At 51.4% G+C, this 68,872-nt stretch overlaps 3 protein-coding genes across 4 annotated transcripts; all 3 read left to right on the forward strand.

Moving 5' to 3' along the window:
- Window positions 1-7,119: 7,119 nt before the first annotated feature.
- DISP2 (dispatched RND transporter family member 2) lies at window positions 7,120-24,967 on the forward strand. The gene is made up of 8 exons (XM_027568693.2): window positions 7,120-7,232; window positions 13,845-14,168; window positions 14,451-14,480; window positions 14,625-14,748; window positions 15,032-15,147; window positions 15,327-15,454; window positions 15,803-15,900; window positions 17,648-24,967. The coding sequence occupies exons 1-8, from the start codon at window positions 7,120-7,122 to the stop codon at window positions 20,906-20,908; spliced, it is 4,194 nt and encodes a 1,397-aa protein (XP_027424494.1). The 3' UTR covers window positions 20,909-24,967.
- Window positions 24,968-29,905: 4,938 nt separating this feature from the next.
- KNSTRN (kinetochore localized astrin (SPAG5) binding protein) lies at window positions 29,906-42,717 on the forward strand. 2 transcript variants are annotated; one of them, XM_027570973.2, is made up of 9 exons: window positions 29,906-30,222; window positions 30,411-30,505; window positions 33,105-33,234; window positions 34,521-34,568; window positions 35,917-36,022; window positions 36,252-36,345; window positions 37,826-37,887; window positions 38,626-38,700; window positions 39,408-42,717. In XM_027570973.2, the coding sequence occupies exons 1-9, from the start codon at window positions 30,014-30,016 to the stop codon at window positions 39,537-39,539; spliced, it is 951 nt and encodes a 316-aa protein (XP_027426774.1). In that variant the 5' UTR covers window positions 29,906-30,013; the 3' UTR covers window positions 39,540-42,717. The 2 variants fall into 2 exon arrangements, with proteins under 2 accessions (XP_027426774.1, XP_027426775.1); XM_027570974.2 differs by having other exon boundaries at window positions 37,832-37,887.
- A 3,749-nt stretch (window positions 42,718-46,466) lies between these two features.
- IVD (isovaleryl-CoA dehydrogenase) lies at window positions 46,467-57,225 on the forward strand. Its single transcript, XM_027570971.2, has 12 exons — window positions 46,467-46,619; window positions 47,810-47,899; window positions 48,132-48,183; window positions 50,094-50,263; window positions 51,134-51,227; window positions 51,438-51,574; window positions 52,814-52,910; window positions 54,421-54,514; window positions 54,995-55,076; window positions 55,629-55,733; window positions 55,810-55,882; window positions 56,522-57,225. Exons 1-12 carry the CDS (start codon window positions 46,467-46,469, stop codon window positions 56,653-56,655), a joined length of 1,281 nt encoding a protein of 426 aa, XP_027426772.1. The 3' UTR covers window positions 56,656-57,225.
- The last annotated feature ends 11,647 nt before the right edge of the window (window positions 57,226-68,872 follow it).

Here is a 68,872-nt window from a genome sequence, read left to right on the forward strand (position 1 = left end):
ACAGAGAGAGTGAGACAGAGTGAGAGGGAACACAAGCAGGGGGAGATGGGAGAGGGAGAAGCAGGTTTCCCACGGAGCAGGGAGCCCGATGTGGGGCTCGATCCCAGGACCGTGGGATCATGACCTGAGCCGAAGGCAGACGCCTAATGACTGAGCCACCCAGGCGCCCCCCAGTTTGTACCTTGTGACACCCATTTTGCACCCCCACCCACTGGCCGCCAACCACCAGTCAGTTTTTGGTGTCTATGAGGTTGGGGGCCTTTGGGGGGGTTTTTTGGATTTTTTTTGATTCCACATATAAGTGAGATCATATGGTATTTGTCTCTCTCTGACTTATTTCACTTAGCATAATGCCCTCAAGGTCCATCCAAGTTGTTGCAAATGGTAAAATTTCCTTCTTATTGATGGCTGAGTAATAGAACACTGTATGGGGGGTGGGGGAGGCTCAGATGGTTAAGCATCTGCTTTCGGCTCAGGTCATGATCCCAGGGTCCTGGGATCGAGTCCTACATCGGGCTCCCTACTCAGAGGGGAGCCTGCTTCTCCCTCTGCCTCTGCCTCTCTCCCTCTGTCTCTCATGAATAAATACATAAATAATATCTAAAAAAATAGAACACTGTATACACGTACCATGTTTTCTTTGTCTATTCATCTATTGATGGACACTTAAGTTGCTTCCACTTAAGTGGAAGTAATGCTGCAATGAACCTGGGGGTGCACATATCTTTTCCAATTAGTGTCTTCATTTTCTTTGCATAAACACCCAGAACTGGAATTTCCAGATCCTGTGGTAGTTCTTTTAATTTTTTGAGGAACCTCCATACTGTTTTCCATAGTGGCTGCACCAATTCACATTGCTACCAATAGTACATGACGGTTTCCTTCTCTCCACATCCTCACCAACTCTCATTATTTCTCATTTTTTTGATACTAGCCATTCTGACAGGTGTGAGGTGATCTCTCATTGTGGTTTTGGTTTGCATTTCCCTGATAATGGGTGATGTTGAGCATGTTTTCACATACCTGTTGGCCATCTGTACATCTTCTTTGGAAAAATGTCTATTCAGATCTGCTGCCCATTTTTTAACAGGCTTGGGTTTTTTCTCCTCCTTCCAACCTAACTAGCCTTAAGCTTTTCTTTATCACCCCCTTCCCTAACCCCAGCCTCATGGATCTCTTCCAGACTCAATACTCACTAGGGGAAGGCTCAGGGGTTGGGAAGGACCATGGGCATAGCTCAGAGGATGACCTTAGCTAAACATTTGTGCTAGAAGTAGAAGCCAACAAAAATGGGTGACTCAAGAGGTACAAGGGGTTGGGGCTGTTGTAATAGGGGTGTGTGTGTGTGTGTGTGTGTGTGTGTATGAACATTTGTGCTTGCATGTTCAGCAACCATATGAGTACCAGAGCACCCTGATGTCAGGTATTTGGTCCTTTTCTCATATACTATAGTCTGACTTGGGGGTCAGAAGAAAAAATGAATGTATTGTGTGTGCACAAGGTCCATTCTGGGGTTGTGCATTGTGACCTATGGGTCAGCCCCAAGCAAGCCAGCCTTGGCACCAGAGCACATCAGCAGCTCCATCCAATGAGAGTACACCCGTTGGAGAATGGCAAACTGGCTCAGACTCCAAGCCTGCCACAACTTCCAACCCTGGTGGGAGGAGGTAGGAACAAGCAGCTAGGGTCCTGGAAGGCTTTCCATTCACTTGTGCTGAGTCCCCCAGAGGCCCTTACAACCCCAGCCTGCTCTTCTCTCCTCTGGGTACACTGCTGTCTTCAAGCCTCCCTCTCCCACGTTTATGCCAGGTGTCTACGCAGGGACAAGAATCTATAGGGACTGGGTACCATGGCCAGGCACATGGTAGGCACATGTGAATAATTAACAAGACTGACCTTGACCAAGTGGAATTGAGTTAATACGGACTGGGAGTCTGGGGGTGGTTCTGGGGGTCAAGTGTGAGGGTGTGGGGTTCGGGAGCCAGTGCCTGATACTTTAAGTCCCTGTCTACCCCACCATGTGGGTGAACCCACTGTGTGCCTTCAGCACCCATGCGTGGCACCTACTTCGTGCCCAGCTCCATACTGGGTACCAAGCTAAGCCAGAGGGAGCACTTTTATCCCTTGAAGGGGCTGTATGTATACATCCCCGGGAAGGAAGAAGGAGAGACTGAGATTTAGATCACGGCCAACTAAACTTGGCCTACTGAACCACAGGTGTTCCTTTGATCCCTCCCTGTGCTTTGCTGATACAGATGGATCCAGGTAAGTGCTGCGGCTGGGAGGCTGTGGGGTGAAGAAGGAAGGAGAGAGGTGAGGGCGGAGGTCATCAGTCAGCCATATCTACTGCATGCCAAGAACGTGTGTTTGTGTGAAGGTGACAGAGGGTTCTAAAAGGAAAACAATCTCTTAGATTTTGTAGAACACTTGACAGTTTAGGAAACATGCTCATACATCTCACTAGGTCTTCACCCTCAAGAGTAAAACAGATAGGTGCTTCTCCCATTGTACACAGGAGGCCCAGGGAAATTGGAGGCCACGCTCAGGATGAGGCTGTGGAGATATGGAGGGCCTGGAGCCCAGAAATCAGCTCTTGGTAGCTGTGCCCTTGGCGCCCCTCAAAAGGAGCAAAAGACTCTCCTGGCCCTCAAGAAATAGCAATCTCATCGAGCAGATGATTCCCACCAATGGAGCACTTCAGAATGCCCAGGACCCCTCTGACTGGTTGTTGCAGAATAAGCCCACTGGACCCACCGTTGGCAAGCAGAGCAGCAGGATGGCCCAGTATAAGCACACTTTCTGTAGGAAGGCACACATAACAGAGCAAGAAAGATGTCCAAGTGGCAGGAGACATGAGCAAAGTCTAAGAGTTAGGACCAGAAGGTCATAAGCAGGAACGCCCAAACAGCTAAGAGTCTGAGCAGGGATTGGGTCGGAAAAAGTAGGATTTGGGGGAGGGGGTGGGTGGGGAGGCAGGGTAAGGACTGTCCGGAGGTGGAAGCAGAAGAAATCAGGATTTGCCACCGTGGAATGCCTCCCTGAGTGTCGTGGAATTTGGCCAAGTTTGAGAGGGCCGACAGCCCACAGGCTGGGGATGAGAACCCACACTCCTTGACTTCGCCCCACCCTGGAGGACTCCGTCAGCTCTTGAGCAAACAGGGATGCACAACTTCACAACTTAGCTTTGTACTGACTTTCAATATATCTATATCCATTGTTGAGAGAAGCAATGATGGTCAGGCAAGAACCAAGCCTGAAGAGCCTTTGAGGGGCTTGGCGGTGGGGGTGGGGCAGGGTTTGGTGGCCACAAAATGGGGCCACAGAGACAGGACAGGTATGTCACTGCAGAACCAAATGACCGAAGCTACTTCTTTTTCTCCTCTCCTCTCCCACAGGTCCAAGGGTAGGAAAGCTCTCCGGCTGTCTCCGTATCTCCTCCCCGCTGCCATGTCCTCCAGACTTCCAGGCCCCTTCCTTAACCTTCAGGGAGCAGCCATGACCTTCCGGAAATGAAAAGTGGGGAGCAGGCTTGGCCATCAGCCCCACAGGCAGGCAGGCAGGGACACCACAGCGCTCCTCCACCCCCTGCCGGCTGCAGCCATCTCCTCGGCTCCTCTCCTGTTTTCCCATCTGTCTCTCCAGCTTCCTCACACCCCCTCCCTGTCTCAGCCTCTCTCCTGCTGCTTCCCCGCCTGTTCCATGCTTCTCTGCTTTCCTGGCTACCCCCACAGCCTCCCTGGATGGCTGCCTTGCTCCCAAACCCCAACCACACTGCAGGACCCCAGTGACCTGTCTCTGCCAGAGAAGGGAGGCTGCCCACCCCCCTCCCCTCCTTGGCTCCCACCAGCAGACCCAGCTCCTAGGCCTGGAACTGGCCCCATCCCAAAGACAGTCGTAGAAGGAAATGCGGGCAGGGTGGGAAGCGGCTGTTTGCAGGCATCACTGAGCCTGGACGAGGAAGGGGCTGCTCTGAAATGGTCACAGGAAGGCCCCGAGCCCTGGAGCCTGCCTCTTCCTTTCTTATGCCAAGCCCTCATTGGGGCTTGGGAGGCAGAAGCCACTGGGAATAGGGGCATAGCCCCACCCCCACTCCCTCAGGGCTCCAGGCCCCCAGTGCCCCAGCACCAGAAGCAAGGTGGTTGGTGTCTCTCTTCTCTTCCTTGGGCTTGTGGCAAGAGACAAAGAAACTCCTCTGGCCTTGGGGCCTCAGGAGTTGTTCCAGCCAAGAGAGAAGGTTAAGCCGCACTCTTTCCGGCCTCTTCTGGCTGAGGCAATAAAGCCTTGATTTTACTATTTTTATTCTTCATGGTTTCTTGAGTCTAGCACCTGCTCAGGGACAGGCATGGGCTCACACACGCTCCCACTGTCACATATACACAAGCGTGCACACGCACCTACATGTGTATATCTGTGTGCACAGCAGGCAGATGTGCGTATATCTGTGTGCCTGTGCATGGGGTGGCGCCCACCTGTGCACAGATATGTGGACATGACTATTCGCATGTAAATGGAGCACATACCCTTATACCTACACACATACACACACACACTCATATAGAGAACATGCACATCCTCACCTTGCCACCTACTTTGGGTCTCCTCCCACCCTCTAGCTACCCTTCTCCTCCTCCTCCTTGGCTCCTGCATCTCCCCTAACCCTGCCTCCTGTCTCCTCCTTGCTCCTGGCCCTCAGTGAGCTCCTTGATAGCCGCCCCCAGCCCCACCCTCACTTGTGAGTAGTCAGCCTGCAGTTCCTAGACTGGTAAAGTCTCGAATGACTCTGTAAGGGTTCCTGGGTGAGAAAAGGGAGAAGATGAGATAATTCTGCTCCCTAGTTACAGAAATAAACCAAGGTCCAGGGAGTAGGAGTCATTTCTTGGCTCAAGGAATGGAAACCAATGAATCTAGGTTCTTCCCCTTTTGTCTACTCAGTGCTCTGGCTTCATCACTTGCTGTCCCTGCCTCCCAGCCCTCCACCACCATCCCCTGCTAGTGCCTGGGAATCCAGAATCCTCTACAACAGAAGGTGGAGGGAAGGTGGAAGGAAGATGAAAGTTGATCTCAGGCAAGACTGGCACTGACCTCTGACTCTGACATTGTTCACTGGGCTTTCCACAGGGGCATGGCCATGGTGGTCGCCATCCCCCAGGACCCAGTGGGCACCCCCCTGGCCATGATCCAGGGCATGGTCCTGGAGGGAAACCACCCCCAAGGCCCTGTGGGCACCCCCCAGCCATGACCCAGGGCATGGTCCTGGAGGGAAAAATCCCCCAGGGCCCTGTGGGCACCACCCTGGTCCACCTCACTAAGGAAGCAGAAGAAAGAGGACACAAGAATGGAGAGCCTGAGTTGGGTTGCCCTGCTGACCTAGCATGGAGCCTGAAGCAGAATCTTCTCTTCCTAATAAACAGCCTCCCAGAGGCCCTATTTTACTCTTAAAGAGCCTATCTTCCTCCATATCCAACTTGGTACCCAGGGGCCCTGGTGGTCCCTGAATTCCCTAATTATAAAAATGAGCACCTAACCAGGCATTCTCAGAAGCTTGACTCAGTGGTGCCCATAGCACAAGGTTGCATGAGACCACCACTCCTTTCCTTTTCACCTCTGCCCTCTCCCATCAAACAGCCTCAACCGTGTCCTCATCACTTTAACCCTATCATATACACCAAGACCTGATGGGCCTCCCAAGGTTCCATCTAGATGCCTCGCTCTACAGATCAAAAGCCTTCAATGGATCCCTACTGTCCAGATGTATTTCTCACCGTTCCCTAAAAAGACACTGAACTTTCCAGCCTCCTTAACTTTGCTGATTTCACCACCACCACCACCATCCCTTCCCCATCTCCAGCCAGCTTCCCTCCCATATTGAAGCTCCACCATCAATATGAAGCCTTCCCTAAAGCCCATTAGGAAGAGAGAGGTCCTCTTTGTATGCTGCGCCCTTCTCTGTAGCTTATATCAACCATCGCATGGGCCTGACCACACCCTACCCAATTGGCACTAATTTATGGGCTGGCCTTTTATATCTCCAGCCAAACTGTAAGCTACTCAGGCCCACCACTTCTACACCTACCTCTAGATTCTCCCACCTAGTGACCAATGCCTTGCGTAGAGTGACATTTGCACACAGTGTAGCGATACCTATATCCTCAATGCTTCTGGGTTCTGACTCTCTCCCCAGCCCCATTCCTCAGCCATGGCACCTCCCTGCACATTCAGACAGCATGCTTGCTGTGAAACACTTTCCATCCAAATCCCACATCTGGAACCCTCTCCACTCCCCAACTCCCAGGCCTCTCACACCACCCACATCTATTCTAGCCCTCTACCCAGGCCTGTACCACGCCCATCATCCCATCCCCTCCCTCATAGCCATTCCCTGATGGTGGAGCAGCAAGTGTCTTAAAATGAGTGACTCTTGGGTACCTCCGAGGCTGAAGTGGGGTGATTATAAGAAAAAGAGCTGCGAATTCTCTCTTCTTCCTCTCCCCATGCCCCATACTCCACACTTAAATAACAGAAGCCAGGCTCCAGGTTTGAGGGGTGCAAACCCAGGTCCAGGTCCAGACAAATGTGAGGACAAACGCAACCTGAACAGTGCCTGGTCCCATTGGGGAGGAGGGGGTTGCTGAGCAAAGCCGGGAGAAATGTGGGACTTAGTTGTCCGACCTCTCAACCCTTCGGCTTCCCGCCCAGTGAAGTGCGTGCGGGTGTGGAAGTTTCTCCCTCTTTCCGGCTGGAAGAGTGCGTTTTAAGTAGTGATGCTCTCTGCACGGTGCCTGGAGTCGCGCTTCCTGGTCCCTTACGGGAAGATCGATGTCCCCCTGGGAAAGGCCAATGTGCAGACTACAGCCAGCCGGCCGGACTCCTAACAGTAGCTCTCAGACCTGGCCTGGGTAGAGGGTACCGGCCCCGGGGCCTTAAAGACAGCAAGTCTCCTGCGCTAGGCAGCCGCGCCGCAAGGAGCCTCTGTCCCCGCCCCCCCGTGCCGCGCCCATTGGCTGGGCTTCTTGTCGGCCCCGCCCAGCGATCTGTCCGACTGGCGCTGACGCATGCGCGGGAGCCCGCCGCCGCCACGGCTTCAGCACCAGCGCCCGGACAGCGGTGCCGCCCACGGGCATGGACGCTGGCAGCGGCAGCAGCAGCAGCGGTCCGGCTCCCGGCCCGGGTCCGGAAGGGGAGCAGCGGCCCAAGGGGGAGACTTTGGCCCCAGACGGCAGCTCCCCGGACAGGTAGGGCGGACCTCTCCGCAGACCCAGCTCGCAGACCTTCCCAGCACCCCCGCCCCAGGTATCCCGGTAGCCGCCATATGTCTCGCTCATTCATTCCCCAGCCCCTCCAAGAGCCCCTTCCAGCGCCTCGGAGCTACCGGCCCCCTGGCCACGCCCTCATTCTGCCGGGTCAATTTTCTCCTCCCTGATACCCCCTACTGTCAGTCCCCATCGCCCTCACTGCCCGAATACCTGCCCCATCCACTGTTCCTACCTTACCTCTAGGGCCGGGGATTCCGCCGACCCTTCTGCCTCCGGAACCCCTCCCTCTAGGCCCTGCCCCCGCATCTTCTCAGTAAGCCCCAAGCCCGCGGAGACCTTAGTCTGGGTTCCAGCATGTCAGTGTGCTTGAAGGTGCGCGTGTGGCATAGACAGGAGGATCGCCCAGGTGTGTGTCCTGGGGAGGGCAGACAGTCGCCGCCACGCCAGGAGCTGTCTTTGTCCATCACCATCAGTCTCCAGTCTGCCTCCATAGCTGGCTGCACACGTGTCGGCTTGAGTCCCCGCGTGTGGTGACTACCAGCACACTCGCTGGAGGCGCAAGGGTGGGCAGGCTCTGAGGCTCAGGCTGCGGTCAGTACCATCCCTGAAGGAGTCCCAGGCTGGCAGGACAAGAGGAGCACCTTCTCAGTGAGGGCCCAGATGTCAGTACCTCTCCTCCACCTTCCTCCACCATATGTGTGAGGGAACAGCCCAGCCAGGTAGCAATATGGCAAAAGTTCTGTGCCCTGCCTGGTCTGCCACCCTCAGAATCCCTCCCCTGACATGACACTGCCTCTCTCTCTCCTGCCTGGACTGAAATAAGAGGCATTCTCTGGGGGCAAAAAGCGGAGGTGGACATTCACTGCCCCAGTTAAAATGTACGTTCTGCACCTCAGAGCAAAGAGGAGGCCCCACAAGTAGAGAAAAATGTTTTCTTCCCTTTATTGTTAACACATCAGCCTGGATAGATTTAGCCACCTTTCACTGTGAAAGGCACAGAGCTTTCTTCAAGGGAGTGAGACACAGGATGGATGTGTTCCCTGACCAGGGGGCTGCCTGAGACTATTGCCTGACCAAAGAGCCAAGGATGGACAGGGCAGGGACAGGCCAGGCCAGGGTGGAGATCTGGGGCCAGGGGTATCCCTAGAAGGGGCTGGAGAGTCATTTCCTGCCTTGGATATTTCATCAAGGATAAGCCTTGTCCGGTCTGATCACTTCCCCTGCACATGGGGGTCATTCTTGAGCACAGAAACCACTTGTTCTCTTTCAGCAACTCCTTGGGACCTCTGGCATCTCTCTGCATTTCTCCAGAGACCCTGCACACTAATCAGGCAAAGGGACACAGTTCAATTCAAGAAATATGTTCCTGCTGAGCTAAGTAGTACTCTGGAGTTAGATACACAGCGAATAAAACAGTGTACGTGTGTAAGCACAGCCATGGTCCTTTACTGACTCCAGAGCAATTTGAAATAGTTCATTCACTGTGTTTTTTAAAAATTACCTTTTTATTTTCCTAGTGGCATGAACTTCTCCCTCATCTGCCTTGGCCACTCTGCAGGATCACATGGATGGCCATATGGCTATGTGTCTGTGGGCCTGGGGGTGCCGTTAATGCGCATGTACATTTACCTCTTATGAGTCTCCCAAGTGGGGGCTGTGTGTGGGGGTGGGGGCGCTGTCAGCCAGGCCCTGGCTGCTTTAGCTTTGGCCTCTTGAGGAAGCCTATGTCACCACTTTCCATCCCCCTGCCTGCCTGCCCCAGTCACTTGGGTTACAGGCCAGCCTAGGAGGTTGCTCACCCTTGTCAGAGCCATGGAACTGAGGGGGTGAGAATAAACGCTTCCTGGGGCGGCAAGGCCTGGGGTGTTTAACCTGTATTACTACTAGGTCTCTGGAAAACCAAGGGCAGGGGGCCCTGGCAGGAGAAAGCTTTTATTCTCAGAAGAGGTTGGCTCTTCTCCTCGGGAGGGTTGAGACCAAGGCCCAGTTCTACAGCAGCTAGAATGTGAAGGATTTCAAATTCTGCCACATTGACAATGATGGGCACTGTCAAGAAGGATGAGATTTGGGAGCAGCTGATCTTAGGTCTCTGGAGAGGGATGAGAGGGACTGAGAAGAAGGGGCTGGGGCCAGGGAGACCTCAGGAGGAGCAAACCAACAGTAGAGGCTGGAATCCCCCTGGAACAGAAGCCAGCTCAAGAACAGAGCAGGCTTATGAGCTTTGGCAGACTCGTTAAGGGGAAGTGCTCCCTTTCTCCTCCAGCACCCCCATAGTGCTAGCTACCCTTAATGGAAAAAAAAACATTCCAAGTGGGGCAGGGGGAGCCTGGCTCTAGGAAAAGCCCAGTACTCAGTGAGTGCTCTAAGGCCATGGGCAGCTGGACTAGACACCCTGGCTGCCCCACCCTCCTAAGCCCTGGAATGCAGGCTTTGCTCTAAGGAGGGAGACCAAGGGGCACCTGACTGGCTCAGTCAGTGGAGCATGTGACTCTTGATCTCGGAGTTGTGAGTTTGAGCCCCACGTTGAGTGTAGAGGTTACTTTAAAAAAATAAAATCTTGGGGCACCTGGGTGCCTGAGTCAGTTAAGCATGCAACTCTTGATCTCAGCTCAGGTCTTGTCTCAGGGTCGTGAGTTCAAGGCCCATGTTGGGCTCCACACTGGGCATGGGGAGCCTACTTAAAAAAAATAAAAAATTAAAATTAAAAAATTAAATCTTGGGGCACCTATGTGGCTCAGTTAAGCATCCAACTCTTGATTTCGGCTCAGGTCATGATCTCAAGGGTTTTTTGTTTGTTTGTTTGTTTGTTTAAGATTTTACTTATTTATTTGACAGAGAGAGACAAAGTGAGAGAGGGAACACAAGCAGGGGGAGTGAGAGAAGGAGAAGCAGGCTTCCCGCTGAGCAGGGAGCCCGACGTGGGGCTCAATCCCAGGACCCTGGGATCATGACCTGAGCCGAAGGCAGACGCTTAATGACTGAGCCACCCAGGTGCCCCAGTGATCTCAAGGCTATGAGATCAAGCCCTGCATGGGGCTCAGCACTAGGTGTGGAGCCTGCTTAAGATTCCCTCTCTCCCTCTGCTTCTGTCCCTCTCTCCCCATGATGTGCGCATGCTCTCTCTCTCTCAAAAAAATAAAATTAAAATTAAATCTTAAAAAAATAATAAATTAAGGGGAGACCAAGACTAATGGGTCATTTTCATGCCTTCAGGATAACCCAGACCAAGAGTGGTGCCCAGCATGTGATAGCTGCTCAAAAGAGACCTGCAAGGGGCACCTGGGTGGCTCAGTCGGTTAAGCATCTGCCTTTGGCTCAGGTCATGATTCCCAGGGTCCTGGGATCGAGGTCTGCATCGGGCTCCTTGCTCCGTGGGGAGCCTGCTTCTCCCTCTGCCTGCCTCTCTCTCTCTCTCTCTCTCTGTCAAATAAATAAATAAAATCTTAAAAAAAAAAAGACCTACAGAATAAAAACTTTAAAGAAGTAAATGTCAACACTTATGCACATAAACCCAGGCCATCTATCCAGCTTCCCTTTGGCCCACAGGGATGGGCCAATAAGGTTTATTATCTGCCAGGACATTGGTTGCTATATCCACTTCATGGGTCATCTGAGGTCTTGCTTTAGAACAACTTTGGTCAAATTCCTCTTTTTCTAAATGCTGAGTTAGTTAAAAAAATAAGTATCAGTGATTTCAATCATGAGATCAAATGCTGATGCAGCTTTTGAGTAACAAAAAGGAAAGTATTTATAATTATATATGTAGTGAGATTCTCAAGGTGTGAGTAGTTCTAAAATGGAGATATACTATCTGAGGTGCCTAAAGAGGTCAAATTGTAAATATAAATATACTTCTTAAACTGCATGCTCCCTGCAGCACTGAGTGCAATAGAGGGTGGGGAGGCAAATGTGTCTTCCACATGCCAGGCTCCATGGCAGGCAGCTCACGTACGTTACACCAGTTAATTCCTGTACCAAACCCGAGAGGAGGCGTTATCATCATACTCTCACTCAACAGACAAGGATGCCAGCACCCCAAGAATTGTGTGTCTTTCCCAAGGCCTTGGAGCTAAAGGATGATAGAGCCGGGACCCCATCTCCAGGGCTCCCCCATTCTGCCCTCAGCATGAAGGTCATGCTTTCCCAGACTGCTATGCCAGCCAGCCATCCTTCCTCAAGGAGGAGGAAGAGCTTGCCTCTTCTTCCCAGTTCCTCTACTTCATCTCTGGGCAGAACCCAGCCTCCCTAGGCAATTGTCTGCTTGCCACCAGGGCCAGAACTCTGGCCTCTCACCACTTTGGGAGTGCAGAAGGCAGGGCTGAAAGCCAGTGTTGGCTCGGCGTAAACCACACAGCTACACAAGTTCTGGCAGGCCAGGTGAGTCTGGTGAATGCGGGGAGGAGACAGGGCTCTGCCAGGGCTTCCCAGCCCAGAACCTCTCTGGGAACACCCCATAGCCATCTACTCCTGTCCCAGGTCTGGCAGTCCTGACTCCCCCTGCACCCAGGGAGTGAGGCTGGGTCCATGTACTGAGTACGGCCCTCATGAGTAATTTTTTTAAAAATATTTCATTTATTTATTTGAGAGAGAGACAGAGATAGCAAGCGAGAGCATGAGTGGGGAGGAGAAAGAGAAGCAGGCTCCCTGCTGAGCAGGGAGCCCAATGCGGGGCTCAATCCCAGGACCCCAGGATCATGACCTGTACCGAAGGCAGACGTTTAACCAACCAAGCCACCCAGGCGCCCCCCTCATGAGTAATTTTGAAAGAAGAATCTATTGCTGACTCCACCTTGGCAAGTTCTTTGGGGGTCCCAACTCCCTCTCCCAACTGTGCACACTCTTGCAAAGCAAACCTTTTGCCCCATGGCCCAAGGGCAGTGGAAGGGCAGCACTTGCCTCTGCCAAACCTTCCCTGACTACCCCCACCCCTGTCAAAGTTGGGCCTTCCTCCGGGAAGCCGTCGGAGGAAGCCCTGTGACTTCCTCTCTCACAGCACTCAACATGTTGGACTCTTGTCAACATCTCCCACCTACTATGAGTGCCTGGAAGACAAAGATGGGCGTTATTCATCCGAGCACCACCATTAGTAGCCTGTCTAGGGCTCAGTATTCACTCAACAAGCATTTCCCGAGCTCCTTCTGAGTTCAAGGCACTGTTCAAGGCCCTCGGGCTACAGAGATGAACAAAGGCACAAGACCCTGCTCTCCCAGAGCTCACATTCCATAGGAGAGGCAGGCAAGAAACATGACAACTGTACAATGTCCGTTTGCATCAAATGCTGTGAAGAAACATAAAGCAGGGTAGGGGGATAGGGAGCTGGCAGGTGGTTATTTAGAAAGGGTAGTCAGGGAAGGCTTCTCTAAGAAGGTAATAGTTGAACTGAGACTAAAGAGAAGCTGTGAGCCATGTAGTTATCTTGGGGAGGAGACCCCAAGCCGAGGGAGGAGAAAGTTCAAAGGCTCTAAGGTGGGAAGAAGATTGCAGTAGGTGCTCAATGAGTGTCTGCCAAGAGAATAAACAGGTGGCTGCAGCAGAAAGAGCACAGGACTGGGGCTCCTGGGTGGCTCAGTCGGTTAAGCATCTGCTTTCGGCTCAGCTCATGATCCCACGGTTCTGGGATCCAGCCCACATCGGGCTCCCTGCCGAGCAGGGAGCCTGCTTCTCCCTCTCCCATTCCCCCTGCTTGTGTTCCCTCTCTTCCTGTTTCTCCCTCTGTCAAATAAATAAATAAAATCTTTTTAATAAATAAATAAATAAATAAATAAATAAATAAAATCTTAAGGGGCACCTGGGTGGCTCAGTCAGTTAAGCATTTGCCTTCAGCTCAGGTCATGATCCCAGGGTCCTGGGATCCAGCCCCACATCGGGCTCCTTGCTCAGTGGGGAGCTTGCTTCTCCCTCTGCCTGCTGCTCCCCCTGCTCGTGCTCTCTCTCTCTCTCAAACAAATAAATAAAATCAGAAAGAAAGAAAGAAAGAAAGAAAGAAAGAAAGAAAGAAAGAAAGAAAGAAAGAAAGAAAGAAAGAAAGAAAGGAAGGAAGGAAGGAAGGAAGGAAGGAAGGAAGGAAGGAAGGAAGGAAGGAAGGAAGGAAGGAAGGAAGGAAGGAAGAAAGGAAGAAAAAAAGAGAAAGAAAGAAAGAAAGAAAGAAAGAAAGAAAGAAAGAAAGAAAGAAAGAAAGAAAGAAAGAAAGAAAGAAAGAGCGCAGGACTACAAGTCAGAATGGGATTAAGGCTCAGCTCTTCATATCTCCCTGAACCTATTTTCAAATATAGAACAAGGAAAGTATTTCCCCTGTAGGGTTTTGTGAGAAGTACACAAGATCATATATGTAAAAGCACAGTGTCTGGCATGTAGCAGGCTGCCAATAATGTTTTTTGAGTGCATGGACAGATTAGTGAATGAGACAATGTACCCAAGAGGTAGGATGGGGATGTACAGCTAGAGGCTGCACCCTCTTCACCTCTCCCCCAGGACTAATAAGAACAACTCCAGGCCCCCGTCTCCTTGTCTCAGACTACTGAACAATGCTGGGGCATGGGGTAGCCCAACACCATCCCCCCACCCCATCACCCTTGTCTCTTCTCTCCCCAGGGCCCAGAGCAAGGCCCCTGAGGCAAGCCCAGAGAAAAGCTGCTGCCTCCACAGCGGCCCCTTGGAAGACCCTTCCAGTTCTTCAGGACCCCCACCAGCAACTTCCACCCTCCAGCCTGTGGGCCCGTCCAGCCCCCTAGCCCCTGCACACTTCACCTATCCCCGGGCACCACAGGAATACCGGGGGGACAGTTCCCTGCCAGGGCTTGGGGACCGGGCAGCTCTATGCTCCCATGGCTCTAGCCTCAGCCCTTCTCCAGCCCCCTCACAGCGAGATGGGGCCTGGAAGCCGCCATCTGTGCAGCACCATGTGGTCAGCGTCAGGTAAGGAAGGGGCCAGCAGCCTGCAAGCTTCCGTTGGAAGATGGGGCAGGGCTTAAAAGTGGGGTGAGCCCCCCGGGCTCTGGATTCCTTAATTAAGAAGCAGCCCAGGATGTCCCCTGTCTCTGATGGAGGAGGCAGCCTGGATGGAGGAGGAAGTAAGGGTTGGAGCTTGGGAGTAGAACAGCCTGAAATGGTTAGTACCATATTGCCCTGTCGCCACACCCTACGTCCCACCCTACAAGACGGCTCTGACAAGCAAGTGTCTTTTCTTCTCTTCCACAGGCAGGAGCGGACCTTCCGGATGCCAAAGAGGTAGGCCTGGGCCTCTGGCCCCCTAGGGGTGACTAGGTTGGTGCCGAGTCTGGCCCTACCACCCCTTCCTGGTGACTCCTAAGCTCACTGCGCCCTGCTACCACGCCCAACACCGTTCCAGTACCTTCTCTTCCTCTTCCCCAGCTATTCCCAGCTGATCGCCGAGTGGCCAGTGGCTGTGCTCCTGCTGTGTCTGGCTGTCACCCTCCTCTGCACCCTGGCCGCCCTGCTGGGGGACCAGCTGCCTGACTTCTCCAAGCCCTTGCTGGTAAGAGGCTAAGAGGAGGGACAGGGACCCGCGGCCTGGCCAACTCAGCTCAGTCTGGGGCAGAAAGTTGAAGCGACCCAGCTGGCAGTGGGATGGCAGTGGTGGGCTCTTGACCCCTAGAGCGAGTTGGGGAGATGGCACAGAGGTGATACTCTCGTCCAACAATCCAGAAAGGCGGGCTGGCCTTCCCCGCTCCAGGGACCCAAAGGGGCAGAGCCAAGAAGGGCCAGAAGGAGCACTCCTCCTTCTGCTTACCTGATCTTCTCTGTCTCTCTCCCTTCAGGGCTTTGAGCCTCGAGACACAGACATTGGGCGCAAGCTAGTGGTCTGGAGAACACTGCAAGCCCTCACGGGCCCCAGGAAGCTGCTTTCTCTTTCCCCAGACCTTGAGCAGAACAGGTAGTGGGTTTCCCTCTTTCCACTGTTGAAGGGAATGGGGGAAAGTGAGAGGGCATCGGGTGACCTCCCCAAATGCAGGTCAGAGGGACTTGCTGGGGTCCCCTGGGAAGTGGTGTCTGGCCTCCTCTGAGCCCCCACCCCCTGATGGTGACTGGCATAGATTTTTCTCTCTACCTCAGCTCAAACGCCCACACCACTCTGAGCCCTACACCCTGGAGCAGTGCCCAGGAGGGCTTAGTCCGGCCTCGAAGGATGGTGGAGCCCCTGGAGGACAGAGGGCGGGAGAACTTCTTCTGTGGCCCGCCTGGTAAGCAGCATCCTGGCCAGTTCCTGCCTTTAATGATGGTCCCCATTGTACCTACTAGAACAGGAGGGCGCAGGAGAACAAATCAGGGCAGACAGAAAGGAAGGAGGCTGGCTGGCCACGTTCAAGCCAAGGAAGTTGGGTTATAGTTGGGAGGCTGAGGTAGGTCTCAGGTGCTCCAGCCACACAAAGTCAGGCTGGGTGGGGGCGGCGGGACACCGGATCAGGCAGCCAGGCACAGGTCTCAGACTCCTGAGACTCTGAACCTCATATGGCCCTGGGCAAGCGTCTTCCCTCCAGTGGGCCCAGGACCTGATGCCAAAGAGCTGAGCTCTGGGGCGTGTGTTGCAGAGAAGAGCTATGCACAGCTGGTGTTCATGTCCACCTCAGCGGGCAGCCTGTGGAACCTGCACGCCATCCATTCCATGTGTCGCATGGAACAGGACCAGGTGAGCCGACTGGGGAGGTGCCAGGGTTTGGGAGGTTGGGGATGGGGGGCGGGCCAGGAACATGAGGGACCCAATCCCCAGGAAATACAGCTAAGCCAGGACTGCCAGGGTGGACTGGGGAAGAGTACTCCTTGCTTAGAAAAGTATTCCAACCCCTGTTGAAAGGTTCCATATTGGGGTGGGGAAAGAAGAGTTAGCTGTTTTTAGAAAAGCCAAACACAGCCAAGACAACAGAGACTATGCAGAGTCTGAGGATTTTCAAAAGGTCCTGAAAAGGAGTCTCAAGAGCTGTTGAGCAGGCCCCAGCCCAAGGCCCCCACCTCCATCAACCCAAGCAGTGCCAATCCAGTCATGCTAATTGGAGAGCCTTATACCATAACATCTGAAGAAAGGTTTGCTGCTGGGACACCTGAGTGGCTCAGTTGGTTAAGTGTCTGCCTTCGGCTCAGGTCATGATCTCAGGGTCCTGGGATCGAGTCCCACATCGGGCTCCCTGCTCAGCGAGGCGTCTGCTCCTCCTTCTGCCTGCCACTCCCCCTGCTTGTGCTTCTTCTCTCTCTCTCCCTACTAAATAAATAAAATCTTAAAAAAAAAAGAAAGAAAGAAAGGTTTGCTGCTAAAAACAGTGTAAACACCACTGAGTAGCCCAAGGCACTCCACACAAGCGTATCTCGAGTACCAAAAGACACTGGTTAGGAACATGTGCCCTGGAGTCAGATTCCTGAATTCAAGGTCTATTCTTTCTTTCTTTTTTTTTTTTAAGATTTTATTTATTTTTTATCTGAGAGAGAGAGAGAGCAGGGGGAGGAGCAGAAGGAGAGGGACAAGGAGACTCCACGCTGAGCACAGAGCCCCACATGGGGCTGCATCCCATGACCCCGAGATAACAACCTGAGCCAAAATCAAGAGTTGGGCACTCAACCAAATGAGCCACTCAGGTGCCCCAAGGCCAATTCTAATACTCCCTAGCTGTGTGACTTGCAGGCACCTTTCTAAACCTCTTAGTGCCTCGGGCTTTGTATATAGAAAATGGGGCAAATAATGTTACTTTTCTCATAAGGATGTTGTGACAATTAAACAAGATAGAATTTGCCATAAAGACTGGCAATAGAAATCTCTCAATAAATGTTGCTGTTGTCACCATGATCTCAGGCCCAAGGCCATACCGCCAGTTGGTAGCAAAACAGGGCCTCAGATCCCCAGGCCAGTGCCCTCCAGAGCTACACCTGCTGTTGTGATGTGTCATGTCAACAGCAGGTGGGAGAAAAAAGGAGGCGTGAGGTCTGAAAAAGAAATAGCCCTGTCCCTAAGACGGTTTAAGCAGCCCAGTGGACAGAGGTAGGGGGCTGACCCTGACCCTGGAATGTTTTGGCCCCCACTTTTCCCACTGCTGGCTTCCAGTTCCCTGGACCCTTGACCCATCTGTGGCCGACACTGCCCCTTCCACTCCCGGATGAGGCAGGGCAGAACTGGGGTGTGTGACCTGCAGGGGACCTTAGGGCAGGACCTCTCAGGCTGAGGCCTCGGGCAGCATTCCTGAGCCCCACTCCCCCTCCCTTTGGTGGAGTCAAGACATGGCCAGGATCCAAATGCAGCTCTGAGATAAGCCTCGGCTGCTGGGCTGTCAGGATACCTCTCCGCCTCTGCCCTTGAGCCTAACGGGAGGTGAGAGGGCCCTGGACAGGGCCGGGGGAACCTGGGCCCCTGCCTTGCCCCTGAGCTCTCTCCTGCCCTGTGTGCCGTACAGATCCGCTCCCATAGCCACTTTGGGGCTCTGTGCCAGCGTACGGAAGCCAACAGGTGCTGCCCCAGCTGGTCCCTGGGCAACTACGTGGCCGTGCTCTCCAACCGCTCCTCCTGCCTGGACACTACTCAAGCCGATGCAGCCCGAACGCTGGCCCTTCTGCGGGCCTGCGCCATCTACTACCACCGTGGTGCCCTGGTGCCCTCCTGTCTGGGCCCCGGACAGGACAAGCCCGCACACTGCGCCCAGGTTCCCACCAAGTGCTCCGGGAGTAGCGCCATCTACCAACTGCTCCACTTCGTGCTGGACAGGGACTTTCTGAGTCCTCAGACTGCTGACTACCAGGTGCCCTCCCTCAAGTACAGCCTGCTCTTCCTGCCCACTCCAAAGGGGGCCTCCATGATGGGCATCTACCTGGACCGCCTAGCCACGCCCTGGGAGCTCTCTGACAACTACACATCCATCACTGGCATGGACCTGGGCCTCAAGCAGGAGCTGCTGAGGCACTACCTGGCCCAGGACACCGTGTACCCCTTGCTGGCCCTGGCTGCCATCTTCCTTGGCATCGCCCTCTACCTACGTTCCCTCTTCCTCACCCTCATGGTGCTGCTGGGGGTGCTGGGCTCCCTACTGGTCGCCTTCTTTCTTTACCGAGTGGCCTTCCGCATGGCCTACTTCCCGTTCGTCAATCTGGCAGCCTTCGTCCTGCTCAGCAGCGTCTGCGCCAACCACACCCTCATCTTCTTCGACCTGTGGCGCCTCAGCAAGAGCCAGCTGCCGTCCGCGGGGCTGGCACAGCGCGTGGGCCGCACCATGCACCACTTCGGCTACCTGCTGCTGGTCTCGGGCCTAACCACAGCCGCCACCTTCTATGCCAGCTACCTGAGCCGCCTGCCGGCCGTGCGCTGCTTCGCCCTCTACCTGGGCACGGCCGTGCTGGCGCACCTGGCGCTCACGCTGGCCTGGCTGCCCTCCTCCGCCGTGCTCCACGAGCGCTACCTGGCGCGCGGCTGTGCGGCCCGGGCGCAGGGCCCACGGGGCGGCAGTGCGCCCCGGCGACTGGCACTGGCGCTGCACCGGCGGCTCCGCGGCCTACGCAGGGCGGCGGCCGGCACCTCGCGCCTGCTCTTCCAGCGCCTCCTGCCCTGTGGGGTCATCAAGTTCCGCTACATCTGGATCTGCTGGTTTGCCGCGCTGGCGGCCGGGGGCGCCTACATCGCGGGCGTCAGTCCCCGCCTGCGGCTGCCCACCCTGCCGCCAGCCCGCGGCCAGGTCTTCCGGCCTAGCCACCCCTTCGAGCGCTTCGACGCCGAGTACCGCCAGCAGTTCCTGTTCGAGCGGCTGCCTCAGGGCGAGGGCGGCCACATGCCCGTGGTTTTGGTGTGGGGCATCCTGCCCGTGGACACCGGCGACCCGCTGGACCCCCGGAGCGCCAGCTCGCTGGTGAGCGACCCTGCCTTCTCGGCTGGCGGGCCCGAGGCCCAGCGCTGGCTGCTGGCCCTCTGCCACAGAGCTCGGAATCAGAGCTTCTTTGGAGCCCAGCCAGAGGGCTGGCCCACACTGTGCTTCGTGGAGGCCCTCCAGCACTGGGTGCAGAGCCCTGCTTGTGGCCGCCTGGGGCCGGGCCTCTGCTGTGGCCACTCAGGTTTCCCTTGGGCACCGCAGCTTTTCCTGCACTGCCTCAAGATGATGGCTCTGGAGCAAGGCCCCAACAGCACCCGCGACCTAGGACCCCGCTTCAATGCCCACGGCAGCCTGGCCGCCCTGGTTCTGCAGTTCCAGACCAACTTCCAGTATAGTCCGGACTACAGCGAGGCCCACCGCTTCTACACTGAGGTCAGCCACTGGCTGGCGGCCGAGCTGGGCCGGGCACCCACCGGCCTCCACCGGGGCTGGTTTACCAGCCATCTGGAGCTCTACAGCCTGCAGCACAGCCTGAGCACAGAACCTGCTGTGGTGCTGGGCCTGGCGCTGGCGCTGGCCTTCGCCACGCTGCTGCTGGGCACCTGGAACGTTCCGCTTAGCCTGTTCTCCGTGGCAGCTGTGGCGGGCACCGTCCTGCTCACCGTGGGGCTCCTGGTTCTCCTCGAATGGCAGCTCAATACTGCCGAAGCCCTCTTTCTCTCTGCCTCTGTGGGCCTCTCGGTGGACTTCACCGTCAACTACTGTATCTCCTATCACCTGTGCCCACACCCTGACCGCCTGAGCCGCGTGGCCTTCTCCCTGCGCCAGACCAGCTGTGCCACGGCAGTGGGGGCTGCGGCCCTGTTTGCGGCCGGTGTGCTCATGCTACCTGCGACAGTGCTGCTGTATCGCAAGCTGGGCATCGTCCTGATGATGGTCAAGTGTGTCAGCTGCGGCTTTGCCAGCTTCTTTTTCCAATCTCTATGCTGTTTCTTTGGGCCAGAGAAGAACTGTGGGCAGATCCTCTGGCCTTGTGCCCACCTGCCGTGGGACGCTGGAACCGGGGAGCCAACTGGGGAGAAGGCAGGCCGCCCACGAGCAGGGCCGGTAGGAGGGGCGCCCGGATCCTGCTCGGAACAGTACGAGCTCCAGCCCCTGGCACGGCGCCGGAGCCCCAGCTTTGACACCAGCACAGCCACGAGCAAACTGTCCCACCGGCCCTCAGTGCTCTCTGAGGATCTCCAGCTGCACGATGGCCCCTACTGCTCCCGGCCCCCACCGGCCCCTGCATCCCCGAGGGAGCTGTTCCTGGACCACCAGGCTGTCTTCAGCCAGTGCCCAGCCCTGCAGACCTCCTCCCCCTATAAGCAGGCTGGCCCCAGCCCCAAGACCCAAGGCAGGCAGGACTCCCCAGGGCAGAAGGCTGAGCCTGTGCAGGCCTCAGCAGAAGCCCCTGCCCACTCTCCCAAAGCCAGGGCTGTGGAGCCTCCCGATTGCCTCTCCTCCTCAGCCAGCACCCTGGAGGGGCTCAGCGTCTCTGATGAGACCTGCCTGAGCACGTCAGAGCCCAGTGCCCGAGTACCAGATTCTGCAGGTGCCTCCCCAGACGACCTGGATGAAACCGAGCCAACAGTACCTGAGCGGGGCCAGCTGAATGGGAAGCGGGACACCCTGTGGCTGGCACTGAGGGAGACGGCATACGATCCATCACTGCCTGCCTCCCACCAGAGCAGCTCGTCCTGGAAGGGCCGTGGGGCCCCAGGGGATGGCAGCCCTGTGGTGCTGCCCAACAGCCAGCCAGACCTGCCAGATGTTTGGCTCCGCAGGCCCAGCACCCACACTTCCGGCTACAGTAGCTGAGGGAGGCCCCGGGAGGCCGGACTATGGTGCAGAGCCTGTCGGAGGTGACGAGGCAGCCCCAGATGGAGCCTGATGGTGTCTCCCCACCTCAGCATGGACAGGTTTCACCGCCCAGCTGTGGATTTTAAACTCTGCCACATGTGTCAGCCTTGGTCCAGGCTGCTGCTTACTCCCCACATCTGGAGGATTCAGTGGGATGGATCTTTGGAGTGAAAAGTCGCAAGCTCATGTCCTGTGACTTGCTGAGCTCTCATCTGCCCTGTGTAGTGCCAACCAGGACCTCTGGAAGAGGGAAGGCCAGATGTGTAGCCCCAGGTATCAGGGAGAGGCTGACCTGGCCCCCACGCTAAGTGGGCATGAGGGTCAAGTCCTTGGGACCCTGCACGGCGTCTCACCAACCAAAAGAGCCCTGGGGAACCTCAGCAGCCTCCGGGACCTCACACCTTTCAGGGGCTCTTTATCAGGACACTTCCTTCTCTTTGGGGAGCTTCTCTGGGCCAGAATTAGGCTGAGGCCTCTTTCCTGAATGGCACTACACCCTCACACTCCCCAGTCTGACCAGCAATTTGTCAAGGCCGGGCAAAGACGGCTGCTGGGAACGAAGCAGGGGGAGGAGGGCTGGTCAGTCCCAGAGTGTCTCTAAGTCGCAGGATGGTCCCTCGTGGGGAGCTGCTCTGGCATAGGAAGAGTGCTCTCCCCTGTAAACAAACAATAAGAATGCTTTACATCCTGCATCTCTTCCTTTACACAATACTTAACTTGCATACCCATGTCTCCCTGGAATCTCACCATTTTATTCTGGGGTAGCCTGCAATTAGCTGGGTCCTTTTGCCCCCTGATTTATAGTTAAAGTCATTGAGAATAAGTAAGGTTAAGTGACTGACCCACAGTCACAGAGCTCATAAGTGCGAGAGCAGGCTTCCTGGCTCACTCCACCACTAGAACTCCCACACTCCTGGCTACCTGCCCCAGGGCATTGGCCTGTGGCTAATTTGCTGGTTCACCTAGCAGGTGTCTCTGAGGACACTCCCGGCCTTCCCCTCTTCAGACCTCCATCTCCAGACAGAGCGATACTCTGAGCAAGCCCGCAGTTGCTCCAGCCCAGTGCTTCCCTCCAGATCCACTGAGAACCTACCAGCTCTGGGGCTTCCTGGCTGAGCCAATTCCCAGGTTCAGGGGCATGCTTCTTCCATGGCCACAGTGTGTGGAGAGTCCCTGCCAGGAGAGGCACAGAGGGTACTAGAGAATTCAGCTAAGGCGAGAACTCAGGCCGGCCCTTTTTGGGAGTGTGTGAGTCCAAAACTGTTCCCCGGGTCAGGGTCCCCAGCTTCCTATGGACAAGTCTGTCTGGGGGCACTCAGGAGACCAGAAGGTGACTCCCTGTCCCCAAAGCAAAGAGTCTCTCTGCAAGGGTTTACGCCATGTGAGAGCTCCTGGCGCTTGGAGCAAATTTACTTGAACACCTACTGTCATGTGGAACCACAAGGAGACAGAAGCATGGAGGGGAAATTGAACATCTGCCCTCGAGGAGCTCACGTGCTAGCTGGGGGAGCAGCTCACACACATAAGCTGGCACGAATGGGTCACTGATGGTACCATGACTGTCACCATTCATACTGCTAGGGGTCAAGTACCCAAGATCGGGTAACCAGGAAGGCTTCCCAGAGGGGAGACAACTTGAGCTGGACTTCAGAAGTCCAAGTATCTCAGACTGGAAGGGACCTTAATGACCATTTGTTCCAGCAGTTTTCAAACTTTGCAGCCTCAGAATCCTTTCTTCAAAGAATCCTTGTGTGAAAACACAGTACGTAAAACAGATAAAAAGCAGCTACTCTGGTGGGTGCTGAGTGGGGGGGTGTACAGAGTCAGCTCAGCCTCCCTTTCTACTGTGCCTCTCGGGGCCCCCTCAAGCTCCTGGCAGCTCCACAGAATGTGGTATGAAAACCACTGATCCAGGCCGTTTTACAGATGAGTATCACAGAGGGAAAGGGATTCTTCTAGGGCCAAACAGACAGTCTGTGATCGAGCTGGAGGCAAATCAAGAGGTGTTTCATTTTGGTTTTTTTCCCTATATTGTTGAGACCTACCTCCCGCCACAAGCAGCCCATGAGAAGTGGAGCAGAAACCCAAATGACACGCAGGAGTTGTGGGAGAGAGGGAAGACCATGGTGGGAATGACAGGATACCTCGGCTCCTTTGCAAGATAAGAAAATCAAAGCCATTTGACCCCTGACACCTGGAAGAGGAGGCAGGGACTAGACCTGTCCTCTGGGAGGTCTGTGGGGACCACTCTATCCTCATGTCCAAGTGGAATTCCACCTTTCTGGCCTGGGGCTGCTCATCAGGGTCTTGGCTTCTCTACACCGTGGACCATATGCCCTTCTGTATCACACAGCCATGACTTGAGAGCCCTGGTCTCATCTGGGACAATCAGCCAGAGGGAGGACAAGGTGAGCCCTTCCTCCTGAGCATGAGCAGAAGTCTGGCCTTGACTCAAAAGAGAGACCAGCGTCTTAGTTGCTTCTGAGCAGCTCACCAAGGCTCTTCTGCCTTGTATTGTGGAGGGGCAGCAGGGACCTGGACCAAAAGAACCCGCTCCTCCACATCCTCTTTTGTGTCTTGCAAAGGGAGACATGGTGTCTGGGACTGGAGCTTCAAAACTTTGCCTGAACACAACCACTGAAATGTCAGAATACGGAGGGGTGGGTAGGGTGGGCATCAGGGCTGTGGGCACAGCTGAGGATCCTACTCGGAGATTTCTGGGTCCCATTCTTGCAGGCCACAGCCACAAAACCCTACAGGAAGGCAGATGAACCAGAGTAGCTGAGGTACTGACTGGATTTGTTCTTTATACTGCTGGCACCCAAAGACTGGAAGAACCCAGTGGTAATCTAAAACATCACCTCTCACCTAGAGTGGCCCATACCAACAGCAGGCAACCCACATGAATGGATAATCCAGGCTGCCTCTCCAGCCCCAACTTTGGGAAGCAGTATTTAAAGCATTTCCAATGTCCTGTGAGTTTCAGCAGACCTATTCACTTCATTATTATTATCGGCGGTTACAATGAGTATATGGCTTAGAAGCATGCTGCAGCAGGGGAAAACCGGCTAAAGCATTCGTGTTTGCTCTGAAAAATTCAAGAAAAGTTTTCTTAACACTGAGACACTTTAAAATAGAACTATGTTGACACCCATCTGGGACTTAAGGTCATTTCTCCTATTTGTGCCACAGATCCTTGAACTCACACTCAGAGTATGAGTAAGTGTGCTGTATGTTTTTAAATTGTAACTTGGTCTACTTTGTTACTATGGGAAAACCCATCCTTCCATGGCTGTGGTGCTTTGTTGACAAAAGACTGATTTGACTAGCACTCTTAGATTTTACTGGCACAAGGCATAAGTGATACCATGATATTTAGGCAATAGCCCAGCTTCAGCCTGATTCTGAAAGAACATCTTGCAAGAGATTTATAAGCCAAATTTCCTCGGCCCCGTCTAACTCATTCCATTCTTCTCCCATTGCATGACAGGACAGGGAGGCAGGTGAGAGGTATCAGGAAAGAAGATTCATTGGTTTACAACCTTCACCCATTTATCTGGAGAGTTTCTGATCTTTTCTTCCATGGTGGCCTTATCTCAGCCTTTGATAATACATGTAGGCAATGACAAGCTCTCTGACACCCCATCCCATCCATCAAGATCCCATTTGCTTGGGGATAGAAAAAACAGGCATTCCTCACCCTTTCCACCCACACTCTTGATCCCAGGGACAACTATAACTCAAGGTCTGGAGGTGTTTATGCTTAAGAGAAGAAATTGTAACTCAGTTCGATGGGAAGATGAGAAACAAAAGAAAGCCATTATGTGCTATATGTAAATGATTGGTTGTCCAAAGCCACTCTGTGCTGAAAAGCCCTGGAAGGACCTTGATAAATTTATAATCATTATGAGGCCTCTGTGTGGTTATTCAGTTCTGTGCCTTCTTCATTTAAGAATTTAAATTCAAGAGTGAAAGGTTGATAAAGGATGCATATTAACCACATTTGTTTGGACTGAAAGACAGTATTAGATTTTTCTGATAGAAAGTCAGTCTGGGGGCATCTGGGTAGTTCAGTCGGTTGAGCATCCGACTCTTGATTTCTACTGGGGTCGTGATCTCGGGGTCATGGGATCGGCCCGCATAGGGCTCCATGGCCAGTGGGAAGTCTGCTTAAGAATTTTTTCTCGGGGCGCCTGGGTGGCTCAGTTGGTTAAGCGACTGCCTTCGGCTCAGGTCATGATCCTGGAGTCCCGGGATCGAGTCCCACATCGGGCTCCCTGCTCAGGGGGGAGTCTGCTTCTCCCTCTGACCCTCTTCCCTCTCATGCTCTCTATCTCTCATTCTCTCTCTCTCTCAAATAAATAAATAAAATATTAAAAAAAAAAAGAATTTTTTCTCTCTCCCGCTCCTTCTGCCCCTCCCCTTACTCTCTCTCTTTCTGTCTCTCTCTCTCTCTAAAATAAATAAATCTTTAAAAAAAAAAGAAAGCCAATCTGATTTGGCTGATAGGTACAGAGGTCTAGCTTTGCACATAGGATATATGGTAGGCATTTTCCAAAAATGGAATGATTTAAATCTGCAGCTCCATGGTTTGAACAAAAATACATTTAGAGTACATATACAACTTCCCCTTTCAGACAAGATGGAGTAGCAGGGAACAGATTTGCCCTCCTTCCTGAAACAATCAACTAAACATAAAAACTATGAAACAACAGTTTTCAAGATGGTGGACATCAGACAAAAAAGGACAGTGATCCTTGAGAGACAAGAAACAAATGAGGTGAGCCCTATGATTGCCTCAGCTTATTGCTTGAGAGAGTTTCCAGGACATATTGCAGGGAGGGAGAACCAAGGCAGGGCCATGCAGGCTCCGTGAGCTGAGAAGATAGCCAGAGTTTGTGGCAATCCAAACTAAAGCGCTCAGAACAGATTGTTGGTGAGAAAAAAGGTACATAGAAAGAGAATTCTAGATATCTGTAGAGGCCCCCACCCCTCAGCCGAGCACTACTCATCATGTAAATGTGAGGAAATACTTGAGACTAAGGAAAGAATCATCCAAAATGATTAGAGAGAACAGTAGCCAGTATTCATAGAGGACTGGAGTATGTCTGTTCCCATCAGCCAGACTGGAAAACCTCATAATTTATGTAGCATTGGTTGGAGTTCTCAGAAGGGTCTTGCCTTAGCAGTGGGGACATATTAGCCCCAGTTTGTTTGTTTTTTTTTTTTAATTAGCCCTAGTTATTCATCCCATCTAATAAATTTTAAAAGCAAGACCTGAAGGGATCAAACTGTTTCTAAGTAATATCACTGCATCTCAGAACAAACCTTAAGAATATTAACAGGAATACAAAATTAACCAGCACGCAAAAACACAAAATTTACAGTGTCTGAGGTCTAATAAAAATATTACCGTTCATGCAAATAAGCAGAAAAATATGAACCATAGTGAGGAGGAAAACAAATTGACACCAACCCAGAACTGACACTGATGTGAGAATTAGCAGACATTATTATAGCTGTATTCCATATGTTCATACAGCTAAGTAGAGACTTGGAAGATCTTTTTAAAAATACACAAATTGAACTTGCGGAGATGAAAACAAATGTCTGAGATGAAAAACCACTGGATGGAATTAACAATAGTTTAGACACTGCAGAAAAAAAGATTAGTGAACTTGAAGACATGGCAATAGAAATTGTCCAAAATGAAACACCAAAAGAAAAGAATTTTAGAAATGAATAAAGAGGTACACAACATATAATAGGTAGAAAGTTGACCCTTTACAAATATTTAAAATTATGAAGAAAGGTAGGCATCAAGTAAAAACGGATGAGAGGGCACATTGCTTTTGTTTTTGTTCAATTATCGGTAGAGGTATGTGAACAAAAAAAGAGCAGATTTTGCAAATGCTACTCCAGATTCCATCTTCCTTCCCTGTCGGTGTATGACTTTACTCCTCTGATCATCCCCTCTCCCCCTGAAGTATCCTTTCCTTCCCCTCAGCTGGCTCATTCCCCTGAGCACATGTATCCATTAGCGGCTGCCATCTTTGAGAAAACCCTGCCTTGACCCCCACAACCCACCTCCACAGTTACTGCCCAGTTGCTCTACTCCATCCACAAAGTTCCTAATGTCTGAATTGGCCATCACTGCTTCCTCATCTCTCACGTACTCTTTAACCCACTCCAGTGTGGCTTCCACTCAGACCTACCTCTCCCCCACAATTCCCTTTTGCTATATTTGCCAATGACTTCTTTACCAGTTATTTTCAATAGTTTACCACTCCCTCCTTCTGCACTTCCTCCTCCTCGGCTTCTAAAGCACCGCCCTTTGTTGTCTTCTCACTTCTCCAGCACCTCTTTATCAGGTTTCTTGGCTGGCACCCTATCACTGCAACTTCTAAAAGCTGCTATCCCTACCCATGCTCTCTGTACACTCTGTACACTTCTTCCCTTGGTGATCTCATCCAGTATCGCAGCTTTTTTTTTTTTTTAATAGATCCATACACCCATGACTCTCAAGAGTAGATCTCCAACCCAGACTCTCCTCTGGGCTCAAAGCCTGTATTTCAAACTGTCTACTTGACCACTCCACTTGAATGTCTGAGAGGCATTTCAAGTTTACCGTGTTCCACACTAAGCTCTGAATCTCCCAGCAACATAAAATAGTGACTCTATCCACACAGTTATTCAAGCCTGGGAATTCTCCTTAAGAGTTCCTTCTTGGGGTTCCTTCTTGAGCCTGGGTGGCTCAGCATTCAACTCTGGGTTTCAGCTGGGGTCATGATCTCAGGGGTTGTGGGACCGAGCCCCACTTTAGCTTTGGGCTCCACGCTCAGTGGGGAGCCTCCTTGGAGATTCTCTCCCTCTGCCCCTCCCCTCATTTGTGCTGTCTCTAAAATAAATAATCTTTTAGGGGCGCCTAGGTGGCTCAGTCCGTTAACCATCTGCCTTCAACTCAGGTCATGATCCCAGGGTCCTGGGATCGAGCCCTACATTGGGCTCTCTGCTCAGCAGGGAGCCTGCTTCTCCCTCTGCCTCTTCCCACCCTCGCCCTGCCACTCACCCTGCTTGTCCTTGATTGTGCTCTCTCTCTCTCTCTCTGTCAAGTAAATAAATTTTTTTTAAATCTTAAAATAATCTTTTAAAAAAAATTTTCCTTCTCCCTTTGCCCTCCTCCCACATCCAGTCCAACCCTGAGTCCGGAGATTCTATGTCCAAAAGCTGTCTTAAATGTCTCTGCTTCTCTTCCATCCTTGTGGTGTCTAAATGGGGTGTGTGTCCAATCCCCAAAATGTGGGACAATGATCAGGTGGAAGCCGGTGGCATGGGTGGTAAAAGAGATAGAAGTTTATTGAATACACAAGGGAGCCGCGGGCAGGACAACAAAGGAGAGGCTGTCTGCCACGAGACAGTGGGTGGGGGCTGTTTTTAAAGAGGGAAGGTGAAGGGGTATGGCAACATATGGAATCTTCCCTTTTCCGGTAACTGTGCCTAGTTGTAGTAGCCCATTGGTCAGTTAGGACCTATGGGGATTTTGACGTGGGTCACCTGTTGGGTCCATCTGTATTCAGCCAGGTGGTTGCTGTAGGCTCTTTCTGTATTCTATCACTCTAGCCTGTTTGCTTAAAAGCGGCCTCTACACTCTCAGTACTACCAGCACCCTCATGGCCAAGCCACCATCATCTCTCATATGAATCATTACAGTAGCCTCCCAACTACCACCCTAGTTTTGCCCTTACCCCCCTTCAATCCTTCATGAAGTAGTCAGAATGAGTTTCTTAAAATATAAATTGTATAGCACTCTCCTGCTCTAGTATTTCAATGACTTCCCATTACTCTTAAGATAAAATCGAATCTCTTTACCTCTGGTCTGCAAAGCTTGCCATTTGACTTATTTCTCCAGCTTTACCTGTATCGCTTTCCTCCCATCTCTCTTCCCATCTTTCATTCCCGGCTAGTCATACCAGCTTTGGGACTTTGTATTTTTCCTCTCTCCCCCATTGTTCAACTGAATAACTCCCACTCACCTTTTTTTTTCCTTTTTTAAGGGTTTTATTTATTTGAGAGAGAGCGAGAGAGGGCACAAGCAGGGGGGAGGGGCAGAGGGAGATGGAAGCAGACTCCTCACTGAGCAGGGAGTCCCACGTGGGGCTCCATCCCAGGACCCTGGGATCATGACCTTAGCCGAAGGCAGACACTTAACTGACTGAACCACGCAGGCTCCCCGAACTCCCATTCATCTTTCATTAATCAAACATCACCTTAGATGTCTTCCCTCACTATCCAATTTCAACTGCTTCCCCAATTTTCTCTTCTCATAGCACATTGTGCTTTTCCTTCATAGTTTTACTACAGTTGGTAAATGTATATTTATTTGAGTTTTTTTCCCACTTAACTGAGATGTAACTAATAAATTTGTGTGATTTTTTGGTTTCCATTTTCTAGATTGTAAACTCCAGGAGGGCAGAGCCAAAGTCAGTTCAGACTTTGTTTGTTGCTCCGCCCCCATCCGTCCTCAGAAGAATGGTCTGGCACACAGCAGGTGCTCAATAAATACTCATTAAGTAAAATGAATGAGTGCCTTAAGTGCTTGAGAACCCTGGCCTGTTCTCTAGGAATAACTCTAAATCTCTGCTTAAAATCTGGATAAGTGTTGGGGCACCTGGCTGGTTCAGTTGGTAGAGGGTGGGACACTTGATCTCTCCGTTGTGAGTCCAAGCCCCTCGTTTGTCATAGGTGAGGCCGTATTTCCGCCCACAGACCCTTTTTTAAACCTCACCTGCTACTCTCCACCCTGCCCATCCAAATACTCTTATGCTCTTGCCAATCAGGCATCATGCAAAATCCCTAACAATTGCGGACCAAATAAAGAAGATTGTGACAGACTCTAAGGATGACCGCGTTTGTGTCTCAAGTCCGGAATACGACGCTGGCGGCTCATAGCTCCTTTCAGGCAGGCAAAGTTCACCATTCCCCTCCCCCGCCCATACCTGGGGCCTCTGACACCCAAGGCCTAGAAGCTCAGGCACTCGGCTCAGCTCTGACCTGCCGTACAGCATGGCAGCCCCTAAGGGCGTGGCCCACGGCACTGCTAGCCGTACAACATGGCCGCCTACAGAGCGCGAACCGCTCCCCCTCACGCCCAATCACCGGAAGTTTCCGTTTGAAAGCCGGGCGGCAGACCCGGTAGCTGGTGCGGCAGTTGCCGAGGAGCCTCCTTTGAACCAGGGCAACGAGGGCTGCGGGCAGGAGCTGCAGGAGCCTGGGTTCGACTCTCCCGGGGCGATGGACGGGGGTGGATGTCGGGGGCGGGCGGGATGGGCTGGGAATGGAGAATTTTCTTTTTCCAGACTTCTTCCCCGGGCCGGGACAGGCCAGGTCGCACTCTCCGGGGGCCCTCCACCTACTCGGGCCCCCAGACCCGTCACGGTAACGTTCACCTTGCACCTTCCAGGGCCCAGCCGTGCCGCCTCGTTACGATGACCAGCGTGGTTAAGACGGTATACACTCTGCAACCCCCCGCTGTGCAGAGCGGCGGCCTGCCGGCAGGTGGGCATCCACACAGCCCTACGGACCCGAGGAGGGTGGTCAGACCGAGGAGTAAGAGGGCACAGATCAGTGGCCAGGAAAGGGGGGCGCGGCCAGGGGAAGGGCAATTCATCGGTTCTGACAACCTGCTACCTCCCCTAGAACTGGGCTGTCTAGGTTTATGATGGGAGTTGGGGCAAGGGCCCTGTGGTAGGATTGTAGACCTGCCCTCCCCCCTTCCTCTTCCCAAACCTAATCGTGTTGCATTCACTAATTAGATTTAAGTTGCTTATTGTTTCACAATATTATTGCCTCAAGCTAGGAATCCCCCCTTTTTTTAGATTTTATTTATTTATTTGACAGGGAGAGAGAGAGAGAGCGCAAGCAGGGGGAGGTGCAGAGGGAGAGGGAGGAGCAGGCTCTCCATTGAGCAGGGAGCCGGATGTGGGACTGGATCCCAGGCCCCTGGGATCATGACCTGAGCTCAAGGCAAACACAACCGACTGAGCCACCCAGGCGCCCCAGGAATCCCTTTTTAAACAATTGCCAGTTTGATTTCCAGATCTGGGCTATCTGGAGGGACTGGGTTTGTCCTCAGGGAAAAGGGAGGAGTCATTTCAGAAGCGTGATTCCTAGAGGGAGGCACTGGAGTTCACACTATGTCTAGTTCACAGTTGAGTTGTTTCTGCACCGTTTCTCTTATATAGTAAGTTCTCAATAAATTGTTGGGTGAAGTGAGAGAGAGGGGCCAGGCCCAGCCAGAGTTTTCCATAACCTTTATTGCTTTGCCATCTTGCTTTGTGTTACTGGGCTTGTGGTTGAAAGTCATCTCCTACGCTCTGCAGTTGTCAAGTTGCCTAATCTCTAGAGCAGGGCACAAAATAAGCTTCAAAAATCAGAACCTGTGGTGGGAGATTTTGAAGTAGCTATTTAAGACTCCTTCCCAGGGGACTCTGTGCAGTTGGTTGATGAGCAGCAGCCGGATTGATCTGTGAAGTAAACAGGCTTTTCTCTAAAGGCTTAAGGGGTTTTTTGTTTGTCTTACCTGGCCTTAGAACACCAAAATGGTAATCTGGCATCAGCAGGACCTAGGAGTTGGGGCTGGGGGAGTGCACGCCCCTTGCACTGTCTTTGCCTTGGAGAGCAGTGCCCTCCTTGAGTGGAGAGTGACTGGCTCCCCCAGCCAAGTTGGAAATTTTTATCTCAGCTTTCTATCTCTGTCCCAGCTTTATGATCATATATAACCTCAATAGTTTAACATTTTAAGGCTATCTCTAGGTTTTTTGCCTACATAACATATACATGTAAAAAAGAATTCAAAGTTAGAAAACATTATGCAGTGAAGAACAAGTCTCTTTCCCTTCTTTGACCAGCCAACCAATTCCCCTCCTTAGCGAATCTCATTTTTTTTTAAAGGTCTTATTTATTTATTTGGGGAGGGGGGGGAAGAAGCAGACACCCTGCTGAGCAGAGAGCCTGTTGTGGGGCTCAACCCTGGGACCCTGGGATTATGACCTGAGCCGAAGGCAGATGCTTAACCGACGGAGCCACCCAGGTGCCCCGTGTCTCTCATTTCAAGAAGACAGCCTTTGTTAAGTCCTGCTAAATTTTTCCCACAGTGCAGTCCTTAGGCTCTAGCAAGTACAGATTAAGAACTGATTCCAGTCAATGAAGAGTGTTAATTTTTTATCAATTTATTATTAACACCTTTTCACCTGGGGGTGGATGTGTTACTGTGTATGACTTACTAATACTTGAAAGAGGAGGAAATATTTTCCCCCAAGGTTACCTTTTACTTCAGACAGAGACCTAGGGCACCTGGCTGGCTCACTTGGTAAAGCATGTGACTCTTGAGCTCGGGGTTGTGAGTTCAAGCCCCACGTAGAGCATGGAGCCTACTTTAAAAAAATAAGTAAAAATGAATAAAGAGATAGCAACAACTATGCAATGGTTGAAAGAGAACCTTGCAGCAGTTGAGCATAGCCTTGGGAGAACGGGCAGAGGGCGGAGGAGCTTCACAAGGTGGTCGCCTTCCACTGGTCCTGGAGGAAGGCTCCAACTGTGGGCCGCCCTGCGGACCACCACACTACCTGTCATTTTGCTCTTCGCTTGTATCAACATCCACTTTCACACCCGTACCCTCTGACTGTTCGGTTTGCCCTATCATCAGGCTTTTGGCGATCCTCAAATACATTGCACTGTCACCTTCAAAGGATTTTGGTTTCCATCCCCAGTTAGTCTAGAAGTCGGATTCTTCTGAATTAATCTTCGCAAATTGAGATGGGCCCGAATGAAAATACAGGGCTCTGGGGGCACCTGGGTGGTTCGGTCGTTAAGCGTCTGCCTTCGGCTCAGGTCATGATCCCAGGGTCCTGGGATCGAGCCCCGCATCGGGCTCCCTGCTCGGCGGGAAGCCTGCTCCTCCCTCTCCCACTCCCCCCGCTTGTGTTCCTTTTCTCGCTGTCTCTTTCTCTGTCAAATAAATAAATATAAAAAAAAAAAATACAGGGCTCTGGAACTGGGAAATACAGGGCTCTGACAACCTGGAACAGAGCTGTTACAGAGTTGTAGCTGTTGGGTCACTATGCTTGAGGTTTCACCCGCTTGTCTTCCTTTGCAGACACACAAACTCGAGCCACTTCTAAGAGTCTATTACCCGTTAAGTCCAAAGAAGTGGATGTTTCCAGACTTCATTCAGGAGGTTCAGAGAATGATGTTACAAAAATCACCAAACCAAGACGAGAGAATGGGTGAGAGTCCAATCATTGGTATCCAATGAGAACATCTTTTTTTTTTAATTTTTATTTTATTATGTTAATCACCATACATTACATCATTACTTTTTGATGTAGTGTTCCAGGATTCATTGTTTGCATATAACACCCAGTGCTCCATTCAATACGCTGATGAGAACATCTTTTTTTTTAGATTTTTTTTTTTAATTTATTTATTTGACACAGAGAGAGAGAGATACAGTGAGGGAGGGAACACAAGCAGGAGGAGTGGGAGAGGGAGAAGCAGGCTTCCTGTCGAGCAGGGAGCCTAATGTGGGACTCGATCCCAGGACTCTGGGATCATGACCTGAGCCGAAGGCAGGTGCTTAACAACTGAGCCACCCAGGCGCCCCGATGAGAACATCTTGCTGGAAATTGCTCAGAATCAAGATTCTGTGTTGAGCAGTTCTGAAGAGGCCCAGCAAGGGTTAGGATAAGAGGTACTTTGTTATCTCACCACTTGCTCTGAGTGTGCAAACAGCAGTACCGGGGCCAGACACCGCCCCAGGTGGTGGTCAGAGTGGGTGGGGCTGATTGTTAGCCTAGGTGCTGGTCTGAGCATAGTCCCGCCCAGGGTAGTGTGTGTTTCCCTCTGCTCAGTTCCCACGGAAGCCCGCTTGACATGAGGTAGCGATACCATTTTGAGCGGCCGCAGGCCTGTTGGAATGTTGAGGTGGGTCAGGAGAGGAGCCCATTCCCTATTCATAAGCCTTTTCCAATAGTCTAGGCTGAAACAAAAGCGCACGGGCCCTCAGAGCTTCTGAAGCTGTTCGCATTGTATGCAGTCTCTGGTTTTTTCCTCAGAAAACCAGGCTCTTTTTTTTTTTTTTTTTAAATATACATATACAGTTTTAAAGGTTTTATTTATTTATTTGACAGAGAGAGACAGCGAGAGAGGGAACACAAGCAGGGAGAGTGGAAGAGGGAGAAGCGGGCCTCCCGCCGAGCAGGGAGCCGGATGTGGGGCTCGATCTCAGGACCCTGGGATCGTGACCTGAGCCCAAGGCAGATGCTTAATGACTGAGCCACCCAGGTGCCCCAGAAAACCAGGCTCTTTGTTCTGCCTTGTTCACAACACACAGAATAGCAATGGTACTGGTCTCTGATTTCTTTGTTGTTTGTTTTTTTAATTGAGGTCTATTAACACACAATATTATATTACTTTCAGATGTACAACATAACGCTTAGATATTTGTATATAGTGCAAAATGATCACAATAAGACGAGCGAACATCCTGATTTCTTTGTTTTTGCTTCCCTAGGCAGGTAAAAGCTGCAGACACTGCCATGAGGAGGAACATCAGAAAGAGGTAAGCATCAGGGTAAGCGAAAGTTGGCCGCCATTTTAAGGTGGTGGATCTCAGTCCTGGTTGTGCCTCAGAATCACTCGTGGGTTCGTTTAGTGTCTGACAGCCTGGGTGCCACCCCAGAAATCTGAGTGGAATTTCCGGAGTGAGGCACAGCCTGGTTGGAGAACCACTGGCAGGGCAAGGATCTGCGATGCTCCCATCTTGAGAAGCAGACAAGAGCTTTCTGGGCTCCATGCCAGGCCCCCTGCTGGTTGGAACTCAAACCCAGCTATAGCCCATCGACAGGAGGGTGAGCCTTCAGGATAGGAGGCACCGCGTGGGTTAGCGACTTCGAGACGGTGGTGGTAGACATCCCGGGGAAGGATCCATCTCTCTGTTTGAGGCTGGCTTAGATGTTTTGCTTCTGAAGACAGAAATAATACAAGCTGGAAAGTGTATACAAATAGGTTCTAATTCCAAGTCTATTATTTGGGCATGTCTTAAAAGTTCTGAAGATAGGGGCCCTGGCTGGCCCAGTCGGTAGAGCATGCCACTCTTTTTTTTTTTCCCTTAGATTTATTTATTTATTTTAAAGAGAGTGTGTGCAAGCTGGGGAGGGGTACAGGAGAGGGAGAGAGACTCAAGCGGACTCCCCACTGAGTGTGGAACCCCAATGTGGGGCTGGATCTCATGACTCTGAGCGGAAATCAAGAGTTAGACACTTAACTGACTGAGCCACCCAGATGCCCCAAGCATGCAGCTCTTAATCTCGGGGCTGTAAGTTCGAAGACCCACTTTGGGTGTAGAGATGACTTAAAAAATAAAAATAAAAAAAAAAAGTTCTGGGGCACCTGGGTGGCTCAGTTGTTAAGCATCTGCCTTCGGCTCAGGTCATGATCCCGGGGTCCTGGGATTGAGCCCCGCATCGGGCTCCCTGCTCCGTGGGAAGCTTGCTTCTCCCTCTTCCACTCCCCCTGCTTGTGTTCCCTCTCTCGCTGTGTCTCTCTCTGTCAAATACATAAATAAAATTAAAAAAAAAAAAAAAAAGTTCTGAAGATAAAATACTATTCACGAAGGACTCTGAGGGCACTGAAAAGAAGTGATGATAATGGCTATTATTGTCACTAGCTGTGCCAAGAATTCTACATGTATTCTCTCCCTTTATTTTTCACAATAATTATATTATGAGATGTGGGTATTATCCTAATTGTAGAAATGAGGAAACAAAGCCCCAAAGAGGTTATGTAACTTACTGAGTGTCATATACCACTATGTAATGACCCCCAGATTTGAACCCCTGCTCGTATGACTCTATAGCCCATTTTCTTAACACCTCCACCTCTGCAGCTGAGCACAATTATCATTACAGCTGCAAACCGCCGGGTAAGCAGAAACCAGAGGAAGAGCTCAAGGACAAGAACCAGCTCTTAGAGGCCATCAACAAGCAGCTGCACCAGAAGTTGACTGAAACTCAGGTGGGAGACCCACCAGACCTCTGTCGTCACTGCACTAGGCAATGTGTGGACACCTAAGGGATGGCCCCTGGGTGGGGAGAAGCTTGTATGCCCGGGGACCTGAGGGGAGGAAGAGAAGATGCCAGGCTTGTGCTTTTGGCACCGTCAGAGCAGGGGCGGGAGAGGACCCCCCCCCCCACACACACACACAGGGGAACAGGCCTGATCTGTCCGCATGGCACCTCCATAGGGAGAACTGAAGGACCTGACCCAAAAGGTGGAGCTGCTGGAGAAGTTTCAGGACAACTGCTTGGCAATTTTGGAGAGCAAGGGCCTCAACCCAGGTAAGAGACAGTACACGGTTGCCTTCAGAGGAGTCAATGCACGTGCCCCTTCCTGGGGGGGGATTGTGGACTGTGTGCCAAGAGTCCAGCATAGCATCAGCCGGCCCGTTCACTGTTGGGTTGCTTAGCAAAGCAATAAAGATTGGGATGATCCTTTCTTTCTTTCTTTCTCTCTTTCTCTCTTTCTCTCTTTCTCTCTTTCTCTCTCTCTCTCTTTCTTTCTCTCTTCCTTCCTTCCTTCCTTTTTCAAGATTTTTTTATTTTTAAGTAATCTCTACACCCAACGTGGGGCTCGAACTCACAACACCGAGATCAAGAGTCACATGCTGTACAGACTGAGCCAGCCAGGTGCCCTGGAGGAGCTTTTCTGTGTTCCCTTGTGGTGTTGACTTTAACCAACAGAATTTCAGATGGTTGTGGAGAGAGGATTATCTCCTATCTGAACACTTTTATGCCATTCATTTGGTACCAACAATTATGACCTTGCAAATAGACCAGAAGTATTTTATTTCTTCCAAGGCAGATAACAAACACGGTAACTTTCCCAGGTGGGAAAAGACAGAGGTGATACTGTTTCAAGGGCTTCTAAACCCGGCTCATCAGCAGAATCACAATGGTTAAATGTGATTTCTGTTCTGACCCTGTCCCTAGAGAGCAGAGTCTGTAGCAAGGAGGGGAGTAGAAGAAGGAATTGCCCAAAGACTGTACAAGAGCTTCAGACTGAGTTGAGCCTGAGAATACCCAGTGAAGGGGCCCAGGCTTCTTTGAATTTAGGAACACTGACTCTGAACGCTGCTGATTAACCTGTGCATTTTAAGATATATTCTTTATAGTCACCATATATGTTTTTGTATGATTTTAATTTATAATGCACAAGCACTACTTTTACCAAAAATAATAATTTTTTAAGCCCAAAAAACTTTAAAAAATACCTTTTTGTGGGGCACCTGGGTGGTTCAGTCAGTTAAGTGTCGGACTCTTGATTTCGGCTCAGGTCATGATCTCACGGTCATGGGATCCAGCTCTCTGTCAGGCTTTGCACTCAGCAGGAAGTTGGCTTGAGATTCTCTCTCCCTCTCCCCCTGCCCCTCACCTCATTCCACACTCACGCGTGGTCTCTCTCCTCTCTAAAATAAATAAACAAATCTTTAAAATTTTTTTTCAAATAAAAATAATTTTTTGTATTATAAACAAAAAAATCCAACCGATACATTTCCTTTGGACAAATTTTCTGCTAAGCTGAAGAGAAAGCAGAATGAACTTTTAACCATATCCAAAGCTAGAGAGGAGGGAGGTAAAATAAAGCTCTGAGGGTAGGTGTGGGTGGCCCTGCCAAGGTAAAAACTCAGGAGAAAGTCAGGGACCAGGCTCTTTGAGAAATTTCCCTCATGAATATTCCTGTACTTGTCCGGGGAGGGGTTTTTAGTTTTTGCTTTAGGTGCAGTTCCCTAAGCAAGGCTGACTTTGTCATTTGTGTCAGTTTTAGGCTGTGAGACCCTGGCATCACAGCGGGAATCCGCCGCAGATCACACGGACTCTATGGTGAGGGCATGGGTGTGAGTGGGCGAGGGCCAAGTGCTCAGCAAACCCCAGGAAGCCGCCTTTGTTTTCCATGATAGTGGAAGAGAACAGTGGATGTGTACTCAAAATAGCATATTTTACTTGGAAGGCGACTTTGTGCTTACAGATGTGAGTGAGTTGGAGTTGAAAATATGCTACTTTAAGACACATGTTACAGTGGACCTGTAGAGAGAACTTTCTGGTTTCTCTGTTCTCCATTTTACCATATTTCTCCCCTTGTCTGTTTACCGAGAACTGTATGAAAGAAAGGTCCAGCCTGAACTAAATTTGGCTTCTCTTTGGTTCCCTCCCCAAAGTAGGAAGGTAGTCGTTTGGGATTAAGTCTTTGAGCTTCTATACCCTCTTCCCCGGAAAGATCAGTTGTCACCTTAGAATCATAGAATGCTAGCTGTGGAAGCCTTCCTCCGCCCCCCAGGCTAGTAGTCACTTCTTTGATGGCTACTCTGTTTGTCCACATTGCCAGTGTAACGTAGAGCACATGGAAGTGGGGTGATCTGTCCATCCTGTGGACTGTGTTCCTCCAGGGGTGCCCGGGAGAAGGCCCGGCCCATGGGGGATGCTCAGTAAATGCCTGAATGAATGGAAGGGTTGTTAGCAATCATCTAATCAACTTTCATTTTATATGAAGACATTAGTTTATATAAAGAAAGTTTTCACATATCAGTAAAGATTTGTTACTACATTGTACTTTCCTCTTAGTTGCTGTTAGAAACTTTGCAGGATGAGCTGAAGTTTTTTAACGAAACGGCCAAAAAGCAGATGGAAGAGTTACAGGTGAGAGGCAGGCATCACCTTGCGGCAAGATTACCATTTCCTGCCACAGTGGGTGGGGCTCTGGAGGACTCTTTCTTATTTATCAATTTATTTCTTTTTAATAAACTGCTTTGTAATAATAGATTTATAGGAAAGTTGCAAAGATAAATACAGAGAATTTAGTGCCCTTAATATTAACATCATAGATTATCATAGTATATTTGTCAAAATTAAAAAACCAACACTGATGCATTACTATTCACTAAATTGCAAGACTGCTCACCATTTTTTTTTCAACTGATGTTCTATTCCAAAGACTCAGAAGTGTTCACATCTACAGGGCTTGAGGCAATGTGCAAAACACTAGGTTGCTCAATGTGAGAGCCATGCTTTGGAAACTTGATATCTCAAGGAAACTGTAACAGGAAACCCAGATTCTTGAGTCTGGACTGCTTTGGATTGCTTGGAAGAATCAGGGGACAGTACACTGAATCCTAGAGGATTTCATGGCTCCAGTTTAGAGATAGGAGTCTGTAGTAGAGAGAGACCATTCCTAAAACCAGCACAGATACACAGATCTAAGATAGAAAATCACGTGTCAGTATTCCAGTGGTCTTCCTGAAGGAAGGAGAAGCATAATGTCCTGAGATGGTATTGCCTTTCATGTGAATCAGTTTTGTAGGTGTTCGTTTGTTTGTTTCTTTCTTTTTGAATGTCTTTCCACGCAGGCCTTAAAAGTCAAGTTGAAGATGAAAGAAGAAGAGAGGGCCCGGTTCCTAGAACAGCAGACATTATGTAACAATCAAGTAAATGATTTTACGGCAGCCCTGGAGGAAATGGAGCAGCTATTAGAAATGTGATAAAAAGCAAGTGACCAGATGGCTCCCACAGGGGAAGCCACTCAGGACATCTGCTTCTTGGCCATGACCTTCTAGAACTCACCGTCCCCAGAATGGAGACATTTGCTGCAGTAGGATTAAGGACAGATAGAATGGCGCTTCCTCCTTCAGGCAAGCGAACGCCACCCTCGGACTGGTGGGTTCCCCCGACCTCACACACACATAATCGAGGCCGACAAGGGAGTGGGGGGTGCAGAAGCTTGGATCGACCTTCTAGGCAACAAAGCGGCAGGCTATTAGAATCAGGAGACTAAACCAGCCACAGCCAGAGGATCCCAAAGGTCACATTCAGATGTGTAGGAAGAAAACCTTAATTGTGCATTTGGAGTGCAGAGGCTCCACGGGAGACATCAGAAGCGATGCTGTCCCCTTCTAACTTGGAACACATTCCGTCTCATCCTGGTTGGGCTCTAGACCTCATTGTAAATTAATGAACGTGAAGTTATTGAAATGGCTTAATAAATGGGGTGAAGGTATAGATAGCAATAACACCTACCTGAAATAATACACTTTGGAGCTTTTAATCTAAATCACTTCTTTTATTTTTTATTAAGTGCTACTTTTAAAATAAATATTTCTGTGACTATCCAGACTACAACACTGAGAAATGAAAAGAAACCTTTTAACTGAAGTATGTCCACCAAATACTCTTGACCTAATCCAGTGAACAAGTTCAAGACTCCAATGTAACCCAGAATATTTTTCTTCCACTTCAGTGCTCTGTGGCTAGCCCTGCTGTCTTCCAGGAGCGGTAGCTGGTCTTCTGAGGGTGTCCCCTGTTTGTGGCAGTGGGTGCCCGACTCCATCCCCCAGCTTTGTGCCACTAGCTGCCTGTGCTCTCCCTATATTCCTGAGCCTGCTGATCTACTGCTCTTTGCACAGCCAATCCTAGGCCTGGCCCCATGGATCCCTCGGTAGCTGAGGTCCGTGGTAGGCTTCCCCCTGGGTTTACCAAAGGCACAGCTCTATTTCCTTTCTTAGTTGATCTAGGCAGGCTTTGGCTTTGGCTTTGACTCTCTTCCATGTTTTTCTGCATCTCCCAATTTCTTCACCAACCTCCCCCCTCCACTCTTGCTACCACCCAGTCAGGCCAAGGAACACCCCCAACCTAACTTTTCAGGGCTGTTTCTTTGCCTTCCACGCAGACATTCACACAGTTGGTTATGTCCCAAAAATTAGGAGGGGGGGAAACCCAGTTACATAACTCTCACCCGTGAGAAGAGCTGAATATTTTCCTGTACCCATTTTCAGCATGTTTATACTTTAAAAGATTGTTTACCCAAATGAATTTGTAATTGGCATTTCTGCCCTCCCGCAAAAAAAGTTCTACTTCCTTCTTGGCAGGAGAGGGGGAGAACCCAGCTGTGGGATCCTCACCTCCTTGTCTGGCCTCCCTAGTTAACACCTAGGAATGTAACTCTCAGTGCCTGTGACTCCTCTCGCCCAGTGCCGAAACCCTGGTGGCTGGCGGCCTGGGCTCCCAAGGGGCCTTCACCTCACAGTTCTTTGTAGCACCAGCCGGCACTGGTGCACCTTTGCCTTTTCTCTTGATTCCTCCGACCTCTGTTGCTCCATCTGCCTTTGGTACATGTGGAGGTGTTGTGGGTGCTTCATCTGTTCTGCAGGCTGGATGAACCCATGCTAGAGAAACTCAGCAAATAGTGACCTGTACCCTCCACTTTGCCAGATGCTCTAGGAAACTTTAATGTAGCATGGCATTCTTAACCTCAAAGGTGCTTGCAATCTATTTGGTAAAACTTACATGTGCAGGTGACATATAAGTGAAATAACAAACACCAACACTTTACTAACTATGGGCTGTGTGGCATAGTTGTGTGCTCTAGTAGTTCACTATGGGCTAGTTTGGTTGCAGAGGGCTTGATGAAAGACATAGACTGGAGACTGAAGGAAGAGTAACAGTTGGAGAGGCTAGCTGGAAAGTGGAGGACCTTGCAGGTCGGTGAGCACGTGGAGGTTTGGGGAGAGGAGCAAGCTCGGTAGCCCCACTTCCCTTCCCCACACCTCGCCCTCTGCATCTCTTGTGCCAGGCTCTTCCTGAGTTACAGCCTGTGTGGTAAACTGATTACCTAGTAAATAAAAGGTTTCTCTAAGTCTGTGAACTGCTCTAGCAAATGATAAACCCAAGGAGGCGGGGGGTGCCATTGGAACCTCCAGGGAGAAAATAAAATCATGAAATGCTGAAGGAAAGAATAGAGCTGAAGGGATATCTGGATGAGTCTTGGGGAAGTGAGTTGGGGAACTGGGCTTGTTCAGAGGTTCAAGGTGAGGGGATTATGTCTGACACTTAATTGAGCACTTGTACTCTGCCAGATACACATAACCCCTTGCTGCACTTCTCAGGTAGTCCTCATTACCATCGCAAGGTAAGCACTATTACCTCTTTTTACAGCTGGGGAAATAACGCTCAGAGATGTTAGGTTGATTTACCCAAGGTCAACAAGCAAATATTGGAGAAAAATTTGAGCCAGGGAAGAGTGGGGTGGGAGGTACTTGGTGTTAGTAGAAGTCTTGATCCTTGAATGCCAGGCTAAGAAGTGTGGATTTTTATCATCTAGGCCAGAGGTTTCCAAACTCTCTCAGTTCATGATGCCCCTAGTTAATGTCCTAGTAATATTTATGACACCCAAAGAAATATCAGTGGTTCTATTTTAAGTGATCAGATCCAACAACTTAGCAGGTATTTGAAAAAGTATTTTTTATTTCGTTTTTAAATAACTACAATTATTCACTAATCCACACAAAATGAACAAACTTTTTAGAATCGCTAAAAGTAAGAAGGAGGGGCGCCTGGGTGGCTCAGCAGGTTAAGCAGCCAGCTCAGGTCATGATCTCAGGGTCGTGGGATCAAGTTTTGCCTTGGGCTGCGTGCTCAGCGTAATCTGCTTGTCCCTCTCCTTCCCCATCTGTGCCTCCACCACCCCCCACCATCTCTGCTAAAAAAAAGTAAGGAGTTTTATTAGGACCCAAATTAGGACAGCTGTCTGGGGAAACATGCTCTTCACAAAGAAGAAAGTGCTCTGGAGAATGAACAGGTTTGTTTGTTTTTTAAAGATTTTATTTATTTATTTATTTATTAGAGAGCAAGAGAGAGAGAAACAGCATGAGAGGGGAGAGGGTAAGAGGGAGAAGCAGGCTCCCCACTGAGCCGGGAGCCCAATGTGGGACTCGATCCTAGACTCCGGGATCATGACCTGAGCCGAAGGCAGTTGCTTAACCAGCTGAGCCAGCCAGGTGCCTTAAAGATTTTTTATTTATTCATTAGAGCGCGAGAGCACAGGCCAGGGAAGGGGGGACAGTCAGAGCAAGACGGAGAAACAGACTCCCCACTGAGCCAGGGAGCCAACGTGGGGTTCCATACCAGGACCCCAGGATCACGACCTGATCTGAAGGCAGTCGCTTCACTGGCTGAGCCACCCAGGTGCCCCAAGAACGAACAGTTTTTATGGTGTTATCCTTTTTTATGTCTTGTAAAAGCTCAAAAGATTACTTTTTTTTTAAGATTTATTTGAGGGAGGTTGGGGGGCAGAGGGAAGGTGAGACTCTCCAGGAGACACTCCTCCCCTCAGAGCCTGAGGCAGGGCACAATCCCACGACCCTGAGATCATGACCTGAGTGAAAATCAAGAGTCAGATGCTTAACCAACTGAGCCACCCAGGCGCCCCTCTTTTGTTGTTGTTGTTGTTGAAGATTTTATTTTTAAGTAATCTCTACACCCAACGTGGGGCTCAAACTCACAATGCCCATATCAAGGTCACATGCTCCACTGACTGAGCCAGCCAGGCGCTCCCACAGTCAAATTTCTGAGTTTTCACTGTCCTCTTCTGCTTTCAATCTGGCTTGAAGACAAAAACTGTCATATGAGATACCTAAAGTACCTGAGTGAGGTACTCTCCTTCACAGACAGAATGTAGAATACAGGTTACCAGGGGCTGGGAGGGGGAAGAGCAGGGGAATTATGGTTTGATGGGTACACTGGCATGATGAAAAAATTTTGAAAATGGATAGTGGTGATGATAATGGCACAGCACTGTGCATATACTTAATGCCACCGAATTGTAGGCTTAAACATGGTTAAAATGGCAAATTGTTATGTATATTTTACTTTTTGAAGAAAATGTATTTGAGGCTTCACGAAGTATAGTAACCTTAAATGTACATGTCAATAAATTACTGCCCCCCCATTCTGACAGAAAATCACCATCTGTGGGTATTGTCTTTTCTTGAACTTTATATAAATGGATTTGCCCAAAATATCCTCTTGTCTTTTTTCTATCTATAGGATCTGAAGGCTGACTTCTTTTTCATTCTTGGTATCAGCGATTTGCAGTTTCTTTTTAATCAGTCTTGTTAGTGGTTTATCAATTTTATGTTGATTTTTCTCTGTTGTACATCTCTAGCTCATAATTTCTATTCATATTCGTTTCCCTCTATATTTGGGGTTTTAATTTACTGTTCTTTTTCTGCTTTCTTAAAATAGGAATAACTTCATTTCAGTTTTTCTCTTTTCCAGTATATGCCTTAAAACTGTAAGTTTCCCTCTATTAAGGGGCTTAGCAAAAGTGACTCCATTTAGGGAGTGCCTGGGTGGCTCAGTCATTAAGCATCTGCCTTCAGCTCAGGTCATAATCCCAGGGTCCTGGGATCGAGCCCCGCATCGAGCCCCGCATCGAGCCCCGCATCGAGCCCCGCATCCGGCTCCCTGCTCCGCGGGAAGCCTGCTTCTCCCTCTCCCACTCCCCCTGCTTGCGTTCCCTCTCTCGCTGTGTCTCTGTCAAATAAAGAAATAATATCTTTAAAAAAAAAAAAAGTGACTCCATTCAGGATCTATTGTTTCGTTTTAACATCTCTAAGGGCTAGATAGCTGCATCCCACTGGTTTTGCTTTGTCATATTTGCATTATGTTTCCATTCAAAATATTTTCAAATAATTTATTTCGCCTATGGCTAATCTGGCTTTTTTTCTCATTTCTCTACCAAAATAGTTTTACTAAGGTTACCAATGACTTGCCTGTAGGCAAATCTGTTTTCAGTCTTTGTTTTGACTCAAAGTAGCTGAGGACACTATTAACTACCTCCTTGGAGTTTGGGATCTTGGCTCTCACTGTGTTGGTGGCCTGAAGTCTTGGGGAGAGACATTCTACCCCTTTGGCTGAGCTGTGGCCCTTGAAAACAGGATGAGGTAGGGGCCAAGACCCTGCTTGGGGTCTAGAAGGAGAACCTCTATTTGGGGTTTGGAGGGGAAACCTGTTCTCCACTTAGGGGAGACCCATCATATGTGGGGTGACAACATTTCAGTCTGGACAAGCTCACAAAGCCTGGCTTTTGTCTTAGCTGTGTTTCAGACCTTGGACTAGTGGGGTGCTGTAAGAAGAAACAGAAATCATTGTCACCAAGTATGCTATCTCTTTTATTCCTCATTAAACAAAATTCAACAGAGTAAACCTGAAGATCTAATTGGCTTTATTAAATCAATTCATGAATCAGGCAGCATCCCACCTAGCATGTAGAGGGGAGCGCCAAAGAGTTGTTGGAAATACAAGGTTTTTGTAGGAAGGAAGGTGGGGCAAGGAAGTCACTAACAAAAGAAAAGTTTGTTCCAGGCAAGGTCATCTTTCTTTAGGGGGAAAGGCATGGATTACTTATTGGGGGGGGGGATGAGAGGACCCATGTGACAGATTACCTCATTGGTGCTGACCACAAAATTCCAAAATGATTGGTTTAAAATTCTACTCTGGGGGCACCTGGGTGACTCAGTCGTTAAACGTCTGCCTTCGGCTCAGGTCATGGTCCCAGGGTCCTGGGATGGAGCCCCTCATCGGGCTCCCTGCCCAGTGGGAAGCCTGCTTCTCCCTCTCCCACTCCCCCTGCTTGTGTTCCCTCTCTCGCTGTCTCTCTCTGTCAAATAAAGAAAATCTTAAAAAAAAAAAAAAAGGTAGCAAAAGAATAGAAAAAGGAAATTATAGGCAAAGGATTGTTTCAGGTAAGGTCTATCCTAAGGGGAACACAAGGGCGGTGTCTATAAATTTCCCAGTGCTGATAGGAAATTCCCATGTCGAGTGGTTAGAGGTTACATTCCTGGGGCGGTGAAAACTACAGTTAGGTAGTTAAGTCTTGGTTTACTGATTCCGAGCCTTAAGTGGCTCCACCATGGCTCGGTGGCTTTCTTTTTAATACTCGTAACACACTACTTTTCCTTTTCTATATCTTCACACCACCCCCAACCCTGTTTTTAAAAAAGTCCTGATGTTCTTCTTGAACATTAAATAATTTGGAAGACAGCAACTCTCGCATAAAACTCCAAAATCACTACACCCTGTTATGTAATAAAGCAAGTTTTCCTGGTTTCTAACAGTGTGCACACCAGAGCCAGCGCCACTTACCCAATCTTAGATACCCCAGATCTGCTTTAACTATTTCCAAGCACTGGGCATCTTTTTCCCAGACTGTTTTAACACTTCCTTGTTTTAACACTTCCTTTCCCACAGAGAGACTTCTGTAGTCAGAGACTGCTACTTTAACGCCGGGGAGATACCATTCCTCGATTCCGAAGACGCCTTTCTCGCTCTCCTACTTAATAAAGTCTCCACGTAGAGATGACTCCGGCAAAGCGAGTCCCCACCTCCCTCATCGCGGGGGTGCCCAGGGAGTCAAGCCGTCACCGCTGATTGGCTCGCGTGGTGACCAAGGGCAGCGCGGCCTTCAGCCGGCCGCGGACGGTAATAGGCTGCTGGAGACCCACCCCCTCGCCGATTGGGTGGGGGCAGCGAAGCCTGGGATTGGTGGAGCCCTAGGGGCGGGTCGTCGCCGCTGGAGCTGGCGCTGCAGCTGCTCCTCCGGCTCCCGCTCCGGCTCCCCGTGCTAGGCAGCGATGGCGACCTCGGCTTGGCTTCTGGGACGGCGCGCGGCGAGTTGGAGGCTGCGGGCGCCGCGGGCGCGGCTCTCCAGCCTCGTGTCCCAGCGGGCCCACTCCCTCTTGCCCGTGGACGATGCGATCAACGGGCTAAGCGAGGAGCAGAAGCAGGTAGGGAGCCTCATCCCCTTCCGGGTCCCAAGGCCTGCTGGCCAGGCCGCGTCGCCCCTCGCGGAGGTCGCCCAGAAGCTCCTCTGCCCGGCGCCCACTCAGCCACGGGAGTGGGAGCGCGGGGGGCGGGCGCGAGCCTCAGCCTCCCCTCTGTGGAAACAGCAAAGCCTAGCTGCCGAGTTAGATAAGGCGTCGGGGACAGGAAGGCTCCTGCGAGGCTGATGGTGTTTTGGTGGAGGATCGGCAGGGCCACCGGCATGTGGCAAAAAGACCCTCTGTCTGTCTGAGGTCCGCTTACACCTGAACACTGTCTTAAGACTATGGTTCTCAAGCCTGCTTAATCATCATTACCAGGGAATCTTTCGAATCCACACCTCGAGGGCTTTGAGTGCGCTGTGGAACCTGCTATAAGTTCTTCAGCCGATTGCGTCCAAGCACAAAGTTGAACAGTAACATGAAAGGGCATTACAGGTGAAGCTGAACCAGAGCCTTTCTGGAAGGAGACTGTTCACTTGGATGCTGGCACAGAGTCCCCCAGGAACCTGATTCTCCTGGCTGTTAAGCAAGTGCCCCAGCCTCCAGAAAATCCAAAATCCATTTGGGTTTGCAGTCAGTAGACAGAGCTTTGAATCACCTCCTACAGAAAGGGTTCAGAGTCCAGAGTGCTGACCACTACACCATGGGGCCCACTTTACAGAAAGGGTTCAATCCTAGCTCTCAAACTTGTCCATCAAGAGTTTCTAATCCTTTGTGTAATTCTTTGTAACCACAGTCTCAGATCAGAAAACCTGGCATGTGCCAGAAACTGAAGAGGGTGTGGCTGGAGCACAATGAGTGGGAGTGAGAAAGGTACTGGAGAAGGCTGGAAGAGTCAGTAGGAGTCAGCTCGTGCAGGGCCTTATAGGCCTGAGTAAGGAGCTGATCTAAGGACAATGAAAAGCCATGGAATGACTTTATGTACAGGAGTGACATTTTAAAAATAAGCTGTCTATGCTGAGGACCTTAAAAGAGAGGAAGATCATCTCCGAGGAAGTATATAAACTGATACGGCCTCTAAGTTTCAATCTAATGCCGTTTGGTCGGGTTACTTGTGGCCTGTTTTCCTGAATGTGTCCTCAGTAGTGGAGATGCTGTTCTTAGTGGTGGTAAGGGACTGTTGCCGTGGCATCTGTCCACCTCTCTCCCTCTAGCTTCGTCAGACCATGGCTAAGTTTCTTCAGGAGCACCTAGCCCCCCAGGCCCAGGAGATTGATCATATCAATGAGTTCAAGAACCTTCGAGTGAGTCATGATGCCCATGGTGGGGGGCGGGGGGTGGGAGGTGAGCGGCAAGGGGGCAGTTTGGGGGCCGGGCTAGACTGGGTTGGGAATTGTACTGCTGCCTGGTAAATAAAACCTCCCTAACAGTGCAGCCTCTTTGTGTGAAGCATTTGGGTCTCGTTCCAGATGTGCCAGACACCTGTGACTGGCTGCCTTCTCACAGCTCACTGTTCTCACTCCTTTCTGTTGGCAGGAGTTTTGGAAGCAGCTAGGAAACCTGGGGGTCTTAGGTATCACCGCCCCTGGTGAGTATAGTTTCCTTCCCTAATGAGAACTTTTCTTGCATGCCCTTTAACACTGTTTCCAAAAGAAACAGGAAAGGAGGGGAAAGATCGTGCTCAGAGAAACCCAAGACTTCCTCTTGGACCTGAGAAAGCACCCACTGACTATCAGCCCAGAGAAGAGTACACTAAGCAGTAACATCCAGAAGGCAAAGGGCTGAAGCCAGTGTGGTTCACTGGGTGAGAATCACTTAGACTCTTGAACTCTGCATGTTTAATAAGCTCCCCCAGGTGATTTGGGGAGTTTAGAAAACTCCATTATCATACAGCTGTCTTGCACTTCAGTCTTACCATCTCCCCTAATCCCAAAGTTCTGCCCTACTATTAGTGTCTAGGCAGGACCACTCAGGACAGGTATGTCCCTGTGGGGACTGCCTATGTCCTCTGCCCAGGCTGGCCCTGGAGCTCATCTGAGAGCAGAGGGTGGTATGGGGGAGAGAGATGCCTGAGCCTCCATGTGAGGTGGCCAGATGATGTGTTTAATAGGCTCACCCTGGGCCTGCCCATTGTCCTGTATGGGTCTTACTACTCGTTTCCAGGGGGAGAGGGCACAGAGCTGGTGGGCTTTGGTTTGGATGTTGGCCCCTGAAGGAGAGGCCCAGCCTGGCTTGCAGTGCCCAGTAAAGAAATAAGCCTGTGGTCTCACCTGCCAAAGCCTGGACAGTCCACATTGATTCAGCTTGTATTCATGTATTGGAAGAGAGGTGGAACACAGTGTTCTTATGTCTTCCCTCGCCACTTGCAGACAGTTCCTGGGATCTAAGCTGATTACAGAGTCATGATAAAATGGAAAGACTTAAAAATGTAGACCATCTTAATGTAAAGCGGTAGGGGGAACGCTACTGGGAACTCCCAGACCAGACTGCGTCTTGGGGGTTTATGCGCCGCCAAAGAAAGCCAGTTCTGGTTGGTAAGTTCTGGTTTCCACCTGGTTGTCCTGGTGGCTGTTTCCAGTGTCACCCACCTGTGGGCTTACCTTCCTAGAGTTGCAGGGGTTGGGCTAACCTTTCCCTAGAGCCTAGGATGAGCCTGACTTCTTGGGCAGAGTAAACGTGTGTAGAGCCTTATTTTGTTTTAAGATTTTATTATTTTTTTTAAATCATCTCTTTACCCATCTTGGGGCTTGAACTCTTAACCTGGAGATCAAGAGTCGCATGTTCTGCCGACTGAGCCAGCCAGATGCCCCCCGGTGCAAAGAGTCTCACCAGGGTTTTGCCAAAGAGCAAGGTTGGGGGTTGGAGGTGGTAGTACCAGTTGATCTGTTGCCGAGGAAAAGCCACATTTTTTTGGTAAGGAGCTCTGAAATTCACTATCTGTGGCACTCCTGTCCTCCGTTACTAGTCTTGCCTTTTTTTTTTTTTAAACTTTTTAAAGACATAATTGACATATAACGTCATATCAAATAACATGTTGATTTGATAGACGTGCTTTGTTAGGTCCAAACACCTATGCTATGAAAATCTCACCTTCCTTTGCTTAGTGTCTATTCTTAGTGCTCTGACCCTTCCTCTTTGTGTTTCTTGGTTAACTCCAGGTCGCCCTTCATTTATTCATCTGCCTGTGCACTTCTGTGACTTTCTGAACATTTGGGTGCTCAGGCTCTCTTGTCTTCCTTAAGAGGTCTGTCCGGGATAAAGCAGGTGTTTGCATTGCCTGTTTTCTGAACCACACCTCAGCTGACCAGAGGCAGCAGACAAAGCCAGTTCTGTGAGCTGGTAAAGTAGGGCCCATGGCGTCAGCCTATTGACCTTCCTAGGGGTAACTTGGAGTAGGAGCTACAAGGGTTTTTCTTTGCTGCTGGTAAACATTCCTGCGAATGTCCCAATGTAATCTGGGCTGCCTTTTCTGCTGTGCTGCCCTGCCTTCACTCCCAGTTCAGTACGGCGGCTCTGGCCTGGGCTACTTGGAACAGGTGCTGGTGATGGAAGAGATATCCCGAGCTTCTGGAGCAGTGGGGCTCAGTTACGGTGCTCACTCCAACCTCTGCGTCAACCAAATTGTGCGCAATGGAAATGAGGCCCAGAAGGAAAAGTACCTCCCCAAGGTGAGGAGATGGGGAGGGAGAGACCCTGAGGCACCCTCCCGGTTCGGCTAGGGCCAGGCAGACTTGCTTTCTGCAGCATGCTGCCCTCAACCAGATACGGATAGGAAGGGTCAGGGACTTGCTTTTAAAATAATTCAATCAAAAGAATTAAAAATAGGACCAGAGGGGCGCCTGGGTGGCTCCGTCGTTAAGCGGCTGCCTTCGGCTCAGGTCATGGTCCCAGGGTCCTCGGGTCGAGCCCCGCGTCGGGCTCCCTGCTCCGCGGGGAAGCCCCCTTCTCCCTCTCCCCCTCCCTCTGCTTGTGTTCCCTCTCTCGCTGTGTCTCCCTCTGTCAAATAAATAAAATCTTTAAAATATATATATAATAAAAAAACAAAAATAAAAACAGGACCAGAACTCCTGAGTCAGTCACTGGACATCATTTGCAGAGCATTTGAAGAAATGGAAGACTACGGGCGCCTGGGTGGCTCAGTTGGTTGAGCGACTGCCTTCGGCTCAGGTCATGATCCTGGAGTCCCGGGATTGAGTCCCACCTCAGGCTCCCTGCTCAGCAGGGAGTCTGCTTCTCCCTCTGACCCTCTTCCCTCTCGTGCTCTCTCTCTCTCTCATTCTCTCTCTCTCAAATAAATAAATAAAATCTTTAAAAAAGAAAAAAGAAACGGAAGACTAGGACTTACTTCCCTTGCAAAGGGAATGGGAAAGGGAGAGATGTTTAGTCTTACGGATAGTGGGCTTCTCTTCCAGGACTTTACCAATACCTGGTCTGAGAGAAGTCTGAAGGGGTGTCATGTGAACAGGTGAGAAGCAATGTCGTAGGCTCCCATAGAGGACTTCTGAAGTCATAACCAGCCCTTGTGGTTTTCCTTGCAGCTGATCAGTGGTGAGTACATCGGAGCCCTGGCCATGAGTGAGCCCAATGCTGGCTCTGATGTTGTCTCCATGAAGCTAAAAGCAGAAAAGAAAGGTGAGGCTCCTCTTGCCTTGGGAGCTTCTGGAGTGGGAGCTGACATGGACAGAGGGACAGCCCTTCTCAGGGTGAGGGAACAGTCATTGGAGGTGGCCTCTGCCAGGTTTCCAGAACTGTCCCAGCTTCCTGCCCAGCAGCAGGTCCATGAACTGACTGGTTGGGACAGGCCAACAGGGCTTGAGCAAGTAGCCAACTTCTTGTCCTTAGGTGATCACTACATCCTGAATGGGAACAAGTTCTGGATCACCAACGGCCCTGATGCTGACATCCTTATTATCTACGCCAAGACAGATCTGGCTGCAGTGCCAGCCTCTCGGGGCATCACAGCCTTTATTGTGGAAAAGGTGAGTGGAGGGCAGTGCATGCTGGGAGACTTTTGTTGCCTGAAGTCAGTACCAGAGATGGCTCTCTTCTGCTTGTCGTGGACACAATCAGTGTGTGCTCCGCCAAGGCTCCCCGAGGTGAGGGCAGAGTAGAAGAGCCGACTGAAAGGAGGGTGGCCAAACTGGGAGCCCCAGAAGGATGAGTCAGGTCTGAGCGTGGTGGAGCCACACAGAGAGATCCAGGAAGATAAGGACTGGAAGGAGGCAACTGGATCTGACAACCAGGGTGTCCCTGGTGGCCTTGGGGAGAGTGGCTGTGGAGAGCACCCTGTGAACAGGAAGGTCGGGGGTGGAGGGGGGGTGGTAGATGAAGGCCGCAGCAAAGTAAGGGGGAGATGGACCAGGAGTTGGAATGAAAAGGGGGACATTTGAGTTTGTTTTTAAGAATGGGAGAAAACTGAGCAAATGATTTGGTAGAGAGAAAGGAAAATGGAGAAACTGAGGTGTGTGGGAGTAAGTGAGCCAAACCCAACAGTGAGCCGTGGGAAAGGGAGGGCTGGGTTACAGGTGACAGTGGAGAAGCCATCTGCCTCATGACTGTGCGGTGTGAGGGCTGGGAACCATGGGGGTCGGGGAGCTGGGAGAGAATTCCAAGAATTGAGTGTCATAGAGGTTTGCAATACCCTCCATGGAGAGAGAGGACTAAGACTGGAGGAAAGAAAAGTAAGTAGTCCAAAGGGCCCGGCAGACATTGGCAATCTCACGGTCATGTGGCGCCACTGTCATTAGCCTGCCTGTCCGCACTGTCTGGCAGGCACTTGGCAGTGCATACTGCACCTGGTTAGCCCGGCCAGAGCATGCAGGTGGCCGAATTGGTCCTGGGTGGGACTCAGGTACAGATGGCAGAGGAACAGAGGCAAAGGAATTGAGTTACCTGGAGAGAGGGTCTTGGAAGTGCTTTCCCCTGAGGAGAGGAAACAAAGCTGGCAAAGGTCCGGGGCTGCCCAGGGAGTGGGTATTTGATTGCGAAAGAACTGCTCCTGTGAGAAGCGGGGAAAACGCACCTAGCAGCACCGGAGGGTGGGACGTTAGGGCTGGAGCTTCTAGGAGCGGGGTGGTCATACAGAGTGGGGGCCCCGAGAGTGGGATGCAAATTCAGGGACTGGATGGGAGGGCGGGCACTTCCCAAGGGTCTGCCTTTTACTAGCCCCCACCTTGGGGACTGGTCTGTAATTGGGGCCACCTTTTTTTCCCGTAAAGGGGATGCCTGGCTTCGGCACCTCCAAGAAGCTGGACAAGCTGGGGATGAGGGGCTCTAACACCTGTGAGCTAATCTTTGAAGACTGCAAGGTTCCTGGTGAGTCCCTGAGAACGGGCAAGCCCCTGTCTGACCGTATCATAAGCTGAGAAAGCCCATCTCTGAGTAAGAGAAGCTCACCATTATTAGCTTACCAAGGACATGTGTCTCGACGGTGAGCCTCTCTCTGTTGTGCTTGTCCATGGGCCCATACGTGTGGGCCTTGGGCTGCTGGGTAGCTGTCCTTCTGGCCAGAGCTGTGTCCCTGCCTGTGACTGCCATGAAGGGTGCTATTTCCTACGTGACTAATACAGTGTGCCAGGGTGGTATGCCAGTACCTGGCATAGACGGCTGAGATGTGCCCTCAACCTCTCCTGTCCTCCAGACTTCCTTGTTTGTGCATTTCCCTGAATAGCCCAGGTGAGGGACTCATTAACGGTGCTAAGAAAAACCATTCAGATACACTGAAGGAAGCCAGACTCAGTGAAGACAAGGGAATTCAATTTGAGTATTTTTGCCCCTGAAGTGTAACTAAAAACATGACACATAGTGGGAGAGCCAGCATACCCGTCACATGCTAATTAGACCAAGGGCATAGATGTGATGACCAGCCAGGTTTGCTGTGTGCCTCAGCCAAAGACCATCCCTCTCCCCCATGACCCAGGAACCCAAAATGGTGTGCTTTGGTTATAAGGAGCGTCTAGGGAGGCAGGATCAGTGTGGATCCTTCTTTGTCAGCAGGAAATAACTGCCATCATTAGGCCAGTCAGTGGTCCACCCTGTACTGAGTTTCCTGCCCACACCTCCCAGGGCCATCCAGTGCCCTGGCTTCCGGGGTGAGGAGGTGCTCAGCACGTTCTGTAACTAGCACTGAATGACCTGTCTCTTAGACAAAGACTGTTCCAGATACCACTCTTGTCAGGGTTGGGGGCTGGTGATATTGGAGCAGAGAGCAGACTCAACCCGGGGGACAGTTAATTCTCAGTTTCCTTTATGGGCATGGGTAAAAAGAACTAGGGAGGGGTTGGATGGCTTCTAGACCAAATTAACTTTTTTTTCCCCATCCAAAGCAGTCGAGGAAGAGAAAGGGAACGTCTAAAGATGGGGCCTTGGTGTCTTGTCTTATGAATGGGGTGTGTGTGTGTGGCGGGGTGGTGGTTGTGGGAGGAGTCCCTCTAGCAAGCTCTCCTTTTTTTTTTTTTTAAGATTTCACTTATTTATTTGAGAGAGAGAGCATGAGTGGGGGAGTGGGTAGGGAGAGGGAGAAGCAGACTCCCTGCTGAGCAGGGAGTCCTATGCAAGACTCCATCCCAGGACCCTGAGATCGTGACCTGAGCCCAAGGCTTAACCGACGGAGTCACCCAGGAGCCCCATAGCAAGCTCTCCATCTAACTGGAAGTAGTGATAAGCTCCATCCTTTTCTCTCACTCGGAACCCTAGTTGAAGGTCAGAAGTCAGGTGACATTTTAGGGCCTGTGTGAAAGCCACAAAAGCAAACCTAGCAGCTTTTATAAAAGTGAGGAGGCTGTGGACAGCCCTCTCCCCCCTGACTGGCACTTTTCCCCGGCAGCTGCCAACATCCTGGGCCATCTAAGTAAGGGCGTCTACGTGCTGATGAGTGGGCTGGACCTGGAGCGGCTGGTGCTGGCTGGTGGGCCCCTTGGGTGAGTGTGAGGCTCGGGGGAGCTGGGCTTTTGGCCTCCTTAGCAGATCATGACATCACAGCCTTCCCCTTGAGGGGGGCCAGTGGGAACTGCCTCCTGGAAGATGTACCTTCTTTCTTGGAGACGAAATGAGCAAACCTCCCCCTCCCACATGTGCTTTCTTCACAATGAAAGGAAATATTACCAGATGACAGACAAGAGGCCTGAGGTGCCATTCTGCTTAATTATTCAGGATGAAACAGGACACCCAGGCTCTAAGGCCTGTTTGCCCAGGGATCCTGCCCCTCCATCTGGTGTCAGGGAGATGGGCACACATCCTGGGCAGTCGGTGCAGTGATGGCGCAGGGGTCATCAGAGTCTTCATGCTCCTCCTCTCCTGCCAAGCCGTCTCCCCCCAAGCCTTCCCACGTTGGCATTCTGCCACCCCCACTGGCAGTGGGGGTACAGTGAGGCGCCTCCTCAGTGTCTTTCTTCTGGCAGGCTCATGCAGGCCGTCCTCGACCACACCATTCCCTACCTACACACAAGGGAAGCCTTTGGCCAGAAGATTGGCCACTTCCAGGTGAGTGGAATGCTTTTGCTGCAATGTACTTTTTCATTGGGTGCAGATTATCTTTAGCAAATGAGCAAGTGGGGCATTCCCTATCTTTCGCCACCAAAATGAGTCTGGAGGCTTGGATCAGAGGCTCCTTTGGCATGCCGCCTGGCTTTGGGAACTTGTCAGGAAGTGGCTCTCGTGTCCGCTCACTTCCTACTCGAGATGAATGAACTAGACATTGTAAGGCTGGATGGCGAAGCGAGCAGGTTGTAGGCAGGCCCAAGGGAAGGGAGCAACATTTCTGGTCACGCTTCCTGCTGTGAAGCCACCACAGGGCGTCCGTGGGGGCCGCGGCCGGGGAGAGAGCCCTCTCAGTTTGTGGGCTCCACAGTGCGGTGGCTGCTCTCTGGGCACCTCTGTCACCCCAGGCAAGTCCAGTCTCCTCGCTGTGCCCTGGCATCCCTGGGCCTGGCTCTCGGGTGGCTACCGCTGACCTGCTTTGGGTGACTAGGGGGAGTGTCTGAGAGGCACGTGGCTCCAGCGTGTTGACTTGTGACCACCCCCCCTTGTGCCCAGCTGATGCAGGGGAAAATGGCCGACATGTACACCCGTCTCATGGCCTGTCGGCAGTATGTCTACAATGTCGCCAAGGCCTGTGATCAGGGCCACTGCACTGCCAAGGTAAGGGCCGGCTGTGGGGACTCCCTCCCCGCGTGGCCCTGGCAGGGCCCTGCTGACCCGGAGCCCCCTCCCACAGGACTGCGCGGGGGTGATCCTTTACGCAGCTGAGTGCGCCACACAGGTGGCCCTGGACGGCATTCAGTGCTTCGGTGAGTGGCCCCCCCGCTCCCCGCTCCCAGCCGCAGGGCTTCCGCTCACTGCCGCTGAGCCGGCAACCTTTAGGCTTCTGCCCTAGTCACTAGGAAGACATGTTAAAGCAAATGAGAAAACTGCCAGAGGCCCCGAGGGGCCCATCCTGGCAGCAGTGCCTCCCTCTCACACTTACTGCCTGGTCCTGTGAACCCTGGGAAGTGGGGAGGGAGGGATGCCTCGGGGGCGGGACGGCCTCGTGTCAGTGCTGCACAGTGCTGCAGAGCCCAGAGTTGGGCCAGAAGGCCTGGGTTTGAAGCCTAGCCCTGCCACCGACTGGCTTTGTGACCTGTACAAATGACTTACCCTCCCTGGGCCTGGCACCCAGTGACTGCTGTGCAGTATCTTCCTGTCTGCCTCCCCAGGTCGGCCAGTGGCGGTCCCCATTTTTGCCTGGTGGCCTCAGCTCTCTGGGTGGCCTTCTGGCCCCTCGTCCCCGCTGGTGTTGCCCACAGCCTCCCCTCTCACCACCACTTGCTCCTTCTCTTTAATCAGTTCTCTTCTCTGGCCTGTTTCTATACACTTGGCTCTCCGTTTGCTTTCCTCACTGCCCATCATCTCCTGTTGTCTTTTCTTCTCGGCCCGAACCCTGGCTGCAGGTGCCAATGGCTATATCAACGACTTTCCCATGGGCCGCTTTCTGCGAGATGCCAAGCTGTATGAGATTGGGGCTGGGACCAGTGAGATGAGGCGGCTGATCATCGGCAGAGCCTTCAACGCAGACTTCCACTAACCCCAAGACCCTTCACCCCCTTTCTCAGCACCTAGAGGCCTTTCTTTGGACATAGAGATAACGGCAGCTCCCTTGCTGCTCAGCTGCACTTGCATCAGCCCTTGGCCTCTGCCGTGAGGTGTCTACCACGGCTGACAAGTGCTGTGGGTCTCAGAGCCCAGCCAGCCTGCCCGCCTACCCCCCGGATGCCGCAAGTTATAGGCAGGCATGGGGGAAAGGGAGCGCCATTTCTAGTCACACCTTCTGGTCTGAAGATGCTGCCCGACGTTAATGAGAGTTGAGGTGGGTGGAGGGCCTCCCTGGCAAGTGTTCTGTGGCTTAAAATGGACCCAGCAGGAAGCATACTGACTTTTCTGGGGCTTGCTGGGAAGGCTTCGCTGACTCTCTAACGTCCGAGCCCTCCACTTCCCTGGGTGAGCACTTGGGGGCAGGCTGGCAGCCACCCCTTTTTTGGAGGGGAGGGGGCTGTGCCTCTGGCAGGGAGCCCAGTGCACCAGAAGCATTGCCCCCTCTACATGTATTTGAACCTGCAGCCTCTTCTTTCGAGGGGGAAAAAAACCCCCAAACCTAGCCTTTGTTTCTGCCAATTTCTAGAGGCATCAATTCCCCGTAGCTTATGAGCAGGCACCCGCTCGGCAGCAGTCCCTCTGCCCACCGCCCCCCCCAGGGCTTCATTCCTTTAGGGCGGAAACCCCATGGTGTTGGGGTGGAGCATCTCAGACCTGGGCCACCCAGACTGCACGGGGTGGTGGGGGGGGGAGGTCCACAGAGGTCAGTGTGCTTGCGAGGGATCGGCTCAGTGCCAGCCTCCATGGCAGCACCTCTGAGCCCTTCAGCCCTGCTCTGCCGCTGCCACCATCTAGTCCTGGCCGGATGACAGCCCTCAGCTGACTGGGCAGCAGGCCTGGCTGCAGCTCAACTCCAACTAAGGCTGCCTATGTACATTTCTCTGGATGCCCTATGGCTAGTTTTGTTACAACAGCCCCGCGGCTGCTGCCATTTTGTATTAAGAATTAGGAAGCAAACCCATCTGCTTCTAAACTGGTGTTTTTTAGGGGTGAAGCAGTCTACTTGCTACTGCCTCCTGTCTGGCGCTAGCGCCATGTCCTTGGGGAGTAGTTAGTCCGGGCCCTACTCCTGTCCTCCTGCCTACTCACTGGTGATGCGGGACAAAGAGATGGCATGTGCCTTGAGGACAGAAGAGGTTTCAGCCTCCCTTCCCCAGATCTCCCAGTGGTTTTAAAGGAAGGAGGGAGTCCAGAGAGATAGGAGTCTGAGAGCTAGAAGGAAGCTCATACATTTCTGAATGCTACCCCCATGTTTTGTTTTGTTTTTTTTAAAGATTTTATTAGAGAGAGAGCACGAGAGGGGGGAAGGTCAGAGGGAGAGGCAGACTCCCTGCCGAGCAGGGAGCCCGATGCGGGACTCGATCCCGGGACTCCAGGATCATGACCTGAGCCGAAGGCAGTCGCTTAACCGACTGAGCCACCCAGGCACCCACCACCCCCATGTTTTTAAAACTGACACAGGGGCGCCTGGTGGTTCAATCAGGTAAGCTTCCAACTCTTGGTTTCGGCTCAGGTCATGATCTCAGGGTCATGGGATCAAGCCCCACGTCAGATTCCACGCTCAGCACGAGTCTGCTCGAGATTCTTTCCCCTCTGCCTCCCTCCCCCTCTGCTCTTCCACCTGCTCACACACACGCGAGTAAATAAAATCTTAAAAGATAAAGACGATTTGGTTTTCCCAAGGTCAGAACTGGAGCTAGAATCTAGATCAGCAGAAATGAGAATGCCAGCCTGGAGCCCCCCTGCACAGTCAAGAGTGGAATGGGTTTGGGTTGTTCCACCGTATCTAAATTCCCTAAAAGAACCGGTTTTCTTGTCTCTCGGCCGAGGGGTGCCTTTCAGACTTTTGGTGCTGGCCTGCGGCTAAGTACTGTTCCAGCCTGATGCCTGAGACAGGTGGCATTAGCCCAGTTCTATCCTCAGGGGGGAAACCCAGGGCTTGTGGCACCGTCCCTTTACTTCCCTGGCCTGCCCCCTGCTTTGTTGGACATGAGTGGGGCCGAAATAGTGGTCTTGCTGGGTTTAAAGTGTAGCTGGAACAAGGAGCCTGGAGCTGTTCAGAATGTGACAGGATGGAATGTTTCCTCCGGTCCACGTGTGCTGCGGAGCCCCGCCACCAACTTGGGGAGAATGTGACTGTTCTCCCAGTGCTATATATGAAACAGAAAAGGCGTATTTTAAAATAAAGCCAAAAACAGAGTGTAGCCCGAGTCGCGAATGGAAGAGCAAGGGGCACTTCACTTTGGTTCTTCTGGGGGATTCTGGTTTCCAAGCATCGTGTAACCACAGCACCAGCTAGTCGTTCCTGGGGCAAGTCCTTCCTGGGGCTGCTTCTAATGCCACCCACTCCAATTTTAGGCGGGTCACAGGACCAGCCCAGGCCCCCATTCGTTGTTTGCCTAGTGTTTGTCCTGTGGGATGGCAACAGAAGCTGAGAATGGTTCTCAAGTGTGGTCTGGGCACGCTGTTGATCAGAATTTGGCAACCAGTAAAATGCGGATTCCTTGATCAACCCTGGACCTAATCACATCCCCAGGGCCCATGCTGAGGCGCGGGCAACCTTTTAGAAAAACGGACCTGGGACCTAAAGGACACTTCGCCCGGAGGCCTGAATCCTAATTCTAGTAAAAACAAGTCTTATGTGGCACTCTCAAGTCTGGATTTGATGTATTAGCTCCTTGGTCTTGACCACAACCCGGTGTGGGAGGCAGTGTTGTGCAGGGCGGCCTTCCAGATGACAGGTGAGTGGCCCAGGGGCACGGAACTCAGCCTGCAGGAGCCAGCCACCCAGCCACGCCCAGAGGCGAGGTGGAGCCAGAGCGAGTGTTAATGCGGCGTGGGAGGTGGGTGGGAGAACTCTCTTTTTAATTTGGTGGCTAGTGCCCAGTTTATGCCCCACCAGGCAGAGCCAGACCGAGATCCCGGGTGACCATTAGTCGCGACCCCTAGGTTAGGGCAGGCCGGGTGTCCTCCCCGTACCCCGCTCCGCCAAGGGAGCGTTGCTGGGACTCCCGGACTCGGGCGCGGTTCTGCGGGGCCTGCGTGGAACTCGCCTGACCTCTGCCGGCCGCCCGCGGGGTTGCAGGCGAGCCGAGTCGCCGCTCTCCGGCCTTAGGCCCCGTGCTCTGGACCAGCGGCTCCCAGCCTCGGATGTCAAGATGCACAGGGCTCAAGGCCTTTTTTCGTTTTTGTTTTGCCAAATGAGGACGTGAGGGGAGCGGGGGAGAAGCTGGCTATCCTCTATCTTGTATCGTTTCATACCAAAAAAAAAAAAAAGACACTTTTAGCAATTAAAAAAAGTGGAAGGGACGTAAACTCAGAACAAAAGCCAGTGCTTTTTTTTTAATTACACATATGTTTTATGTCCATGAGTTTTAAAAGATGATAGTTTAACATGTTTACTTTTGTTTAAAAACATAACCCCTGTCCTCCACCCCTCCTCCCCAGGATTAAACCACTCTGGAATCTTGAAGAGATTTCTTTTGGTAATGCACTTGATGCCTCTGAGTGATGTGTTTCTTTATTGACTGAATTGCAAACGCTTCTAAGGATAGTTTCTCAGTGTGCATACATTTCATTTATAAGCAGCTCATTACATGCCCTTGCTTCGTCAGTCCGGTCCTGTCCACAAGCCAGCCTTTGCGAACCCTGGGGTCAAATTGTGCAGGGTCCTGTTCTCATTCCTTGCCATCCTCTGCCCACACTTAGTGCTCCTTGGTACCCAGAGCCCAGAGCCACACTAGTTCTGGCTTGGAGCCCTCTTTTCACCCTGCTCCACCTGGTGGCTGGGCAGGGAGCTGGTGCCTCCCACACCCACCACCCATCTACTCTCAGACAGAACTAGCCTATCTAAATATTTTTTGGATCCACAACCACCTGACAGCCTGTCCGCCTTCCTCCAATCTGTGTCCCTCAACCCTTCCTCTATCCTGGGCCAGAGTGAACTATCCAGCTCCCCCTAAATCTTTCAGTGGATCTCAGTACCTATAAAATCTAAGGTTTTTACAAGGCAAATCTGACTCTGATCCCCCTCGGCTGTCCCCTCCAGCTGCTTCTCTCCCCATCCCTGCTGAGTACTTGTGTTTTGGTAGCAAATAGTCCTCAGGTGCTGTTCCTTACCCCTGTGCCTTTGCCCAGCTGGTCCCTCTGCAAAAGATGTCCTTCCAGCCCTTAACCTTGACCTTGTTTTCCTCATCCCTAAAGTCTCAGTTCAGGGTCTGAATTTTTAGGAAGACCTCCCTGCTCCAACCTTCCCCACTCCATCTCTCCTAGCCTAAGGAGGCGGGGGTGAGAGAGGGTGGCCTCCCTGCTTCTCCCTGGGCCTATCTGCCTCCGTGGGCTTGCCGCACTGTTGTATTTATCTTGGATGTGTGTTTCCTCCGAATTAGGCTAAGAACTTAAGGGCCAGGATTATGATTCAGTTGCCCTTATATGTTCACCACCCAGCATGGTTCTTGGTACATAATAGGTGCTCAACAAATGTTTATTGAAAGAGTAGATAAGTAGTCCTGTAACATTTAGCTCACATTTTTCTGGTACCATATTATTTGGGTATATGATTCCCTCCGAGTACACTGTAAGATCTTTGAGGTCAAAGACCACTTCTCACTTATGTGAACCCTCCCAACAGCACCCAGTGCTCACTGTAAGCGCTCCGTGCTCTGTGCATGTTGAATGAGTGAAACAACAGGTGGGCCAGAGCCCTGGCCTAATCCCCAGAGTTGGCAGAACGAGCCGAGCCAGCCGGCCTCGGCTGGCCTGGCTTTCCCCAGGCCTTCTCACCCTGGAGTAGCCAGAGCCCAGCTGCAGAGGGGAGGCCCTCACCCCCATATTCCTCTGACCCACTCAGAAACAGAGGAGAACTGTGGATGAGGGACCCTGGCCCCTCCTCTGGCAGGCGAGGGCAAGAATAGGGATTGGATGGAGAAAAGGGGCAGAGTCAAGCACATACCATCGCTGTTTTTCTTGTGTAAAATGTATGATATATACAGAAGAGTATGTAACATGCATAAATGCAGGATAAAGAACAATAAAAAAACAAACGCCCAGCCCCCAGGTCAATGAATATTCCAAGTACCTTAGAAGCCCACGTGCCCAACCGTGACACATTCTCCCCAGAGGAGCCACCATCCTCCATTTAATGACAATCCTCTCCTCCCCACCTTTTTTTTTTTTTTTAATGGTTTCCTACCTCTGTGTATATCCCTAAACAATATTGTTTAGATTGCCTGGGTTTTTTTGTGGGTTTCTTTGTTTTGTTTTACTTTCTACAATTAGACTCACTCTAAATATATTCTTTTTTTTTTTAAGATCTATTTATTTATTTATTTATTTGAAAGAGAGAGAATGAGAGAGACAGCACATGAGAGTGAGGAGGGTCAGAGGGAGAAGCCGACTCCCCGCTGAGCGGGGAGCCCGATGTGGGACTCGATCCCGGGGCCTCCAGGATCATGACCTGAGCCGAAGGCAGTCGCTTAACCAACTGAGCCACCCAGGCGCCCACTCTAAATATATTCTGTGCCTTGCTTCTTTGGCTTATCATTGTATGGTTTTTAAAGATTCATTCGTGTTAATGAGTGGAGCTGTAATTTGGTCAAATTTTTTTTTCCTGTAGAGCATTCCATTGTGTGAAAATACTACAAGTTAATTATCCATTCTAATGTTGATGGCCATTTGGGTTGTTTCCAGTTTGGGGCTACTTCAAAACATTCTGTATGTGTCTTCTGGTTTCTGTGTGCAAGAGTCCCTCTAGGTAGTTCCCAGGAATAGAATTTCTCTGTTGTAGGGTATGCATGTGATCAACTTTACTAGGTAATTCCAAACTGTTTTCCAAAGTCGTTGTGTGCCTATATTTTTTAGATTGGTGCCACCAGAGGTAACCTGGGGCAGAGGTGGCATGCCAGCCCCAGGGCCAACCGACTCTATGAGCTTATTTTCAACAAGGGGAAGAAGTTGGCGAAAGAGGGTCCATCCCTGCTTCCCTTCCCCGGTGCCATAAACCACATGGTCAACAAACCTTTAAAGACAAGCTAAGAGCCTTCCTTGCTAAGTCCTTCCTTGCTGTCCAGACTCTCCCAGCCAGGGCCTGGGAGACAGCACTGAGTTAGCACCAGACCAGCCTCAGAGACAGTTATGTTTCCACTTACTCTGCCAAGCCATCTGACACAGCTTTGCCCCAGAAGGCACAGGAGAGTGAGGGCCAGACAGGGAGTGGGAGTTTTCCTAAAGAGAGGACCAATATTCCGGGCGCAGGGATATGTGGGGCCCATCAGCACAGGTAGTATCTTCCCTCCTCAGGAGAGGGCAGCGGATCAACGGAGCAAGTACGGAGCAGAGGGAGGGAGGGAGGGAAGGAGGAAGACTAGGGCTATGCCTGGGACCGCAGAGATGGACACCGCCCCATCCAAACACACCTGTGCCCTCAAGCCCATCCGGGGCCAACCACACATGTGCACACACCACAGACACATGCACACGGCCACAGACATGCACCAAGAGACAGGCTGGTAGACAGGCTGCAGGAGCAGAGGCAAGGAGCGCCAGCCTGCAGCTGCCCTCGGGACATGAGCCCAGCCCTGGGGACCCGCCGGCCTGGCCCGCCTGCAGAGTCCCCGAGGTGGCGCATCAGCCTGGGTTCCTGACAGGCAGGTTCTGTGAAGCAGAGTGTTTTCAGGACCCCCTGGGGGCCCCACCCCTCATGGCTGCTCCGTTTATGGGAATGGGGTAGTCGAGTCTCTTAGTCCATACTTGAGCCCCCTCTGCTGCTGCCAGGCTGGGCAGGGTTGGCGATGCAGTAGGTCCCTTTACTTGTGGAAGTAAAATTGTTTAATTAAATTTATCCTGGGGTGAAATAAGATTTGGAATAGGGGAAGGGGGGGCGCGTGGCTGGCTCAGTCCGTAGAGCGTGCGACTCTTGATCTCGGGGTTGTGAGTTTGAGCCCCACGTCAGGTGTAGAGACTACTTAAAATTAAAATCTTAAAGAAAAATAAATTAAATAGGGGAAGGAGGAATCTGAAAAGAGAACAGGCTGTATGGAGGTGAGACTCGCTGTCCTTCATCTTTGGCACGCAGCCTGCTCAGTCCTTCCTTGCTGTCCAGACTCCCACCACTGGCCCAGAGTGGAAGGGCATGGGGGAGATTGGGGCCACTGCAAGATTGCTAATTAAGGCCGAAGGTATGTGAATTTTGTGTAACTGCAGTTGCCTGGGAGAGCAGGGATCTGCTCTCTAGGCTGAGACCACTTCCAACACCAGAGCTGGGGACGGTTCAGACTAAAGGATCCCTACCCAGCTAGTCAGACCCAGCAAGTGCCAGCCCCTCTCCCCACCTCTCACCCTGCTCCCACTTCCCAGGTACCCCTGGGCAGAGTATACCCTGTGGTCCTGCAAAGCTGAGAAGGAGGGGGTGGGAAATAGTTGGTCTTTGGGATCTCCATCTCCTGGGGTACACCGGCTCCCTGGAAGGCTGCCTGGCTCTGGAGTGAAAGAAGGTGAAGTCTCCCTGGAAAGCAAGTGGGGCCTTCCTTAGCCTTCTCCTTCTGTGCGGGCCTCCCAGGTGCTTGGAACCCTGCCACACACACCCCTGTGCCCCATTCCCAGACCCCTAGGAGCCTGTTGGAGAGCTTCGGGTGCAGTATTTCTGCTCTCTCCACCTGATCACCCACACCTCCAATGGGCTGGAGCCTCTTGCCCTGGACTCCTGAGCCCTGGAGTGAGCCGTGGAGAGGGGGCAAGAGCCCCTGGAGTGTGGAGCCTGTTGTCAATAGGCAACAAGGCAATCTGTAAGTGAGGCTGTTAGCCCTCCCCGAGAAAAGGTCAGACAGGGAAACACTGGCTTCTCAGTGTTAGCTCTGGGCGTCTCCCTCACTAATGGGACCCTTCCTATCCCATATTCTGCTTTCCTTCAACTTCTATGTCCCCTCTGCTCCAAGGCTGGAAGCCCCAAGTGGCCACTCCTGTGGACTCAGCCATCTTCAGCTCCCCCACAAGGTCCTCTGATAAGCCCCTTCCCGCCACCCAACCCACCCCCAGCCTGCTTCTCTCTCCAGGAACAATCACCCAACTCATTTCCATGTGGCCTCCTGGAAACTTCATCTCTCTGGACCTTGGAGTCTGCGAGGGTTACCTGGGGTCCACCACCCAGCGGTCAGTCAATAGATGGACCTCCTGCCCCCCCCAGTTCGTACACCCCAGGCTCAGCCTACTTGAGTGACCTGCCCCTTCACCCGCAATCCCCAGTTGAGTTAAGAATAACTGGCATTGGGGCGCCTGGGTGGCTCAGTCGGTTAGGCGACTGCCTTCGGCTCGGGTCATGATCCTGGAGTCCCAGGATTGAGTCCCGCATCGGGCTCCCTGCTCGGCGGGGAGTCTGCTTCTCCCTCTGACCCTCCCCCCTCTCATGTGCGCTCTCTCTCTCTCTCTCTCTCATTCTCAGTCTCTCAAAATAAATAAATCTTTAAAAAAAAAGATTGCTTTAAAAAAAAGAGAATAACTGGCATTTACTGAATGGCCACCATGTGCCAGGGGTGTAACAGTTATGGGGCCAAAGGAGCTTACAATTTAGTTGAGGAGGTAGACATAAACCAGATCATTTCCATCACTCCAATCAATTTTAATGTTTTCTATTCCTTAAGACCCAGCGCTGAGCACTGCTCACCCCAACTACCTGTCCCTGGCTTGGTGCTATATCCCCAGCATGAAGCCTGGCTAAGCAGAGGTGCCCATCCAATTAATACTTGCAGAATGAATGCCTGCCCTGGGGGCTGCAGGAGGGGACCACTCTTTTCCTGTCGCCCTCCACTGAGCTTATCTAAATGAAATCAGATTTAACTGAAACCTAAAGGGCAGACTTGCAGGAGGAGGGACAGAAGAGGGCAGGGGAAATCCCAAGGCTTTGCCTTGAACTAAATTCTCCCATCTTTTCAGTAGCAGCTGAAAGAGCAGGGTTCTTGGGGCCACAGACTCTAGCTTCTTGGAGAAGCCATCTGGACTGCCAAAGCCAGGACTGTGACTTTTATGTCTTCTGTTTCAGAGTCTGCCCGGTTGGAACCATAACTATTATAATCCAGCCACTAAAGTAATCAAGTCAGTGAATTTTATAGTAAGAATATACACAAATCGCAAACCCCACGAGCGGTGGAGCCTCACAGGCCAAGGTAACATCATAACTGGTCCTGAAACCAGGCCACCTGGGCTGGGAGGAGTGTCTTGGGGCAACAGGCAGGGTCCGGCACACAGTGTGGCTACAGGAGGTAGTCTGCTAAGCTGATAGAAAAATCCAGCGCCATGGCCACCCGGCAAAGCAGTTGAACGGCAGAGCCGCTGCGGCACAAGGCAAAGGCTTCAGTCCTCCCCCAGTTATTTATACATTCACCTTTCAGTAATTGTTCATGAAAACCCACCATGTGCGGGTACCCGGCCAGGCTGTGAGGAAACAGTGGGACCCAAAGCAGATGTGGTCCTCCCCCTCACTGAGCCAGAGAGACAGGCCTCGCCCAGGAGCCACTGACTTGCTCAGCCAGGCTTGGAAGAGAGGGAGCATCTCTGGTTCAGGAGTGTGATTTGGGGGAGGAGGGGTTGGGATCAGGGAGCCTCCCCACTGGGGCAGCTTCCAGTCAGTCGTCCTGGGTTCCAGATTTGGATCTTTATCCTGACAGCCAGCAGGAGCCTCAGAAGGGCTTCCGTAGGAGAAGGATATGATGCCGTCTATTTTGGAAAGATCCTCTGCTTGCTGCGTGGAAAACAGACATGGTGGGGGGTGAGGGGGGGTGCACGACCGGGCTGTGCTCCCTGGAGTGGGGAGGAGTGGGTGGTCGAAGTGCTGGTAAATGACAGTCAGGCTGTGGTGATGGATTAGCTATGGGTGGTGGCTGGCAGGGGAAAGGGAGGCACCAAGGAAGACTGGAATATTCCTGGCTTTGGAAACTGGGTGGGAGGTGGTACCTTCACCCAAAATCAAAACACTGCGAGAACACTGGGTTTGCCTGTAGCTGGAAGTTGGTTGTCGTGTATCTGATGCTCCTGAAAGACCACGTTGCTATTTCAGTGTCAAAATGAGTGCAGAGGGCAGGGAAAGGGTACTTTTGATGAGGCTTTGCAGAAGGAATATTCTTTTTATGAAAAAATATGACAATACTCTTGCAACATTTTGGCCACAATCTAATAGTGAGATGAATGTTACTCACAGCAACGTCATGTGTAAAATCCAAATGAGTTGCTAACAGACGTTTGGAAAACATAATAGAGAATTGTTTGGGGAAGCTCATTTAGGAACGAGTGATAGCACAATTAGAAGTGACAAGGCTGGGATCTGAACCCTGGCTCCGCTACTCATTAACTGTGTGATTCTGGACAAGTTACTGGACTTCTCTGTGCCTCCGTTTTCTCATCAGTAAAATGGGAATAATAGCAGAACCTATTTCATAAGACTGGCTGAGGATTAAATGAGAGCATATAAAGAACTTAACACAGCACCTGGCTCACGAAGTCTCCCTAGGAATGTTACCTATTGCCACAGAACACGCTCCAACAGAGAGAAACAGATGAAAAGGGCAGTTGCTGACTTCCCCATATGCGTCTGAACACAGCAGAGTTGCCCATATAACTAAGTGTGAATTTCACAAATCCCCTTGTGAGATTTTATTAAATACAGTAATAGTCACGAATCAGGAACAGTATTTGTCAGATCTCGCGTCTGAGTCTTGGTGTCACCTGCCCAGCCATTTATCGTCCGACCCCAGTCCTGCTTGAGTCATAGACTCTTCGCCAGGTTCTTCAGTTTCAGAAGGTCCTCTGCTGGGTGGAGTGCAAGCTTCCCAAGGTCTGAAGCAATGTGATTAGCATCACCTTCTAGGTCCCCCAGGCGTCTGAATGGTGCTGAGCTTGAGTAGTGCTCTGTGTAGTAGGTTGACACAGTACTTGTGGCCCAGACCGTAGTTCCGGGGACCTCTCCAGGGAGTGTCTCTGCTGGGGGAGGGGTTGGTCCTGGCTCTGGTGGATTCACCGAGGTTGAGGGAAGATAGCCAAACAGCCACAGGTGACTCTCCCTCTGCTCTTGGTTTTGGAAGACTAGAGAGGTCGGTGGCTATGGCTGGGAGCCTGGAGATGGAGCCACCTCACCTCGGGGAGTGGGATTAAGGATGCCAGGGGAAATCTTTCCAAATGCAGAGGAGGATGGCTGGGGTCCCAGGGACAGCCCTGGTGTTTCGACAGTGTAGTGGATAAGCCCTGGGGAGAGAGGCTGGTCCCTCCCTTAGAGCCAAAAGGCAGGCACCCCGCCTGGCTGAAGCCAGGGTGGGACATGCCGCAGCTGGGTGGACAGAATACAGCCATGGGCACGACATAGTAGGGACTCCACATGGGAGACAGGGTGCAAACGAGGGTTGCAGGACTAGGTTCGAATATATTAACAGGGCAGACTGCAGGAATGGCCCGATGGAGGCATGATGCCGTAGGTTCATAACTGCTAATGCTTTGGGGGCAGTTGCTATGGGTCGGGCATCGTTGCAAGTACTTTGCATGGCTTTAGGAAGCTGGAGAGCCAGGACTTCTACTCAGGAAGTCTGGTTAAAGAGTTTTTATTCTTAACCACTACACTCTGTGAAATGTAGAAAGAGTCAAGGTTTTAGACCTACAAAGTGTTAGACCTCTGTTTAACCTTTATGCTAACTGCTGCACTTAAAAAAGCAAAGGTTTGGAGTCCCTCCAAAAGAAGTTACTTAGACCCTCCATCCAGGTCTCAGTTTCCTCGTTCGTTTGTAAATTTGAGAATAATGTTTCCCCAATAGGGTTGCTGAGGATTAAGGAAAGAAACAGGTGTTGAGCAAACAGGTGTTTGCTGGGTGCAAACCCAAGTGCAACCCATGCATTCTGTTGAAGACCCCTGGCTTTGGAGGCTCTCAGGACCCTGCGCATTCCAGATATGAGTTTCCTCCTCATTCCGGGCGTCTGCAGGTCTGGGTTGAAGGAACCACAGTGGGTGCACCATCCCCACACACTTCTAGTCCACAGCCCATGAGGTTCCTCAAGGGAGGGGCCTCCCTTAAAATATTCCCATTTGATATCTGAGCAGACAAACGTTGTGACATCAGTGACCCCGAGGAAGCTGAGGTCCCAAGCAACAACCCACACCCAGAACATCTCATACATTG

This window comes from Zalophus californianus, chromosome 6 (genome assembly GCF_009762305.2).
Source record: "Zalophus californianus isolate mZalCal1 chromosome 6, mZalCal1.pri.v2, whole genome shotgun sequence".
NCBI lineage: Eukaryota > Metazoa > Chordata > Mammalia > Carnivora > Otariidae > Zalophus > Zalophus californianus.

What these genes read in the sequence shown, in the direction of transcription:
- DISP2 (XM_027568693.2), top strand. Translation starts at nt 7,120, where the DNA reads ATGGACGCTGGCAGCGGCAGCAGCAGCAGCGGTCCGGCTCCCGGCCCG. An exon ending in CCAGACCTTGAGCAGAACAG is followed by an intron (nt 15,148 to 15,326) that starts GTAGTGGGTTTC and finishes TCTCTACCTCAG; the next exon opens with CTCAAACGCCCACACCACTC. An exon ending in CTTCTTCTGTGGCCCGCCTG is followed by an intron (nt 15,455 to 15,802) that starts GTAAGCAGCATC and finishes CGTGTGTTGCAG; the next exon opens with AGAAGAGCTATGCACAGCTG.
- KNSTRN (XM_027570973.2), top strand. Translation starts at nt 30,014, where the DNA reads ATGGCAGCCCCTAAGGGCGTGGCCCACGGCACTGCTAGCCGTACAACA. An exon ending in AAACCAAGACGAGAGAATGG is followed by an intron (nt 33,235 to 34,520) that starts GTGAGAGTCCAA and finishes TTGCTTCCCTAG; the next exon opens with GCAGGTAAAAGCTGCAGACA. An exon ending in AGAAGTTGACTGAAACTCAG is followed by an intron (nt 36,023 to 36,251) that starts GTGGGAGACCCA and finishes GCACCTCCATAG; the next exon opens with GGAGAACTGAAGGACCTGAC.
- IVD (XM_027570971.2), top strand. Translation starts at nt 46,467, where the DNA reads ATGGCGACCTCGGCTTGGCTTCTGGGACGGCGCGCGGCGAGTTGGAGG. An exon ending in CAGCCTTTATTGTGGAAAAG is followed by an intron (nt 51,575 to 52,813) that starts GTGAGTGGAGGG and finishes TTTCCCGTAAAG; the next exon opens with GGGATGCCTGGCTTCGGCAC. An exon ending in AGAAGATTGGCCACTTCCAG is followed by an intron (nt 55,077 to 55,628) that starts GTGAGTGGAATG and finishes CCTTGTGCCCAG; the next exon opens with CTGATGCAGGGGAAAATGGC.